The sequence below is a fragment of the Triticum aestivum genome, chromosome 3B, assembly GCF_018294505.1.
Source record: "Triticum aestivum cultivar Chinese Spring chromosome 3B, IWGSC CS RefSeq v2.1, whole genome shotgun sequence".
Classification (NCBI taxonomy): domain Eukaryota; kingdom Viridiplantae; phylum Streptophyta; class Magnoliopsida; order Poales; family Poaceae; genus Triticum; species Triticum aestivum.
In genome coordinates this window covers 838090911-838162999 of record NC_057801.1, presented here as the reverse complement: position 1 = coordinate 838162999, position 72089 = coordinate 838090911, and the positions used below count along the sequence as shown (strand labels likewise).

Genomic DNA, 72089 nt, shown 5'->3' with positions numbered 1-72089 from the left:
GCTCTCCTTCGTCCTTATGCCAGTACACGGCGAGTACGTCCAGCTGCTTGTCTTCCATCCCCCCCCCATGCATACTTCCGAGAACTCGTCTTGGTTTGGAACGCCCTCTCTGTAAGAGCATGCTCATCTAAACCTGTTTTATAGAATCTTGGCATGCATGGTGCTACTTAACCTACTGACATGTTTTCTTTTCTGAACCTTGTGTTGCAGACATAAGGAGATGGAGGCAGTGATGCAGACAAGAAGCATCACAGCAAAAAGAAAATCAGATGTTGTGTTGGCTATGGGAGAAGATATTGTCCTGTCAAGGGAGATAGGAAAGTCGTGTTGTGCAGGGTAGGTGCTTGAATTACAAGCCTCACACGTTTCAGTTCAAGCAAAGGTTAGGAAAAAAATATATGCATCAACATTTTGATTAATGCTTCATTTTTTTGACAAAGATGCATCACTCTCGCTACATGCCATGGCGATTTCTTCGGACGCTTCCATGGCATTTCCAATCTTTCTCTAGTCCTTTGCTTGTGGATTTCTTCTCCGGATTCTGGATCTGTTTATAGAGTTATTGTCCTGTGGTTTGCCCTACTTTTCGCTTTCAATGCATCTTTTCTGTGAATTTTCTGATCTCTTGGTGGGGAAATTCTTGGTTGGTTTGATTCCCGTCCCCAAACTGAGCTTCATGTCGATGTATGTGTAATATATATGATTTACAGCACTAATGTATTTGATTTACACTGACAAGTACTATGTAATTTCTTCCATAAGTTTGCTGTTTTCTGAACCCTTCGGCAAGTTTAATGTTTCAGAAGTTAAAACTTACAATAACAGTTTACTATATGTACTGTCATGTTCTATTTTATTTCTTCAATCAAGTTTAAAGATTCAGAATTTTTGTAGCATTCGGGGCTTGGTTTGTTACTCTTTTGAGTGATTTTAAGTGACACACAATGGAAGATTGTCCATCAATTCTTCGGTCGTACAATTTTTCTGAAACTAAAACTGAACAAAACTAGTGTAAGCTTCATTGTCTCTGGAATTTTAAACAACGCCAAAAGGTGTAAATTACACTTTGGACATGTGTCGTTCAAATATTTTACCCAGGTCTGTTTTTTATAGGGCTCCGGCATGCATAATTAGCCCATCTTTTATTTATTTTTGTGTAATTGTAAGTTCAATGGTATCCCTAGTGCTCTAATTTACAGTTTGGACCTCTTCATGTTATACCACATAATTATCTTGTAATTGCTCTCATCTTTGTCTCCATAATTTGTATGGAAACCAAAGTGTTGTAGATTACAATTTGCTTTGCATATAATTTACTGTATATTTAAGTTTGTAATTTCAGTTGTCCGCCACTGTACCTTTAGTGTAAACCCAAGTGTTGCAGTTTACAGTTTGCTTTATATAGGATTTACTAAATAACTAATTTGTTGTTTCAGTTGTTAGTCACTAAATTTATTGTAAACCTTGATGTAACATTCCCTATTGCTATAGTTTTACTTCTGTTTTGTACAAGTTTCAGTCTCCAAGTAACTTGTGTTTTTTATATTTATTGTTACTAGTGAATGCTAATGCAAAGGTACATTCTAGTTCATCCTTTTTAGAGTTGGTTGTTTATGATCTAGGATGTGTGATGTACAGTTGGAGTATGCTATGATTAATTTATTGTGTCCATATCATTTCTCTCCTTCTGTGTTTTACTGCATCATTGAGTTTTAGGTGTAGTATTCTAATTCTTGTTCTTTCTTTTTAATGAAATCCAGTGTTGTAGTGTTTGCTCAGGTTTGTAACCTGTACTTTCAGTTATTTCTCTCTATTGTCTATGCTAGTTCTTCAGATGAACTGATCCATGACTTACATATTGAGTGTATATCATGTTCATCCTAGATTCTCTATAATTTACGACCTATAGCTCTGTATTTTTTGTGTAATTGACTGTAACTTACATTGGAAACTTGATTTGAGCAGATAGGAATTGATCATGACGGGAGATGTAGATAGTTGTGAAAATTTTGATGGAAACGAAAGAATCGTGTACATGCATTTATTATTCTAGATTACCTTTCCTGGTAATCACATAGAGGACTTTATTGGCTCGGTGTATGCTTTCTGCTATCCAGGTCCTCAACCCTTTTTTCTTGTTTTCTCAGGTCCATTCTAATTCTTTCCGTAGTGATATTTGGTTCAATCCATTCTCTAGCAAATTACTTGCTATCGGTCCAGTGGAACCCGTTATGGTACTATATAGGGATGTCGGTGGATGTACATATATGGAAGGATTGGTCATTCACAGACATACAAGAGAAACATGTACATTTTTTTTGAAAGCCTATCGGTATTTTATTTCACAGTCAAAAGAGTTACATCATTTATTACATAAGAGAAATATGTGCATACATGTGTCAGTTTTCTATTTGTTCCAAAATTTAGCCGCGTTTTCCTTCACCTTATATATTCATTGATGGATTGACAACTAATGCAATATGGAGATGTTGAAATATTAGTTAAGATGCAGTGCATATTATTCTCGGACTCTTTATGCGAAGGAAAAAATATGGGTTATGTGATGATGCCATGTCTGTCTCACTTGTTTTTTGGTGAGAGAAGATTGTTACTTTTATGGTTTTATCTTTGGGCCTTTTGATCACGTTTATCATGTTGTCTTTGTATTGCCATTAGTCGTTGCTCATTTATTGTAAATGTGCGTTGCTGATTATTTCCTATAATTTCAGGCTTTTCCTATAATTCCATTCAAATTCTTTCCATAGTGTTATTTGGTTCAATCCATTCTCTAGCAAATTACTTGCTATCGGTCCAGTGGAACTCGTTATGGTACTATATAGGGATGTCGGTGGATGTACATATATGGAAGGATTGGTCATTCACAGACATACAAGAGAAACATGTACATTTTTTTTGAAAGCCTATCGGTATTTTATTTCACAGTCAAAAGAGTTACATCATTTATTACATAAGAGAAATATGTGCATACATGTGTCAGTTTTCTACTTGTTCCAAAATTTAGCCGCGTTTTCCTTCACCTTATATATTCATTAATGGATTGACAACTAATGCAATATGGAGATGTTGAAATATTAGTTAAGTATAATGTTTGATCTATACTATATGTCATCCATAATTGTTTTTGACTTCTTATTACTTCTTTGCTGCAATCCCTCTCACAAAAAGATGCAGTGCATATTATTCTCGGACTCTTTATGCGAAGGAAAAAATATTGGTTATGTGATGATGGCATGTCTGTCTCACTTGTTTTTTTGTGAGAGAAGATAGTTACTTTTATGGTTTTATCTTCGGGCCTTTTGATCACGTTTATCATGTTGTCTCTGTATTGCCATTAGTCGTTGCTCATTTATCGTAAATGTGCGTTGCTGATTATTTCCTATAATTTCAGGCTTTTCTTATTGGCTGCTCGGCTAGTGGTCTACCCACTTACATCCATTGCGAGGACTTCCATGCACTTGTACTAAAGGCGTCTACTGTTAAGTGTCTGGCCAATGGTCGTTTCTTTCTTGACGTGTATGTGGTCCATCATCCCCCCCCCCTCCCACACAGACACATAGACACACACACATCCATTCCGAACCTCTCCCTGTTAGATTGATATAGTATATTCATAGGTTAATTCTTCATATTAATATCTGATGCAGTATATATAAGTGGACGACGCTATCAATTCTCACATGGTTTATATAGTATTCTTTGTTTTAATTGACATAGGTATATATTTGATAGCTCATGTACGCTAATCTCCTATTAGGTGTACTCATTATTCATAGAGTTTCGTTGCAAAATTTTATTGAACAAAAAGCCTTTGGTCAGTTTCATCGGCACTAGCTAGTTGTGAGCAAATTTGTTTTATTTCATCAACCAGTATATGATTCATTCCTTTATCACTATACTCATTTTGTCATTCGTGAAATCAGTTTATAGGCCATGGGATTTACTGATCAGATGTACATAAAAATAGGATAGTTTAAGCCACTTGCTTCCTGCTAAATGGGACATTTGCAGACAATGTTTCTGTTTTTATCTCTTATTATTAAAAGAAAATTGTTTGTAAGAAAGTCTAGCTGCACCACCTACCTTGAGTATGTTTAGAGATGAGTTAGTGTTTACTATATCATGCAGTCGACATTTTTATAGATGAGTCTTGGTCCCTCCATTACCAAATACCTCTGCTCTATTCCTTCTTTACTATATCATGCACTTGGCATTTTTGTTATTTTTGCGGCCTTCTTTGAGTATGTTTAAAGATGAGTCAGTGTTTGTATCATGAGACGCATTTGCCGTGTGCTAGCGTTTTTCTCAAACTCATTATATCAGCATGTTAATTATATATGCCGTGTGCTCATCGCCGTCCAAGCCCTACGCGATCTCCTCTATAAATGACGCTCCCTTTGTTCTTGCCTCTCAATCGATCTCTCCTGCCCAAAACATTGCTCCTCCTTTCTCATTATGCCAAGAGCGCAACACACACCGAGGACATCCAGCGGGCGGCCGGATACTTGTGGCTGACCCATAGCACATACCTTGTTTTGGTCCGCCCTCTCTATAAGAGCATGCTCTTTCTTGATCTAAACCTCCTATGAGAAAATACGTGGTGCTAGTAAACCTGACAAGTTTCTTTTCTGTGAACCTTGTGATGTAGTGATGCGGGCAAGAAGCATCACAGCTACAGGTTCGGATGTTGTGTCAACTATGCAGATCCACACGAATCAACTGAAGAAAAGGTTAGGAATTTTTATTATGCTCCTTTTGTTGTTAAAGATCCTTTACTCTCGCTACATGACATGGCGATTCTTCTGCCGCTTCCATGGCACTTCCAGGCTTTCTCTCGTCGTTTCCTTGAGGATTTGTTCTCCGGAGTCTGGATCTGTGCATAAAGTTATTGCCTTTTGGTTTGTCCTACTTCTCGCTTTCAATGCATCTTTCTGTGTACTCCTCTATTCCTTTATATAAGGTGTATTTGTTTTTTGATAAAATTTCACAATGTAAGGTGCATTTCTTCCAATTCCTCAAAAATCCGTTTTTAGCCCTCTAGTAAAAAGGAAAGTATCTTTTCCCCGATTGCATGTATCTCTTCTTGTAAAGAGATAAAGGAAATTATCTCTGTCCTGATTGTGCATATATCTTACTTTCCTAGCTTAAATGATTTACTTGCCACTAATAAATGATTTAGCCATGGTTAATTTTGTCCTATGTTGTGTATAGTTATGTGCCTTGGTCATTGTACTGAAAATTATACACCTTACATAAAGGAATGGAGGGAGTATTTGCTAATCTCTTCGTGGAGAAAATATTAGTTGGTTTGCTTCACATCCCTATTTTGAGCTTCGTGCCGATGTATATGCATGTGTGTGATTCCCCTGCGAGGTTGATTATTATTCTCTCTCAAGTTGGTAGTTCTCTCAGATTTTGGGGATGTTGACCTGTTTCTTCACAGATTCTGCGAATGAGGTACAGATGCAATCACTGATAATGTCTTGCTTAAAATTATAGAGATCTCCAGGATTATAGAGAAATAGTGCTACTGTTTGCATTGTATTTGACTTATAGTATAGTTCTCTTTCTAATTTCTTTTTCCCTAACACTGTAAGTATTAGTAGTAAATCATGTGATTTGGCTGGGCTTAATTTAAATTCTTCAGTTATAGAGACCTTCATGTTAGAGTTAATTCTGGTGTAGCAAATGGGTCACTTATGTCATGAATAGATCACTATAGAGATGCCATTAATTTCTATTAACGGATTCATTGGTTCACTTGCTCTGAGGTTCTGTAGTGTGGTGTATAAAGGAATGATGACTTGTTCTGATGCTGTCGTGTGTGTAAATGAGTGAAGAATTTGTTCCGATGTTCTGTAGTTCGGTATAAAAATGAGCAGTCTTGTTTTACCTACATCCTTGTTTTTGATTAATCCATGATCATGCATAAAGTTTTGTCAATGATTTTCTCCAAGTAGCATTCGAAGCCTTTTTCACTTGAGTGGGCATTGCGCACACTGTAATACCTTGATGTTCTGGTTGGATTGGAGGATTCTTTTCTGAATTTGGAGCAAGCTTTCGTATAAACTATGTGTAGTGATATCACAGAGGCACCATACAACACCATCCGCTGACAAAATTGTCATTTAAACCTATAAATTTTTATAGCTGGAATAAAGTAAAAATAATGTACTGTGATGGTGCATCATTTCCTGAAAACATCGGAGAGGAATTCCAGTTTAGCAGAATCATATGCAAATTATTTCTTCGTACTTCATACAATTCAATTGGTTACCGGATATCCCTTTCACGCTTAAAACGGGCCTGACCCCCTAAAGAAAACATGAAATAAATATCATCTTTATAATAATTAATCAGCAGACACCATGGCATTTAGGTGTGTTTTCCTTCACCGTTTATATTCATGTAAAGTACTCTGTAAGTACATCAAAGGTTATATTTTATGAATAGATATTTTTTGTGTTTTGTTTTACATTCCGAGTCAAACTATATAATATGTAATTGTGATGTGATATACTGACAACTAGTGCTATATGGAGATGTTGAAAAATTAGTTGAGTATGAAGTTTGATCTATACAATGCGTCATCCAGTAATAATTTTTAATTTCTTATTACTTCTATGTGGTGACCATGGATCAATCAAAAACAAGGATGCATGTAAAATAACATGTTTAGTAGACTACTCATTGGAACAAAGTCATCGCTCATTTATACACCACACTGTAGAACAAGTCATCGTTCATTTATACACCATACTGCAGAACATCAGAGCAAGTAAGCAATGCACCCATTAACAAAAATTAAGGGCATCTCTCTCGTGATTGCTTCATGACATAACTGACCCATTTGCTACACCAGAAGTAACTATAGTTCTCTATGACATGAAGATCTCAATAACTATAGAATTTGAACTTAATTCAACCAAATCACAAGATTTACTACTAAAACTTTCAGTGTTGGGGAAAATGAAATTAGAAAGAAAACTATATTGTAAGTCAAATACAATGCACCAGAAGCACCAGTTCTCTATAACTCTTATCTCTGAAATTGTAAGAAAGACACTAGCAACACACTAAATAATCAACTACAACCAAAATTATGCACTTATGTACTAAAAAAATACAGTAACCAGTCAATCGCAAAGTTCTTCCACTCATTAAATAACTCGACTCGGTAATGAAATAACAAGTAACTTCATGTTCTAGGAACAGATATTGCAATAAACCTATAATGTAAAACAGAGAGAGAGAGAGAGGGCGGGAGGGAGGGAGGGAGGGAGGGAGGGAGAGAGAGAGAACTATAGTTACTTCTGGTGTGCCTACCGCAACACCCGACGATGTCCATCGCCAATCGTCCCGAGTTCACGCACATCAAATGGTCGCCGTTCAGCCGTGATAATGGTCGCCACACATCAGTACAGCCCACTACAGAATCTTCCTCTCAATTGGGATTTTTTTTCTGCTGCATGCGTCCTTGCACTAGTTGGCAACAAAATAAGGACGGCGCATCCCCGACTTTTCTGACTTAATTCCGCTCTGGTTACCCTTCCAAGAAATCGACCGAAACACACCAGCACTGCTCGCCCACCAACAAGGCTGAATCGAACGCGTCACAAATATTAGTATTCGAGGAAACATACATACTCCATATATGGTGACCGTAGATGAAACTTAGAGATATAGTATATATATAAGATAGTCTAGCCAGGTCGGTAGGCTCTTTTCTTGTGTAGATTGGAACGGTACCATCGATGGTTCATGACCCTGTGTACCGGTGCAGATAAGCTTTGACTTTTGGCTCCACTTAAGCTTGGACATGAAATACACCGAATCAGATAGCCTCGTGTAGCAGCGGCGGTGACCATGTTGTGGGGTGGTGTGTTCAATTCTATGTGCGGGCTCTTCTTGTGATAATTGACTTGCTACATGTGTCCTTTGTGGCGCCGCCTACACATCGAATCATCAAGAGATAGATAGATATTTCAAACGAAATAATTCAATGCACCACCATCCAACCTACCCCCCTTTTTTTGCGGGGGAAATAGCATTATATTACTCAATCACGACATCCTTACAATCATTCAAAGCTATCTCCACTACTTCAACTGGACCAGCACCTAACCAGGTCATGGTCCTACCTTGGGTTCTAGCAAAACTAGCTAAGCTATCACTAGCTTTATTTTGTGTTCTCGCGACATGAGAGATACAGGTTTTCCGAAGACCCATAAGGTACTTAATCTCTCTAACAATTGAAGAGTAAACAGATCGATCTGTGTCCGAGCTTGATATGAGAGAAACCACCTCAAGGGAATCCAACTCCAAAGCAACAGGCAGATCACTGCGTTGTAAAGCAAGTGATATACCCTCCATACATGCACGAAGCTCCGCCTCAAGGGGTCTCTGCACGAATACAAAGCCCTGCATGAAGAAAAGTTAATAGCTCCCAGATGATCACACAAGATCATACCATCCATATGCGTCCAGCGCGGCGGCTTCGAAAAATTTGGCAACCAAGGTCCGGCTAATGTTATGCACTTGTTGTTCCAGTGCGCTAAGGTTGTGAAGGTCATGAGTTCATATAGAAGGCTTGCCAGATAAATCGGTCAGGCCAAGTTGTTCTCGAGCATCTCGTGTGCCTTTGAGAACCATCTGTTCGAGTCCTTGGTTTGCCAAATCTGAGAGAAACCATAGCGACTGCTGCGTGGTACTTGTTGTTCGAACGGAGGAAAGTAACACATGGAGAACAAACGCAAACTGCAGCACAGATCCAACTTGCAGTGTGAGGACTAGCTTCAAATTTTGTGATGGCATGTAAACGATGCATCTGTGTTGAGTTGATTGAATTGAATTAAATAAAGGATGAATTTTTGTCAAATGAGAAAATAAACAAGGATGAAAAATTGAAACCCCAGTCCCCACCCGACCAACCCAAAACTAGCTCGCAAACTCCTCCTCTCCAATCCCGCCGCCGCCTGCTCTCCCCGCCGGCGACCCCGTCTCCCCATTCCCACCGCCGACCTTCTCTCCCCCGCCGCCGGGCGACCTCCCTCGTCAGCTGAGCTCGTCCATCCACCCATGGAAACCCAAGCCTTCCACCCACCCACCCATGGATGATGGATGGAGGGGTGGATGGGGTGCACCAGTTCCGGCGACGACGGCGCCGGATCCGCACCCAGCAGCGCGATGGAGGCCGCTCGCACCGGGATCCACCCCCTTCTCTCGGTGGACCACACCAACACCGGAGCTTGCTGCTGCGGTGGCCCTCGACGCCGGCGCATCTCCGAGGGCCTGCACGACCTGGATGCCGGCGCAAGGTACGCACGAACGCCCTCCTCCTCCTTCCGCCCCCATCCTCCCTCCGTCCTTGCCAAGTCCTCCATCTCCATCTCCTCTCATGTGCGTGTGTGCGTGCTGCAGATCTGACGCCCCCTTGCTTCCTTGTGTCCGCGCACGGCCACGGCAAGGGCAAGTGGACGACCGACGTGCTGGACCAGGAGGTGGAGATGCCATGGTGAGCTCCTCCTCTGTTTCATTGAAACCCAGCCATATGGATGGATGGATGGATGGATGTGTTGGCATCAAGCTGACAGATGTACAATACACATACTTGCTATAAAAAATTGCAGCTGGTGCTGGTTAGGTGCGAGATGAATACTTGCAACTGCACCCTTTCTTCTTTTCTAGGTCAATAAATTCTAAAAAATCCCCAATTTCTAGGGTTCGTTCTTAGCTACTGCCCCCCTAATACAGAGAAATAAAGATTGCTCCTCTCTCGACAACGCCATTTGATTTGGTTTGGTTTCTCTTGTCTTGATTCAAGGTCAAAGTGCAAAGATGGGTCACACGCCAAGGAGCCCTGCTCGTCGTCTCATCCGCTGGTCGGTCGTGTGTGCGCGCGTGCCACCTTCAACAGCAAGTTGATCCAATCCATCTCTTCCGCTGCTACTACTGCTCCGCTCCATGCATTTTTCCTGCCAAGGTGCGCAGGCGCTGCTCCGGGTGGCTGCTGTTGCGCCGAGCAGTAGATGACGCTGATCTCCGTGTGCCGGCAACGACTCCTTGCAGGTAGCACATCCGCTGCTAGTCATTGGATTATGAAGTGTCAATATTATGTGCAGGTCCAGGACAGAGCCACCATGTGGTCTTCTTCCGCTCCGACGCAAGGAGTGCTCCGACGCCTCCAGTCCGGTCTTCTTCCGCCCCGCCATGTCCGGTAAGCAATCAGTACTCTTCTCTGCTCGCTCTCTCTCACGCTCATGCTCTGCGTGTTGCTAAACTATGTGCTTGCCATATTTGTTGATTTCTAGAGTTCATGATGGATGGTCTGTAGTGCCATATTTGTTGATTTCTAGGGTTCATGATCGATGGATGGATGGTCTGTAGTTCCATATTTGTTGAGCTTCTTCATGTAGGATCAGATCCTACTACTATTGTCAGCTACATTTGAAGTTTAGTGATGCCAAGTGTTGCACGGATGATATCTGGTTTACATGCAGCAGGGACGCGAGAGATTTTTTTCACATCGTTATTGCTTCCTTCAACATATTTGCTTGTACCGCTAAAATCTTGGTGGAAGAAACAACTCATCTTTCTTTTCTAAGACACAAACATAAATGTCTTCATTGTTACTTGAGCCTCTACCACATAACAATTGCTACTCAAGAACTATTCTTGACTTGGCTGTGAGTGAGATTTGTCATATATATGCTCCAGGTTCAGTCTTGGCTGATGGTTGTTGGTACAACAGTGCACTCCAATAATGGAAGATCTGAAATTACTTTACCATCTCTTACATGCAAGGTGTGTGCTGGAAGGCTTGGCCTCAGTCGGTGTCTTCCGTTGGATGGACCTGCTGTTGCCGGCACCCTTGCTGCTCTCCACCGACGTGCGGCTCGGCTCCCCTTTGCCTCCGGTAGACAAAATCGACTCCTGTGTGCGTAAGCCCATTCGTTCCTCTCTGCCCTGTTCTCATGCCCGCCTCTCTTGAAGATAGAAAGAGTGGATCTTGCTCATCTCGACAACCTTACAGGGGTCTGTCGGATGATGCTTCTTCAAGAACGATGAAGCCCATGTCCAGACCTACCCATCTCGATCTAGATAGTTATTCATTCTTTGTCGTCCGGTATGCAACACTGCTTAATTAAAATCTTCAGTTTCATTATATCTAGTTGAGTTACTCATGTAAATGAGCACACTATCATGTCCTGAATTTCAGGATGGATTACAGTGACGTGAACGCCAAACAGCAGGGTTCTCCCATGCCTCATCTCCTCCGTTGAATGCGCTCCAGTGACCACTTCGTCTCCGGCTCCGGGCTAGGTAAGCCATGCCATCCCTCTCCTCCTTGTGCTTTCTCTTCTGCTGCCCACGGCCATCCACATTGAGTCATGGTCATGCCATGGCAATTTCTATGTTGTGCTAGCTGTGACCTGTGATGCCAAACACTTGCGCCTCTCGTGATGATTCTGGTGCAATTGCTAGTGTCACCGTTCTAGTGGATTTTTAGCTCTGTTTTTTATCTAGCAGTCATGATATGATTGTTTGATTCCTGGGTTCCTGTACATCTGTCAAATTCTGCCATGGTTCTGTCCTAGGTACCCAAACAGTGCACTTCCTCATCAAGGGTTGTCCTTTAGGTTTCATATAAATTGGCAGGTTCAAATATGATCTTCAATCTTTTACTCCAGTGCTTTTCATAGCACCTCTAGCTTTTAATTGTACCTCCCCTTCTTTGAATCGCATGATACTATTTTATTTTGAATTTTTCGAGGGGGCTTTGTTTAGGACAGCCACACAGCAGAATGAACAAACACTGCTACTTTAGCAGAACTATAATTTTTCTGATATCCTTGTCATTCCTGTATATCCTATTGGATACTATATCTAATTCGCCTGTGTATCTTCAGGTCATTCCTGTCAATGCTTCCCTCCTCCGTCGTCCGGCTCGGCTTCCGCTGTGCCTCCAGTGAACAAGTTCTTCCACTCTTGCTTCCACTCTGCTCTTTCTCTCATGCAAGTGCTTGCGGCCCACGGTAATCAAGCCATGGTGAATCTTATGCTGGCCATCGTGCCATGGCAAGTTATAGTGTTCGTTTATTTTCCATGCTTTCCCTGTTTGTTAATTGCAGTATCTTACATGTACTTATGCCCTCTTTTCCAGTGGGTAATCGTTTGATCCAAGGGTAAGATTTGCTCAAGAACCCACTGCAAGATAGCCGCAACAGTGTGCGTCCATTTCTGATTTCAGAAAAATACTCCATGTGCTGGTTTACCTCACCCTTTGAGATTTTAAATTTGATAAGTTGCTCCTCTCGATTGTAGGGCACTGCTGATGTTCTGGTCACCTTCGCCAGTCTCGGCAAGTTCGACAACAATGGGATATCCAAAGTAACGCAAACATAACACACATATACCTTGGTTCCCAGCAGCGCGATGACAATGGTTTGGCTGCAACTGTTGCGGTGGTGACCACCACATCATCTATTCTGGCAAGTCCCTGGTCTCCTTGTCTCTGTGCCCTTAGATGATCTGGCTACCGAGCCATGTCCGATTGTGTTGCTGGCATCGAGCCAATGATCGAAGGCTTGGTTATGTGGTCATGCTGTCAGTGGTGTGGCGATCTTTTGGCCACCACAATCTTTTGATTGTGACGATCCTGTTGTTGAAATTTTTGTCCCCGTGCTTTGCTTGTTAGCCCACTGTGCTACTGTATATGATAATTGTTGGGGTTTGGTACTTATTTAGGATCTTGGCATGCTGCTGTCTACGGTGTAGAACTTGATATGAAAGAAACACATATTTTTACTTGTACTGTCAACACTGCACTAAAAAACTGTAGCTTCTTCATTTTGTTGTTCTGTCAGGTCCTTTTACATAGGTATATGCATATTTTCCCTAAAGAAGCTCGCTATAAATGTCTCATGTATGAATGACTTGTGTTGATGTACATAAAATGCCTTTGGCTCTATCTGATTCTCAGCTTGGGTATTTGGTTAGCTGTAAAAGAAAAGTTGAAGCGTGTTGAATGGCATGTCAAAACTGATTATATGTTTGAAACGGTGATTTTTCCTAGTTACTACAAAAATAATGGTACATCATGTGGAACTATGCATTTCTCTTGAATGTTTTCGACGCATTCCTTATTTAATCTTCCTCGTTGTCTGGGATGTTTTGCAGCAACTCATCGTGATGTATGAAGAGGTTGGTCTTGGCGACCCACAACTCTCGTCGGAGTGTCCTGGTGCTTGTCAAGCTGAAGTGGCTGGCTACGTGGTGTGACGATCTGGAATGTCAAGGAAAAGTAGGGGGACATCCCTACTTAGTGATCACAGGCACGAGTGAAGAGTGGATCCTCTTCCTTGCTGCAATCTTTTGCATGGGTAGTACTTGACTTGAAACAGAAGTACTGTAGTGTAATGTAATATTTCCCCTTGATATAGTTGAAGGGTGTCAAACTTTCTTTTGATCTTGGCTCCTGGGATGCATATATTTTTGGAGAAATATATGCATATTACTGTTTTTCTTTTAGATCTTGTGGGATGAACCAATGTAGAGTTTGGCATGTAACATTGCTGAGGATTAGGACATGCGCATTTTTGTCTCATAATATTGTCTGTTAAAGATGCAGTCAAAGGAAGTCCGGCCTGTTGTAGTAGATATCTTTTGATGTGTAGACTGCCAAAATTATTGTTGGTCACATGATGGATTTGTTTCTCTTTGAGTACCCACTTTGCTATAACCCGCCTATGCATATGGTGCCAGATTTGGTAAGGTTTGATATTGGCCATCGGGTGGCGGCGGAGTTATATCGGCGTTCATGCCATGACGGTGGCCTCGGCTGATGACCATCTTGTTTGTAAGGTCTTGTTGTCCTCCTTGCCATGGTGGTAGTGTTGAAATGCTGGGCTGATGACCATCTTGTTTGAAGGTCTTGTTGTCCTCCTTGCCATGGTGGTAGGGTTGCAATGCTGGGGCCTGATTTGGTCGCCTCGCACAGTAGTTTGGACTCCATTTGATAAGGAAAAGATAATGTGTGCCATCATAATTATGTGAGAATAACTTTGAATCCTAGTGATACTTTGATAAGACCGACGTGGTGCGACCCTTCTGTTTATAAAACTATACAAGTGATTTTCTTTTAGTACCTTTGTTCTCATATATCAAATATATCCATGCGTATATATTTGGTGCACCCGTCTTCCAGTATCTTGGTAGCAGCGAGCACTGAAAGCAGATGCACGTTTGGAGAGTATTAGTGATTAACACGCATCTGATCTTATTAACTACTAGTAAGTTTGCACGTGCAAAGCACGATTAATCTTCTTAGAAATAATTCTAAGCCTCCTATGTTGTATCAAGATGTCTTTTGTCAGTTGGAGAACACATCTCTAATAGTATATTTGTGTCGTAGTGGTTATATAGCGGACATATATACCACCTTCAATTATCTCTGACATTTGCCAAATTGATGAAGTATTAAGAAATGAATCAATATCACTACATTTGATGCATGAATGTTATTTAATAGCAGGTGATACCTAATACCACATGCGTATACTTAATCTGGATCTTGACAAACTCATCATATGAAACCACAAAAGAAAATCCATTCAATCAATTACGCAAAATAGATTTATGAAGTACTGAATAGCAACAAAAGAAAACTGTAAATTAACTTTGCATCAGCCATGACTTGAGTACGCGCAAATTCCAGTGAAATCAATCATCTGACCCACTATTGTGTGCACAATGGATTATACAAAAAAGTGAAAGAAATAATATCGACTTAATCTTTTAGTAAATCTAGTATGATTGGAGAAGCATGAAGATATTTTACTGACCTTGATGCCTAGTAGAAGCAAAATAATAGAGCACATAGACTTACCAATGGCTAGTTGTCATCATGTTTTTTTCATAAATATGCCATCACTGAATTTATTGTACCGACATCGCTGACTATCTTCTAAAAAGGATAAGACCTGAGCAATGAGCTAACAATTTTCCTTCACCAATATGATGGACCTCTCAAATGGGGCTTGTTGCAACCAGCAAAGATCCTATATCTTGTCACCCCAGGTTCGGAATATTAGCTTCAGCATAGCAACAACTCCAAGATTTGGAGTACTACTATCTACGCTATTTTTGTGCCTTTTCATATGAATAACAACATCTATAAGATCATCAATATGCATCTTTATAGTAAGGCAAAATGAAATAATAAGCATCTACATGATAACAGGAAGGTCAGTTTTATACTAGACTGCTTGTGAATGTACTTGATTAATCACATTGACTTGGTTTTTTCATATGGACAACACTATGCAGTTCCCTTCATCTTGGTGAGAACAAATGCATAGGTAAGACTTCTACACATCCAAAGGCCATAGTCGTCGCTTGAGCCTGGGTTGGTTCCCGGGGGGGGGGGGTTAGGGTTTAGGGTTTAGGCACCTGCTTGATGTCGACCATGGAATGGCACCAAGGGGGGGGGGCAACGTCCACCGGGACCTTCTCGATGTCGACCGCGGAAGAGATACCACCGTTGACTATGTTGCTCGCCATTCTCCCCACCAAGAAAGAGATCAAAGGATCCAGTTGGAGGATGCGAAGCTAGTGAGGCAGTTGTCCACGGAGCCGCCAGGATGGACGACGAATAACACTGAGGAACATGAGCGACCCCGACGGTCTGCTAGGCGGTGTAGGAGGCGGCTTCCAGACGGCTGGCTGTAGGAGGATGCGCCGTCCCCGACAGCCAAGCCAGGTGGTGTAGGAGGAGGCACCGTCCCCGACGGACGGCCAAGCAGTGTAGGGAGGCGGCGCCGCCGACAAGCGAGGCGAGGCGATGGGTTGGGGCAACACAGAGATGGGAGGGGAGGCGTCGTGAAGGTGCGGCGGCTGGAGGCGATGGGGGGAGGCGTCATGAAGGTGCGGCGGCTGGAGGCGATTGGGAGCGGAGCGATGATGCAGCGGTTATTTTCCTTTCTTTCTTTCTTGATTGATGTGGGCAGTTTAATTCCTTTCTTGCCAAAGGAAGGTGATCACGGAAGAGAACGTACTTTCCTTTCTTTCTTGATTGATTGACGTGGGCAGTTTCTTTCCTTTCGTGGCAAAGGAAGGTGATCATGGAAGAGAAAGTTGTGTTTAGCGTTAAACGCGTTTAGTCGCTCACCATTAGGACGATAACAACTGTTGGATGAATGCGAATGGATGGCCGAGATCTATTAGATCTGCCCCACCGGGTCTTTTTATATTGGTATAGATATAGATGGTAATTAGGAAATACTAATTTATACTAGAATTTGGAAGTACTGCTGATTTGGAAACGTAACAGCAAAACATACAGAGAGAGAAATCAACTCACTTGCAATATCTTAGGAATTCTGGACAAATACCATGTCAAATCTGACCTAATTTGAATCAATCCCGGCCAGGCTGAAGGTGGACGGACGTGCACTGGTGGAAAAACAGGCTTCCGTCCAGCCCCATAAGTCGCGAAGCTGTAGGAACCGCGACTAATGGGACCTTTAGTCGCGGTTCTGGAGGTGAACCGCGACCAAAGGCCTGGGCCCAGGGCGCTCGGTGGCCAGCTGGCGCACGTGAGGGTCTTTAGTCGCGGTTGGCCAGGACAACCGCGACTAAAGGCCTTCGGGCACCTTTAGTCACGGTTTGCCAGGCCAACCGCAACTAAAGCCCCTCCCCTATATATACCCATCCAGCAGCCAACACTTAGCCATTTGGAGCCATTCTCTTCACAAGTGGGTGTAGGTTTGCTTTTGGTTCCTCTTATGCACATAAGGTGTTTGATGAAATGCCCCAAGAGCATGAAACAAACATGACATGAAGTGTTGGAGCCACACTCCTCGATCGCGGTTAGCAACTTGATGAACCTTTGATGTGTCATTGATAAAATATGCATGTGTGCAGTTCATTGTTTAATTTATATTGTTTGTAGCTAGTTAGTTTAACAAATGCATGATGGTTAATTATATATTTTATATTATAATAATGCAGATGAATCGGCAATGGATGTACGGTAACCGACTCTCCGGCGAGTTCACTACGGGTTTGAAAGATTTCCTCGTAGTGGCTAATGCGAACAAGCAGGGGGGTTTTGTTATCTGTCCATGTGTTATCTGTAAGAATCAGAAGGGTTACTCTTCCTCAAGAGATGTTCACATGCATCTGCTTCGGCACGGTTTCATGCCAAGCTATAATTGTTGGACCAAGCATGGAGAAAGAGGGGTTATAATGGAAGAAGATGAAGAAGGGGATGATTTCATCGATGAAAGCTATCTTGCTCATTTCGGTGATACTTTCATGGAGGATGCTGAAGGTGAAGGGGAAGGTGAAGAAGAGGCACGTGATGATCCCGTTGATGATCTTGGTCGGACCATTGCTGATGCACGGAGACGCTGCGAAACTGAAAAGGAGAGGGAGAATTTGGATCGCATGTTAGAGGATCACAGAAAGGCGCTGTACCCCGGATGCGATGATGGTCTGAAAAAGCTGGGCTGCACACTGGATTTGCTGAAATGGAAGGCAGAGGCAGGTGTAGCTGACTCGGCATTTGAAAACTTGCTGAAAATGTTGAAGAATATGTTTCCAAAGGATAACGAGTTGCCCGCCAGTACGTACGAAGCAAAGAAGGTTGTCTGCCCTCTAGGTTTAGAGGTTCTGAAGATACATGCATGCATCAACGACTGCATCCTCTACCGCGGTGAATACGAGAATTTGAATGAATGCCCGGTATGCACTGCATTGCGTTATAAGATCAGAGGCGATGACCCTGGTGACGATGTTGAGGGCCAGAAACCCAGGAAGAGGGTTCCCGCCAAGGTGATGTGGTATGCTCCTATAATACCACGGTTGAAACGTCTGTTCAGGAACAAAGAGCATGCCAAGTTGTTGCGATGGCACAAAGAGGACCGTAAGTCGGACGGGGAGTTGAGACACACCGCAGATGGAACGCAATGGAGAAAGATCGACAGATGGTTCAAAGATTTTGCAGCTGACGCAAGGAACATAAGATTTGCTCTAAGTACGGATGGCATGAATCCTTTTGGCGAGCAGAGCTCCAGCCATAGCACCTGGCCCGTGACTCTATGCATCTACAACCTTCCTCCTTGGTTGTGCATGAAGCGGAAGTTCATTATGATGCCAGTGCTCATCCAAGGTCCGAAGCAACCCGGCAACGACATCGATGTGTACCTAAGGCCATTAGTTGATGAACTTTTACAGCTGTGGGGTGGTGTCCGTGTGTGGGATGAGCACAAACAAGAGGAATTTGACCTACGAGCGTTGCTTTTCGTAACCATCAACGATTGGCCTGCTCTTAGTAACCTTTCGGGACTGTCAAATAAGGGATACAATGCATGCACGCACTGCTTACATGAGACTGAAAGTGTACATTTGCCAAATTGTAAGAAGAACGTGTACCTTGGGCATCGTCGATTTCTTCCGAAAATTCATCCAGTAAGAAAGAAGGGCAAGCATTACAACGGCAAGGCAGATCACCGGCCGAAGCCTGCGGAACGCACTGGTGCTGAGGTATTTGATATGGTCAAGGATTTGAAAGTCATCTTTGGAAAGGGTCCTGGCGGACAATCAGTTCCGAAGGGAGCTGACGGGCACGCAGCCATGTGGAAGAAGAAATCTATATTCTGGGAGCTAGAATATTGGAAAGTCCTAGATGTCCGCTCTGCAATCGACGTGATGCACGTTACGAAGAATATTTGCGTGAACCTCCTAAGCTTCTTGGGCGTGTATGGGAAGACAAATGATACAAAGGAAGCACGGCAGGACCAGCAACGTTTGAAAGACCCTGATGACCGGCATCCGGAATGGTTTCAAGGTCGTGCCAGCTACGCTCTGACCAAAGAAGAGAAGGTCATCTTTTTTGAATGCCTGAGCAGTATGAAGGTCCCGTCTGGATTCTCGTCCAATATAAAGGGAATAATAAACATGGCGGAGAAAAAGTTCCAAAACCTGAAGTCTCACGACTGCCACGTGATTATGACGCAATTGCTTCCGATTGCTTTGAGGGGGCTCCTGCCGGAAAATGTTCGAGTAGCCATTGTGAAGCTATGTGCATTCCTCAATGCAATCTCTCAGAAGGTAATCAATCCAGAAGTTCTACCACGGTTACAGAACGATGTGATCCAATGTCTTGTCAGTTTCGAGTTGGTGTTCCCGCCATCCTTCTTCAATATTATGACGCACCTCCTGGTTCACCTAGTCGAAGAGATTTTCGTTCTCGGTCCTGTATTTCTACACAATATGTTCCCCTTCGAGAGGTTCATGGGAGTATTAAAGAAATATGTTCGTAACCGTGCTAGGCCAGAAGGAAGCATCGCCAAGGGCTATGGAAATGAGGAGGTAATTGAGTTTTGTGTTGACTTTGTTCCTGACCTTAAGCCGATTGGTCTTCCTCGATCGCGGCACGAGGGGAGACTAAGTGGAAAAGGCACGATCGGAAGGAAATCAACGATATGTATGGACGGCCATTCTCTGACTGAAGCACACCACACTGTACTGACCAATTCCAGCTTGGTGGCTCCGTACTTTGAGAAACACAAGAATATTTTACGCTCGGACAACCCGGGGAAGCCTGAATCCTGGATTAGGAAGGCCCACATGGAGACTTTCGGCAGTTGGTTGAGAAAACATTTAATGAATGACAATGATGTTGTAGATCAGCTGTACATGTTGGCCAAGACACCATCTTCGACTATAACGACTTTCCAAGGGTACGAGATAAATGGGAATACATTTTACACGATCGCCCAAGATAAAAAGAGCACCAACCAAAACAGTGGTGTCCGCTTTGATGCAGCAACCGAGAATGGGCAAAAGGTCACATATTATGGTTACATAGAGGAGATATGGGAACTTGACTATGGACCCTCCTTTAAGGTCCCTTTGTTCCGGTGCAAATGGTTCAAGCTAACAGGAGGTGGGGTAAAGGTGGACCAGCAATACGGAATGACAATGGTGGATTTCAACAATCTTGGTTACCTTGACGAACCATTCGTCCTAGCGAAAGATGTCGCTCAGGTTTTCTATGTGAAGGACATGAGTAGCAAACCGAGGAAACGGAAAGATAAGAAAACGATCAGTACATCATGCGATGATCCAAAGCGCCACATTGTTCTTTCAGGGAAAAGAAACATCGTGGGAGTGGAGGACAAGACAGACATGTCAGAAGATTATAATATGTTTGCTGAAATTCCGCCCTTCAAAGTGAACACCGACCCAAGCATTAAGTTAAATGATGAGGATGCTCCATGGATACGGCACAATCGTAAGCAAGCAGGGACACAAGGGAAGAAATGATGTGTAATAATTTATTGTACCAAACTTTGTTGAATGGATCATGTAAGAAATGATGTGTAATAATTTATTGTAAGAATTTTGAATTGAATTAGTTTTATTTTTCTGAATTTTTTGATATATTATTTGTATTTTTAGAATTTTGAATTGAATTAGTTTTATTTTTCTGAATTTTTGATATATTATTTGTATTTTTAACATTTTGAATTGAATTAGTTTTTTTTTCTGAATTTTTTGATATATTATTTGTATTTTTAACATATTGAATTGAATTAGTTCTATTTTTCTTAATTTTTTGATATATTATTTGTATTTTTAACATATTGAATTGAATTAGTTTTATTTTTCTTAATTTTTTGATATATTATTTGTATTTTTAGAATTTTGAATTGAATTAGTTTTATTTTTCTGAATTTTTTGATATATTATTTGTATTTTTAAGATTTTGAAAAAGAAAAAGTATTTGGAAAATACCTTTAGTCGCGGTTGGCCTGCCCAACCGCGACTAAAGGTGGTTGCGCGCGGGAACGAAAAACCCGCCAAAAAAGTCCTTTAGTCGCGGGTCGCCTCCCCAACCGCGACTAAAGGTTACCCTTTAGTCGCGGGTCGCCTCCCCAACCGCGACTAAAGGTTACCCTTTAGTCGCGGGTCGCCTCCCAACCGGCGCTCCAAGGGGGGGGGGGCTATAAATACAACCGCCCGACCCGTCGCCTCCATTTCTCCGCTCGTTCTCTGCCTCGCCCTCGACGCCGCCCGCCGTCGACCTCGCCCTCGACGCCGCCCGCCGTCGCCCGCGCCCTCGACGCCGCCCGCCGTCGCCCGCCGCCCCCTCTCGCCCACGTACGGCGCCCGCCGCCCCCTTTCGCCCTAGTACGCCGCCCGCCGGCCTCCCTCGCCCACCGCGCCGCCTCGCTGCGCCCTCAACGCCGGCCGGCCTCGCTGCGCCCTCAACGCCGGCGGCCGGCCTCGGCCGGCCTCGCCCAGAGAGAGAGAGAGCAGAGAGAGAGCAGAGAGAGAGAGAGAGAGCAGAGAGCAGAGAGAAAGAGCGATGATCGAGAGAGAGAGAGAGAGCAGAGAGAGAGAGCAGAGAGCAGAGAGAGAGAGAGAGAGAGAGAGAGAGAGAGAGAATTTTTTAACTAGTTAATTAACAAAAAAACGGTAAAATTTGATAATTAACAAAAACGGTAAATAACTTAGTTTAACAAAAACGGTAAATAACTTAAAACTTGATAATTAACAAAAAAACCCGTAAAATTTGATAATTAACAAAAAAAACGTATATACGGAGAGGGGCGGCGAGGGGGGCGGCGATGCGCGCGGTGTTTTTTTAGGGATCGAGAGGGGACGGCGAGGGTTATAAATGTGTTGTCCTCGCCTCCCCTCTCCGTGACGCCGTCGTCTGCCGCCCCGTCTCGCGCTCTACCGCGACACCCTCTCCCACCCCTTCCTCGCCCCCTCCTTTTGCCACCGCCCTTTCGCCACCGCCACCGCCACCGCCCCCCTTCTTCACTTAATTAATTTGTTTTTACTACATGTTTTCAGGACTGATATAATGGCGGACGATAGAGCTGACCCGATTATGGACAACTATGATCCGGACGGTGAAGCACATATGTTCGGCATCATAAACGGCGATATTCTATATGTGCCGACCGGAGAAGAAGAAGATGATATCTCTTCTTATCTGAACCTTGACGGTGAAGATGAAGGGCGCCGTCAGCAAGATGATGCCGAACAAACGTCGATAAACGACGATCTTCAAATGGAAGTAGCAACCACCTCCGGCGCCGAGGTATATATATACATTGAGCCTCTGGTGATACAAACTAACTGATTTGAATAAATATGTGTGTACTAACGCGCGCGACTCTTTCTTATTTTAGCCCTCGGCCGGATCGTCGAAACAATCGAGTACGTCGTCAAAGCGTGGCGCAACCAAGACGATGAAACAAGGAGAAACATGCACCATCGAGGTTGTCGACAGTGCAACCGGCAGGCCGCTGGAGCCCCGCAAGAACGCCACCAAGTTTGTCAGCCAATGCGGAGCCATTGTTAGAGACAACGTCTCGATCACCGTCCAGGAGTGGAATGAGCCAAAGAAGGCACGAATTGATGGTTTCACTTTTGTCGATAAGAGAACAAAAAAAGATTGCTTCAAGAAGCTTATGGAACATTTCGTTCTACCTCCGGAATACAACAAATTCGATGAGGAGGGTAACAAGATTGAGGAAAACAAGGAGAGGAGGAGGCTAGTCAAACAGTTCGCTCTTCATAAGATGGCCGACGCATTCCGGAAATTCAAGCAAAATCTAGCCCATGACTTTGTCAAGCAGAACAAGACTCCGGATTTCAAAGGACAATATGAGAAACTGAAACATGATTGGCCAGAATTTGTGAAGCAAAAGAAATCGGAGCAGTTCATTCAAATATCGAAAAAAATAAGGAAAATGCGGCTAAGAAGGAGTACAATCATGTTATGGGGCCAGGAGGGTATCGCATTTGGGTGCCTAGGTTGGAGAAGATGGAGAACGAGCTGAGGGCGCGAGGAATCCGTCCAGGTACGGAGGGATGGGACCCAAGGGCCAAAAGCTGGTGGTACGGGCATGGGGGAACGCTGAACCCGGAGACAGGGGAGTGTGTTTACCGGGGCAAATTAATTAAACCCACCCAAGCCCTTATTAACGCAATGAGGGATGCTCAACAGGGGAAGATCAAGTTCAACAGAGAGAACGACGCGCTGACAAAAGCCCTCGGGAATCCTGAACACGGAGGACGTGTACGAGGCATGGGGCACATTCCGTGGAAAATAGGGTTCCCCCAGAACGATGACCCGTACGGTTACAGAAGCCGTAAGAGAAAGATGGATCGGGAAGCAGATGTTGTGGCGCGGTTGGCATCGGAAATGGATGTGATGAAGAAAACCATGAGTGTACTAGTAGCCGAAAGAGATGCAGCTCGGGTGCAGCATGAAGATCATCCAGCGGATCTCGGAAGCCAGCAGCGGAGAAGCAGCGTGGCTTCCACGGAGGCCCCACCGGCTGGTGCAGATGCACCGACGATCGAAATTACTGCACCGGAGCCTCTGGTGGTCGAAATTACTGCACCGGAGCCTCTGGTGGTCGAAATTACTTCACCGGAGCCTCCTCGCTACCCCGTGGACGATATAAAGGAGATGAAAGAATGTCATCTGTATTATCCTATCGGGAACATGTCCATGAAGGTAGCCATCGGCAGTGCTTTACCATGTTTACCTGGAGCACTCCACCACAACAACCCCATTCAAGATGGCTATGCTCGTGTCACGGTGGAGGACATAGTCCAAGGGTTTGAGGACCTGGAGATTGACATTGCTACACCTGAAGGGGAGAAAAGACTTGGAGATGTCAAGCGCCATTTCATTCTATGGCAAAAGAAGTTTATCAAGTTTCCAGGCGAGGCGCCAAGGACAACAAGTCCACCCCCCTACGGTGGTGGTGGTGGCGGTGGCGGTGGTGGTGGTGGTGGTGGTGGCGGTTCACCTACACCTCCGTCACGTCAGCCGACGCCGCCCCCCAGTCCACAACGTCCGGCGGGTGATCAGCCGCCGCCCCCCAGTCCTCGTCCGGCGGGTGATCAGACGCCGCCCCCCAATCCACCTCCGGCAAAGAAGCAGAAGCAGTCCTGGATTATTAACCCGGACCCTTATGTACCTAAGACCACAAAGGTACCGGAGCCATCACTGAAGCCTCTCCCCACAAGGCCTTGGGAACGTAGTGCCGAGGAAGTCGACGCGGCCGCGGCTGCTGATTTGGAGAAATGGAAGGCGGACTGCAAGAAGAAAAGAGAGCCCGAGCCCAAGCCAGTATTTTCTGATGAGCAAAAGAAGTGGGCTAAGTCATTTTTGAGCACACCGTCCCAAGCCGCGAAGAATCTGCCTAACGACTATGCACGTGAACTTCGCAGGCAGGCACTCATGTTCAAGGAGAACAAAGAGCGGGAGAAGGCCGAAAGTAAAAAAAGCGGGAAACAAGTTGCCCAGCTCGGGGAACAAAGTAAACAATCGATTGCCCCGCTTATAGTGGAAGCCTTCTGTCCGGATGCCCCCGAGATCATACAAGCTGCGGCAGCACAGGGATTGACTGTAACGAGTGCCAGAGAACAAGCGGCCAACTTAGGTATTACTCTTCGTGAACTGTTAGGCCTTGATGAGGCGCCAGTGAAGGAGGTAGTAATTACATATGTCAAGAATGGGCCTCTCGTCGAGCCTGCGCAGGAAAAGGATCTACCTCCACAAATGAAAGGTCTGCTGAAATGGTACAAGGGTTACATAAAAAATAAAAACGCCAAAGAATATATTTATGCGGAAGTTAGACATGAGCATCACTTCAAACATTACTATGTACAAATTGAACTGAGTGAATTGTTCCAGCTTTTCAATCTGCGCGAGCTCGATAAATCTATCATCAGTTGCTACGTTCTGTAAGTGATTTATTAATTTCTACCCCATCTCGTTCATATTGCCTGCACTATATATATGTCCTAACTATATTGTTGTGTCCGCTATTATACATGCAGAATGAAGATTAAGGAATGCAGAGTAAGGAACATCCATGATGTTGGGTTCATTGACCCACACATCGTTAATGGACATGTGTTGGAGCGTCACCCCGCCGACGTGGAGGCAGACCTGTGGCACTTTCTTACAAAGCAGGAACTCAAAAGTGATATTCTATTTCCTTACCATTTTGAGTGAGTGTTTCTGTCTTGAGCACATTCTCTTTTGTTTACTCCATGCATGGTATGTGGCCGGCTAATCGATGAGTTATGCATGACGTACTGTGCATGTATCGTGTCCGCAGGTTCCACTGGATTCTGCTAGTAATTAAAGTTAACACCTCAGAATGTCTCGTCCACGACTCTGTGAATATGGATCCAAAGCTTTGGGGCGGCATGAGAAGAATGCTGCAGAAGTAATTATTTTCATTCATTTGCGCTCTATATCGATCGGCCTATTTCGTTCATTTCCTAATATCAAGTAACTAATTAATAACTCTCTTGTTCATTTAATTTTCTTTGCCTCGTAGGGTTTGGAGACGGTTCGTAGATACAAAGGTCGGTGAATTCAAAAAAGAGCTAGAATTCAAAATGTTAAAGGCTAAGAATGCTGGGGATATTCAGCCACCGGAGACCAATCTATGTGGATACTATGTCTGTGAGATGATCCGGAGATACACCTCTGAGCGGGTTCCGAGTGATACCAATGCTCAGAGGAATAACCTCCGGTGGATGCTTAGTCCAGAAGCTCGCTTCCGACCACTTCAAGAGGAACTAGCTGGATGGTTCAGCAGGGAAGTCCTCCATCCTAAAGGAGAACACTATTACGAGGACGTAGAACTTTATATGCATTAAATCATGTATGGAAACTTGTTCAAAATTGTATATGGTCATCCGATGATATTGAATATATATTGTATATTCCTCTTGAATTCTTTTTGGTTCTAATTTCAAATTTATTTGAAATTGTACATTCATATGCATGTATGTAGTACCGTAGAATATATGAAACTCCTTCAAAATTAAAATAAAGCACAAAAGAAATAAAACAATACAAATTAAACAGAAAACAGGTTTAGGGGGGGGGGCTAAAACCCTAAACCTGTGGCGGCCTTTAGTCGCGGTTGGCCAGAAGAACCGCGACTAAAGGTCCTCCGCCCCGACGGCCGCCTGGCGCCCACGTGGACGGGCCGTTAGTCGCGGTTCTTAAGGAGCCGCGACTAAAGGTGGGGGGCTTTAGTCGCGCTTATTTGGTCGCGGTTGCGCAACCGCGACTAATGGCAGTTGCGAACCGCGACCAAAGGCCTTTTTTCCACCAGTGGTGGGGCCTACTTATTCTAATCCCATCTCTCTCCTCCTAATAAATCTCTGACGGGATTCTAGTCAATCCGCTGAACAAATCTCGTTCTGAACAATGCTCTTCAATTCTCTCCTTGAAATCAGGGACTCATTGAATGATCCTCTCCCAAAACCAACGCAACTCTTCATTTAATGGCGCAGGCACAGCCTTCTCTTCGCCCCATGCACGCGCTGGCTTCTCCTCTCCTCCATTACTCTCTCCCTCCCTTCCTCCAGTTCCTGTGGCGATCCATCCCTCTTCAATCCATTGGTCGCAGGCTCTTGCGCGCGCCTCACGCGGATCATGCTCGCATCCAACGCCTCCCCGCGTTCCCCGCTCCCCCATCGTTGGCCAAGCCCTACGAGATCCCCTCTACAAATTGCCGCCCCCTTTGCTCTTTCCTCTCCGTCGATCTGTCGCGCCCCACACATTGCTCTCCTTCGTCCTTATGCCAGTACACGGCGAGTACGTCCAGCTGCTTGTCTTCCATCCCCCCCCCCATGCATACTTCCGAGAACTCGTCTTGGTTTGGAACTGTAAGAGCATGCTCATCTAAACCTGTTTTATAGAATCTTGGCATGCATGGTGCTACTTAACCTACTGACATGTTTTCTTTTCTGAACCTTGTGTTGCAGACATAAGGAGATGGAGGCAGTGATGCAGACAAGAAGCATCACAGCAAAAAGAAAATCAGATGTTGTGTTGGCTATGGGAGAAGATATTGTCCTGTCAAGGGAGATAGGAAAGTCGTGTTGTGCAGGGTAGGTGCTTGAATTACAAGCCTCACACGTTTCAGTTCAAGCAAAGGTTAGGAAAAAAATATATGCATCAACATTTTGATTAATGCTTCATTTTTTTGACAAAGATGCATCACTCTCGCTACATGCCATGGCGATTTCTTCGGACGCTTCCATGGGATTTCCAATCTTTCTCTAGTCCTTTGCTTGTGGATTTCTTCTCCAGATTCTGGATCTGTTTATAGAGTTATTGTCCTGTGGTTTGCCCTACATTTCGCTTTCAATGCATCTTTTCTATGAATTTTCTGATCTCTTGGTGGGGAAATTCTTGGTTGGTTTGATTCCCGTCCCCAAACTGAGCTTCATGTCGATGTATGTGTAATATATATGATTTACAGCACTAATGTATTTGATTTACACTGACAAGTACTATGTAATTTCTTCCATAAGTTTGCTGTTTTCTGAACCCTTCCGCAAGTTTAATGTTTCAGAAGTTAAAACTTACAATAACAGTTTACTATACGTACTGTCATGTTCTATTTTTTTTCTTCAATCAAGTTTAAAGATTCAGAATTTTTGTAGCATTCGGGGCTTGGTTTGTTACTCTTTTGAGTGATTTTAAGTGACACACAATGGAAGATTGTCCATCAATTCTTCGGTCGTACAATTTTTCTGAAACTAAAACTGAACAAAACTAGTGTAAGCTTCATTGTCTCTGGAATTTTAAACAACGCCAAAAGGTGTAAATTACACTTTGGACATGTGTCGTTCAAATATTTTACCCAGGTCTGTTATTTATAGGGCTCCGGCATGCATAATTAGCCCATCTTTTATTTATTTTTGTGTAATTGTAAGTTCAATGGTATCCCTAGTGCTCTAATTTACAGTTTGGACCTCTTCATGTTATACCACATAATTATCTTGTAATTGCTCTCATCTTTGTCTCCATAATTTGTATGGAAACCAAAGTGTTGTAGATTACAATTTGCTTTGCATATAATTTACTGTATATTTAAGTTTGTAATTTCAGTTGTCCGCCACTGTACCTTTAGTGTAAACCCAAGTGCTGCAGTTTACAGTTGGCTTTATATAGGATTTACTAAATAACTAATTTGTTGTTTCAGTTGTTAGTCACTAAATTTATTGTAAACCTTGATGTGACATTCCCTATTGCTATAGTTTTACTTTTGTTTTGTACAAGTTTCAGTCTCCAAGTAACTTGTGTTTTTTATATTTATTGTTACTAGTGAATGCTAATGCAAGGGTACATTCTAGTTCATCCTTTTTAGAGTTGGTTGTTTATGATCTAGGATGTGTGATGTACAGTTGGAGTATGCTATGATTAATTTATTGTGTCCATATCATTTCTCTCCTTCTGTGTTTTACTGCATCATTGAGTTTTAGGTGTAGTATTCTAATTCTTGTTCTTTCTTTTTAATGAAATCCAGTGTTGTAGTGTTTGCTCAGGTTTGTAACCTGTACTTTCAGTTATTTCTCTCTATTGTCTATGCTAGTTCTTCAGATGAACTGATCCATGACTTACATATTGAGTGTATATCATGTTCATCCTAGATTCTCTATAATTTATGACCTATAGCTCTGTATTTTTTGTGTAATTGACTGTAACTTACATTGGAAACTTGATTTGAGCAGATAGGAATTGATCATGACGGGAGATGTAGATAGTTGTGAAAATTTTGATGGAAACGAAAGAATCGTGTACATGCATTTATTACTCTAGATTACCTTTCCTGGTAATCACATAGAGGACTTTATTGGCTCGGTGTATGCTTTCTGCTATCCAGGTCCTCAACCCTTTTTTCTTGTTTTCTCAGGTCCATTCTAATTCTTTCCATAGTGATATTTGGTTCAATCCATTCTCTAGCAAATTACTTGCTATCGGTCCAGTGGAACCCGTTATGGTACTATATAGGGATGTCGGTGGATGTACATATATGGAAGGATTGGTCATTCATAGACATACAAGAGAAACATGTACATTTTTTTGAAAGCCTATCGGTATTTTATTTCACAGTCAAAAGAGTTACATCATTTATTACATAAGAGAAATATGTGCATACATGTGTCAGTTTTCTATTTGTTCCAAAATTTAGCTGCGTTTTCCTTCACCTTATATATTCATTGATGGATTGACAACTAATGCAATATGGAGATGTTGAAATATTAGTTAAGATGCAGTGCATATTATTCTCGGACTCTTTATGCGAAGGAAAAAATATGGGTTATGTGATGATGGCATGTCTGTCTCACTTGTTTTTTGGTGAGAGAAGATTGTTACTTTTATGGTTTTATCTTTGGGCCTTTTGATCACGTTTATCATGTTGTCTTTGTATTGCCATTAGTCGTTGCTCATTTATTGTAAATGTGCGTTGCTTATTATTTCCTATAATTTCAGGCTTTTCCTATAATTCCATTCAAATTCTTTCCATAGTGTTATTTGGTTCAATCCATTCTCTAGAAAATTACTTGCTATCGGTCCAGTGGAACTCGTTATGGTACTATATAGGGATGTCGGTGGATGTACATATATGGAAGGATTGGTCATTCACAGACATACAAGAGAAACATGTACATTTTTTTTTGAAAGCCTATCGGTATTTTATTTCACAGTCAAAAGAGTTACATCATTTATTACATAAGAGAAATATGTGCATACATGTGTCAGTTTTCTATTTGTTCCAAAATTTAGCCGTGTTTTCCTTCACCTTATATATTCATTGATGGATTGACAACTAATGCAATATGGAGATGTTGAAATATTAGTTAAGTATAATGTTTGATCTATACTATATGTCATCCATAATTGTTTTTGACTTCTTATTACTTCTTTGCTGCAATCCCTCTCACAAAAAGATGCAGTGCATATTATTCTCGGACTCTTTATGCGAAGGAAAAAATATTGGTTATGTGATGATGGCATGTCTGTCTCACTTGTTTTTTGGTGAGAGAAGATTGTTACTTTTATGGTTTTATCTTCGGGCCTTTTGATCACGTTTATCATGTTGTCTCTGTATTGCCATTAGTCGTTGCTCATTTATCGTAAATGTGCGTTGCTGATTATTTCCTATAATTTCAGGCTTTTCTTATTGGCTGCTCGGCTAGTGGTCTACCCACTTACATCCATTGCGAGGACTTCCATGCACTTCTACTAAAGGCGTCTACTGTTAAGTGTCTGGCCAATGGTCGTTTCTTTCTTGACGTGTATGTGGTCCATCATCCCCCCCCCCTCCCACACAGACACATAGACACACACACATCCATTCCGAACCTCTCCCTGTTAGATTGATATAGTATATTCATAGGTTAATTCTTCATATTAATATCTGATGCAGTATATATAAGTAGACGACGCTATCAATTCTCACATGGTTTATATAGTATTCTTTGTTTTAATTGACATAGGTATATATTTGATAGCTCATGTACGCTAATCTCCTATTAGGTGTACTCATTATTCATAGAGTTTCGTTGCAAAATTTTATTGAACAAAAAGCCTTTGGTCAGTTTCATCGGCACTAGATAGTTGTGAGCAAATTTGTTTTATTTCATCAACCAGTATATGATTCATTCCTTTATCACTATACTCATTTTGTCATTCGTGAAATCAGTTTATAGGCCATGGGATTTACTGATCAGATGTACATAAAAACAGGATAGTTTAAGCCACTTGTTTCCTACTAAATGGGACATTTGCAGACAATGTTTCTGTTTTTATCTCTTATTATTAAAAGAAAATTGTTTGTAAGAAAGTCTAGCTGCACCACCTACCTTGAGTATGTTTAGAGATGAGTTAGTGTTTACTATATCATGCAGTCGACATTTTTATAGATGAGTCTTGGTCCCTCCATTACCAAATACCTCTGCTCTATTCCTTCTTTACTATATCATGCACTTGGCATTTTTGTTATTTTTGCGGCCTTCTTTGAGTATGTTTAAAGATGAGTCAGTGTTTGTATCATGAGACGCATTTGCCGTGTGCTAGCGTTTTTCTCAAACTCATTATATCAGCATGTTAATTATATATGCCGTGTGCTCATCGCCGTCCAAGCCCTACGCGATCTCCTCTATAAATGACGCTCCCTTTGTTCTTGCCTCTCAATCGATCTCTCCTGCCCAAAACATTGCTCCTCCTTTCTCATTATGCCAAGAGCGCAACACACACCGAGGACATCCAGCGAGCGGCCGGATACTTGTGGCTGACCCATAGAACATACCTTGTTTTGGTCCGCCCTCTCTATAAGAGCATGCTCTTTCTTGATCTAAACCTCCTATGAGAAAATACGTGGTGCTAGTAAACCTGACAAGTTTCTTTTCTGTGAACCTTGTGATGTAGTGATGCGGGCAAGAAGCATCACAGCGACAGGTTCGGATGTTGTGTCAACTATGCAGATCCACACGAATCAACTGAAGAAAAGGTTAGGAATTTTTATTATGCTCCTTTTGTTGTTAAAGATCCTTTACTCTCGCTACATGACATGGCGATTCTTCTGCCGCTTCCATGGCACTTCCAGGCTTTCTCTCGTCGTTTCCTTGAGGATTTGTTCTCCGGAGTCTGGATCTGTGCATAAAGTTATTGCCTTTTGGTTTGTCCTACTTCTCGCTTTCAATGCATCTTTCTGTGTACTCCCTCTATTCCTTTATATAAGGTGTATTTGTTTTTTGATAAAATTTCACAATGTAAGGTGCGTTTCTTCCAATTCCTCAAAAAACCGTTTTTAGCCCTCTAGTAAAAAGGAAAGTATCTTTTCGCCGATTGCATGTATCTCTTCTTGTAAAGAGATAAAGGAAATTATCTCTCTCCTGATTGTGCATATATCTTACTTTCCTAGCTTAAATGATTTACTTGCCACTAATAAATGATTTAGCCATGGTTAATTTTGTCCTATGTTGTGTATAGTTATGTGCCTTGGTCATTGTACTGAAAATTATACACCTTACATAAAGGAATGGAGGGAGTATTTGCTAATCTCTTCGTGGAGAAAATATTAGTTGGTTTGCTTCACATCCCTATTTTGAGCTTCGTGCCGATGTATATGCATGTGTGTGATTCCCCTGCAAGGTTGATTATTATTCTCTCTCAAGTTGGTAGTTCTCTCAGATTTTGGGGATGTTGACCTGTTTCTTCATAGATTCTGCGAATGAGGTACAGATGCAATCACTGATAATGTCTTGCTTAAAATTATAGAGATCTCCAGGATTATAGAGAAATAGTGCTACTGTTTGCATTGTATTTGACTTATAGTATAGTTCTCTTTCTAATTTCTTTTTCCCTAACACTGTAAGTATTAGTAGTAAATCATGTGATTTGGCTGGGCTTAATTTAAATTCTTCAGTTATAGAGACCTTCATGTTAGATTTAATTCTGGTGTAGCAAATGGGTCACTTATGTCATGAATAGATCACTATAGAGATGCCATTAATTTCTATTAACGGATTCATTGGTTCACTTGCTCTGAGGTTCTGTAGTGTGGTGTATAAAGGAATGATGACTTGTTCTGATGCTGTCGTGTGTGTAAATGAGTGAAGAATTTGTTCCGATGTTCTGTAGTTCGGTATAAAAATGAGCAGTCTTGTTTTACCTACATCCTTGTTTTTGATTAATCCATGATCATGCATAAAGTTTTGTCAATGATTTTCTCCAAGTAGCATTCGAAGCCTTTTTCACTTGAGTGGGCATTGCGCACACTGTAATACCTTGATGTTCTGGTTGGATTGGAGGATTCTTTTCTGAATTTGGAGCAAGCTTTCGCATAAACTATGTGTAGTGGTATCACAGAGGCACCATACAACACCATCCGCTGACAAAATTGTCATTTAAACCTATAAATTTTTATAGCTGGAATAAAGTAAAAATAATGTACTGTGATGGTGCATCATTTCCTGAAAACATCGGAGAGGAATTCCAGTTTAGCAGAATCATATGCAAATTATTTCTTCGTACTTCATACAATTCAATTGGTTACCGGATATCCCTTTCACGCTTAAAACGGGCCTGACCCCCTAAAGAAAACATGAAATAAATATCATCTTTATAATAATTAATCAGCAGACACCATGGCATTTAGGTGTGTTTTCCTTCACCGTTTATATTCATGTAAAGTACTCTGTAAGTACATCAAAGGTTATATTTTATGAATAGATATTTTTTGTGTTTTGTTTTACATTCCGAGTCAAACTATATAATATGTAATTGTGATGTGATATACTGACAACTAGTGCTATATGGAGATGTTGAAAAATTAGTTGAGTATGAAGTTTGATCTATACAATGCGTCATCCAGTAATAATTTTTAATTTCTTATTACTTCTATGTGGTGACCATGGATCAATCAAAAACAAGGATGCATGTAAAATAACATGTTTAGTAGACTACTCATTGGAACAAAGTCATCGCTCATTTATACACCACACTGTAGAACAAGTCATCGTTCATTTATACACCATTCTGCAGAACATCAGAGCAAGTAAGCAATGCACCCATTAACAAAAATTAAGGGCATCTCTCTCGTGATTGCTTCATGACATAACTGACCCATTTGCTACACCAGAAGTAACTATAGTTCTCTATGACATGAAGATCTCAATAACTATAGAATTTGAACTTAATTCAACCAAATCACAAGATTTACTACTAAAACTTTCAGTGTTGGGGAAAATGAAATTAGAAAGAAAACTATATTGTAAGTTAAATACAATGCACCAGAAGCACCAGTTCTCTATAACTCTTATCTCTGAAATTGTAAGAAAGACACTAGCAACACACTAAATAATCAACTACAACCAAAATTATGCACTTATGTACTAAAAAAATACAGTAACCAGTCAATCGCAAAGTTCTTCCACTCATTCAATAACTCGACTCGGTAATGAAATAACAAGTAACTTCATGTTCTAGGAACAGATATTGCAATAAACCTATAATGTAAAACAGAGAGAGAGAGAGAGAGAGGGCGGGAGGGAGGGAGGGAGGGAGGGAGAGAGAGAGAACTATAGTTACTTCTGGTGTGCCTACCGCAACACCCAACGATGTCCAACACCCGACGAGAGAGAGAGAGAGAGAGGGAGGGAGGGAGAGAGAGAGAGAGGAGAGAGGGAGAGAGAGAGAGAGAGAGAGAGAGAGAGAGAGAGAGAGAGAGAGAGAGAGGATTTGGATCCCAAGTGCATGGTTTTTCTCGTGGGGCACCGAAATTATCGGTTACCGCGGAATCCGTGAAATCCCGAAAAAAATTCGAACGAAATTTAAATACATAGACCGGAATATGTCCCTACTAAACCAAGTTAATGTGGAGATTGCAACCTTCCAACCAGCTTACGCCACATGGCATAGCTGGTTGACCGCCCTTCTGGCGACGCTTAATAGGTTTAATACACCGGCTGACCGATATGAAATTCTCGACGACGTATATGTAAGCACAAGACAAAAAATATATTTTTCTGTAGTCTAAGGACTATCTTCTAAAAAGTTGAATCCACATACGAATACGATTACAGCTATGTGCTTGAGTCTCGTGGCGAGATTCTATGGGTGTCGGTTAAGACCCGGGAATATGACAGGTATCGCATGGGGCCTGACCCCTGCCTTCTCAGCATCAAGGTATCAGTGCAGGCACTCGAGGAGCCTCTGTTGTACGAATCATCGGCACTCGAGAAGATGAGATGGGTGAGAAGGGATGGCCGTAGTCTCGCTGACCACGTGCTATTCCTCGGTAGGCGCCATAGCTTTGTTGTGGATGCAGGCCGGGTGCCCAACGGCCACGGCGGGTGTGCCTACTTTATCTACCACCATAATAGCGCCTTGACACAAGAGAAGCGTGGTGTGTTTAGGTGCAACCTCATCGACGGAAAGGCCGAGCTTGTACAGCGGCTGCCTCGATGTTGGGACTACAAAATGTGCCTGTGGTTCAACCCCGAGTCCATCATTACTCCTCCGGTACCTATACATTGCTAAAAAGTGTTTGAATTTCTTAAGTTGGATTTATTTTATAATATGAAATCTCCTATTACCTCCGTCTTAAAATTCTTGTCTTAGAATTATCTAGGTATGGATGTATCTAACACTAAAACGTGACCAAATCTAAGACACGAATTTGAAATGGAGGGAGCATGATATACTATATTGATGTAATGGTCGCATCAAGCTAATACACGGTACAAGAGTTTAACCCGGAACTCTGCATAAGCCTTCTCACATTTATTTTTGGATAACAAAATCCTTATGTTGACCAGTACATCAGGCAAATGCAACCGTACATGTGTTGATATGCCATTGATTTTTCTCCGCCAGGAAATCAGTGATGGCTCCAATAATTTCTAGTCTTCGACGGCACAACATTAACATTGAAAGAAATCAAGTTCCCAGTTTTACATTGCTGGTGCGCAATCTGCCTCTTACGGTGAAGACCACTCAGCTACGGCTCTTTTTCAGCGAGCATGGTAAAGTGTCCAATGCTGAGGTGATTTGCTATAAGAAGACCAGGGCCTCACAGGGTATTGGCCATGTGACCATAGAGACGACACATTCCCATCTGGAAGATGCTCTTGCTGCTCTCAATGAACTGGTTTTGGATGGATGCCATCTCAAGGTTAGCTTGATTAAGGAGGGGCAGCCACCACAACGTCGGCGTCGGCACAGATAGATCTAAAATCTTGGATTTTCATTTTTCTCATTATAAAAGTGAATATACATGGATTGCACATGCCTGCATGTGTTGCTGCTCCTTGATCGCCTTACCTTCGTATTTTTCAGTGGAGTGATTGATCAAGCTAGCTAGGTTAGTAGTCCTTTATGTCACAAGTCAAGCTTTTAAAACTTTGACTATGAATAATTATTTATATTTTAAATTTGAAAATCATATGTACATATTTTTGACTTGAAAAGTATGTCCCAAGTACTAGAATTATGTTGATTTTATAAATATATTAGTAAGAATGGATTTGCTAATTCCCATGTAGATGAGAATTAGTGTGCACTTGTGTGTTGTGCGTTCTCCTGGCAATATGGCATCTGTGAACGACTTGTGCTAGTTTTGTGTGGATAGTATACAAGTTCTTGTGAATGTTTGTTTGTGTTAATTTATATTCCAGTGGTTTTTTTTGTCCATGCCCAGCAAAAGTTGTACAATGCTCAGGGTTATATCAATCCCCTTTTGTTGAAACTTTTCTTTTGATAAAATGATTCAATGTGTTTCCATCTGTATTTTCCAGTGATTTTTCAAGTGTTTTTTGTTTTCCGATACCATTAATGGATCATTACTAAGTTAATTTTTTGTGCTAGATTAGAATGTTTTTGTTTGCACAATCATATATACAATGACTACAAGTTATTGTCTGTGCTAATCATCTGTCTTTTTAGATGGGGATGAATGGATGAATAACTAGTTAAAATATGGTTGCTTTTCCCACCCCTTTTTAGTTCTGTGGATATGAAAACCAGCATGCATCTAGAGTATTAAGTTAAAAACAGAGTAACGCCTTAAGCAAGATGACATGATGTAGAGGAATAAATTCATGCAATATGATAAATACCCCATCTTGTTATCCTCGATGGCAAAAATACAATACGTGCCTTGCAACCCTTTCTGTCACTGGGTAAGGACACCGCAAGATTGAACCCAAAGCTAAGCACTTCTCCCATTGCAAGAACTACCAATCTAGTTGGCCAAACCAAACGGATAATTCGAAGAGACTTGCAAAGATAACTGAATCATACATAAAAGAATTCAGAAAAGATTCAAATATTATTCATAGATAAGCTGGATCATAAACCCACAATTCATCGGTCTCAACAAACACACCGCAAAAAGAAGATTACATCGAATAGATCTCCACGAGAGAGGGGGAGAACATTGTATTGAGATCCAAAAAGATAGAAGAAGCCATCTAGCTACTAGCTATGGACCCGAAGGTCTGAAGTAAACTACTCACACTTCATCGGAGGGGCTATGGTGTTGATGTAGAAGCCCTCCATGGTGGATGCCCTCTCCGGCGGAGCTCCGGAACAGGCCCCAAGATGGCATCTCGTGGATACAGGAAGTTGCGGCGGTGGAATTTGGTTTTTGGCTCCGTATCTGGTCTATTGGGGTACGTAGGTATATATAGGAGGAAGGAGTACGTCGGTGGAGCTCCGAGGGGCCCACGAGGCAGGGGGCGCGCCCAGGGGGGCGCCCTCCACCCTCGTGACCTCCCCGGAAACTTCTTGGAGTAGGGTCCAAGTCTCCTGGATCACGTTCGGTGAGAAGATCACGTTCCCGAAGGTTTCATTCCGTTTGGACTCCGTTTGATATTATGTTTCCTCGAAATACTGAAATAGGCAAAAAAACAGCAATTCTGGGCTGGGCCTCCGGTTAATAGGTTAGTTCCAAAAAATAATATAAAAGTGGAAAATAAAGCCCAATATAGTCCAAAACAGTAGATAAAGTAGCATGGAGCAATCAAAAATTATAGATACGTTGGAGACGTATCACCCGACGACGACGGGTTCGAGCTCTACAAGGGGCTCATCCGCAAGCAGGACCGCTTTTGAATCGGCAAGAACACGTCCTTGCACACCAAGATCATCAGCGCACTGCACGACAGCGCGGTCGGTGGTCACTCCGGCGCCACGGCCACCTACCAGCGCATCAAAAGGCTTTTCGTGTGGGAAGGCTTGAAGGCCGACGTCACCGACTATGTGCGGTAGTGCCCAGTCTGCCAGCACGCCAAGCACGAGCAATCCAAGTTGGCGGGCACGCTCGCACCCTTGCACGTATCATCAGCTCCCTGGCGCGACCTCACTATGAATTTCGTGTAAGGCTTGCCATCGTCAGAGGGCTTCGATTCCATCATGGTGGTCGTGGATAGACTAACCAAATCAGCGCACTTCATCCCCCTTCACCACCCCTTCAAAGCTCCACAAGTGGCCAAGGTCTTCTGGGATCAGGTCGTCAAGCTCCACGGCATCCCGAGCTCCATCGTCTCCGACCGCGATCGCGTCTTCACCAGTGCACTCTGGCGCAAACTCTTCGCCAACGCGGGCACCAAGCTGCTCTACTCCACGACGTATCACCCCCAGATGGATGGCCAAAGCGAACGCGTCAACCAGTGCATGGAAATGTACCTGCATTGCACCGTGCATGACGCGCCGCGGCAATGGCGTCGATGGCTGCCTACAGCAGAATTCTGGTACAACTCGTCTTTCCATTCCCCGATCAAATGCTCCCCCTTAAAGCTCTATACGGAGTGGAGCCCAACCTGGGCGCCATGGCACTCTGGGATGACAAGACGGTGCCCATGATCAACGGCAAGCCCTGGGACTGGGGTGTGCACATGACGCGGCTGCGCGAGCACATTCTCCGTGCCCATCATCGATTCAAGAAGCAGGTCGATCAGCACCGCACCGAGCGCTCCTTCAAATTGGGCGACGCTATTCTCCTCAAGCTCCAACCCTATGCGCAGTCGTCGGTGGCGAACAGACCCTGCGCCAAGCTGGCGTACAAGTATTTTGGGCCATTCACGGTGATCGACAAGATCAGCAAGCTGGCGTACAAATTGGAGTTGCCGGCGGACAACAAGATCCACCCCGTCTTCCACGTGTCACAGCTCAAGCCGTTCACCCCCAACTATACACCGATCTTCTCTGAGCTGCCCCGACCGCCAGACCTCACCGGCCACGACGACAAACCGTCGGAGATCCTGGAGCGATGCATGATCAAGCGCGGCAACAGCGCCCTGGTGCAGGTCAAGGTGCGCTGGCCCAACGACGAGACGGCGATGACTTGGGAGGACCATGACACCCTTCGCCGCCGATTTCTACAAGGACCGGCGTGGGACACACCATCGATCGGCGACGATGAGCAGCAAGCAGCTCCTGAAGACGATGCCTGTTCTGAAGGAGTGGGGAATGCCACACCGGCATCACCAGGAGATGATGCGGTGGACGCGTGATGGTGTAGACCCCCTCTGCCATGTGGCATGGACCCACCTGTAAGGCGAGAGGACAAGTGAAGTACGGCTATTTAGCCAGCTGTAGGCCAGTAGGCAAGGCATGCGAGTAGTGTGTGATGATTCTGAACTCTCACCAAATCTGTACTCTCCCCTTGGAAACAAAGCTTCTCTCTCAAGTCTCGATCTCATCCCCCTTTCCCCTCTCGGATCTGATCCTGAGCGCATGAGTTCGTGACAGGATGATTCTCACGGATCTCAACAAGATGATTCTCGAAGGGCACAGTCTAGAGGTCACCTTGGTCAATTAGGGGCAGCCGTAACAGTGTCGATGTCAGCTCAGATTGTATTTAAAAAACTATATTTTTCATTTTTGCATTGCTGTATAAATGATTTATGTATATGGCAAACCACCTATAATTTGTAACAGAAGTCAGCGTTGGTCGTGGGATCTGTTTCCCCTTTCCCCTCTCCCTCTCCCTGCCCCGCCCCTGCGGCCGTCCGGGGAGAACCCTAGCACGTGCCGCTGGTTTCCACGCTCCCATTTCCTCCTCCTCCTCCGCCACCGTCGGCGCACACTGACGGGCAAAGCCCGGTAAGCATGGGCGGCGGCAGGGCCTTCTCTCCCTCTGGCCAGGCAGTACCGGAAAAAGCCCCTATCCCGACGACCAGATCTATGCTGACGGGGGCCGTAGGCATATACAGAGATATGCCGACAGCCTAGCGGAAAACGTCGACGGCTGGGATGTCGACATAGGCAGCACGTGGCGACTATTGGGCTGTCTGGTGCTGGAATATGTCGACGGCCTGGCCGTTAACATACCCGTCCGCATAGATCTAAAGCTATGTTGAAGGCGTGGCCATCTCCATATTCCTGCACCAGGACGGCCCAGTAGCCGCCACGTTGCAGAGTCATGCCGACGGCCTGGCCGTCGGCATGTCCCTGCCACATGGCGGCTCGTGGTTGGAGCCGGCTTGATGGCGATGAGTAGATGTCGACAGCTGTAGGGTCGTTGTCAGCATAGCTCGCTATGCCGACGGTGATTCTATGTTGACGGCTCGACCTGGATAGGTCAACGTACGAGTTGCCGATGGATCTATGCCGGCAGCGACCGTCGGCATATGTATATCCGACGGGGTTTGTGCCCATGCCGACAGAGTTCGATTATGGTAGTGAGGTCGTCACGGCAAAAGTTTGGCGTGGTCCTTCCACCCAGGGCTGGTTGTTCCTTGTGCATGCTCCGACGCCCTGGCCCCTTGGAGTCGGATTTTTGAGCTCTGGGTCACCTCTGGTCATGCCAAGGCAGGATCTTGTGGGCTAGATGGGTCGCGTCCTCATGTTATTGTGACGGTTGACGGATCATGGCATCTTCGGGAGGGACCGTTATGCTGTCGGACAGATCGGCGCCATTAGCCGTGGTCATGTCGGCGTGTCAGCTCGCCTAGGCCGAGGCTTTTTCAACGGCGGCCATCAGTAGTCATTCGATCGTGTCCTAGGTCCACCGGGTCTGGCCTAGGATGACAGTGTGGCCATTTCTTATGGTGGAGACGCTGAAACAAATCGGGTGGCTGATGCCGGGTTAGGAGTAGATGGAGTGCCTCTGCTCCTCCTACCATGATTGGTGCGCTGTGGCGGGGGCGGTTGACAGTATCTCGAGACATGGATGCTGGTGCGGCGGCCTCGGGTGGATGTCCGTATGGTTGGCTCTTTGACGCGCACCATGACGGCGGCGATGGCTATGCTTATTGGGCATGTGGGCGGAAAGGGGTGTAGCGGTGGGGGCTCGGGCTCTCGCGTCCTATCATTGGCAATAGCGGTGTCTAGATCTGAAACTTGAGGATTGTGCTCGCCGTGGTGGTTCTGGGTGCCTCATCGTGGCATGGATGAGCTGCCTAGGTGTCCTAGTGCGTGCCGTGTCATGTTTTCAGGCCTACCTGTATTACTTTTTGGCAGCATTCTCGTGTTCATGTGTGCTGTTCGATTATCCTGGGATCTGCTATGTAAGAGGGCCTCCTCATTGCCTCATATCACTTGGCCGTGTACCGTGATGTTTGCTTTATTATATATAAAGCAGGGCGTGAGCCCGTTCGAGAATAGTTTGTAACAAAAGAGAACGAGTCTGGCTGCCGTAAGTCGAACCCAGGATACCTTCAGGGCGAGCAGTTAAACTGATGCAAGTCCGGGACCAACTCAACATGGCTAAGTTTCTGCCGTAAGTCGAAATCCTATTAATCTCCAATGACTACATAAAAACGAATAGCCCACGTTCCAAACGATTTTTTTGACATGAAAAAGAAAAAGGCAGCCCAAGCAACAAGGAGACGACGGCTGTTCGTCTTAAAGTAAACTCGATGGGCATCCTTATTACGTATTAGAGTATGACACGGCCGTACCCGTACGTAGCTATATAAAAACCCGGTTTAGCTCAAAAAAATAAAATAACCCGGCTAATCGGAAACAAACGCACGGCCTTCTCGATTCCATCTAATCCTCTATCCGTCCATCACAAATTCTCGCTCGATCCCGCCGTCATGGAGCAGTCCACCTGGCCAGACCTCCCACCGGACGTGCTCCATGACATCTCCAGTCGCCTTCGCGATGCGGTCGACTTCCTCCGTTTCAGCGCCGTCTGCAGGCCGTGGCGCGACTCATCCAAGCCGATCCACTCCTTCCCACCGTGGCTCCTCCCCACGCCGGAGGAAGACTCCGTCCCACTAAGGTTCAGGTGCCTCTTCTCCAAGTCCAGCTACCGCGCGTTGCTGCCTATCGCCGAATCCGGGAGGAGGATCTGGCTGTCTACTCACGATGCAACCACCATCCGGTACCTCACGGTCGAACATCGCCGCCCTAGCCTGCACGACCCTCTAACCGGAGCCGTCACCCGTCTGCCTCTCTTGCCGCATAAGTGCTGCGTGGACGGCCGATGGGAGGAAAACCTCCACGGCGCTGTCTATGCTGATGGTACGACCCTTCTCTACGGTGTCTCCACCGTCTTCGAGGACACCAAGACCATAGCCAGCTTCACGGCGGTGCTCCTGCAACCTGGTGATGCAGAGTGGACGTTCGTGGAGACGATCTTTGAGAACACCAATAGGAGCCGAGAGTACTGCGCCACTTACCGTAATGGCAGAATCCTGGTAACTATTGAGTCTAGCGTGTGGCAAATCTCTACACAGCGGGGGGTTGACAACATGGGGATCCCATTGCAGCGGCTACCAACTATGTGTGGAAATTACTTGGAGCAATACAGTTACCTCCTTGAGTCCCGTGGCGAGCTTTTGTGGGCGACCATCCATGTCCGGACATACTACAATGATTCGCGCAGGTTCTCCATGTGGGTGTGCGCGCTAGACGGGGATAAGAGACAGTGGGTGAGAAAGGATGGCTACAGCCTGGCCGATCGCGCCCTCTTCTTGGGGTCGCCCAACAGCTTTGCCATCGACGCCTCCGTGCTTGTTGGCCATGGAGGCTCCGTCTACTTCGTCTACACCAATAGTAAGGCCGCGCCATATAAGCAATACGGTGTGTTCAGGTACAACCTTGTCAATGATGAAGTCAAGTTCATTGAGCGGCTGCCTCAAGGATGGAATTGCGAGAAGTGCACTTGGCTCATCCCAGAAACAATCATGGCTCCGGTTCAGGTAATTACACACCTGCAAAATAAACATCACAAAATTATATTTCGCATAATGCTATTTCTGGTAGTTTTATCATGACATATGGCTAATAGAACCGATACCATCTAGAGTTTAACACTCGGCAATATGTGTAAGCAAGCATCTCGAGGCCTAGACGTACACGATAAAATTCTAGTAGTGATGAACTGATGATTAACATTGATGTTGCTCTATCAGGAAATCAATAGGAGCTCTCTGGAAGCTCGTGGCGTGAAGAGGCAAGAGATTACGTGTCCAACACACGTCATTCACGTCGAGAGATATTATGAGCCTTGTTTCAAGGTGTTGGTGTACAACCTACCTCTCACCGTGAAAAGCTCTCAGCTGCGACTCTTGTTCGGCAAACATGGTAAAGTGTTCAGCACCGAGGTGATCTGCGATAAGAAGACCAAGCGCTCACGATATATCGGCCACGTAACTATGTCAACATCCCATGCCCACCTAGAAGATGCTCTAGATGCTCTCAGTGGCTTGGTTTTGGAAGGTTGCAATCTCCACATTAACATGGTTAAGGAGGGGCGTCCACAGCAGCAGCGGAAGAAGCTACCCTCTTTCATCGGAGCAGCAGCGCAGCTACATATAGGTCCATTCTCCTGGCTCTGGTTATAATGTATTTGATTCTTTCGGATTACCAGATGGGAGGCAGGAAAATGAAACTTGGTTTTCTGCTTTGCATGTTGGCAGTAATAAAAAAACACGAGTGCATGTTGTATGTGTAGTGATGGATCAAGAGAAAATGTGTGGGCACTGATGCACAAAAATATTGCTCCTATTATTATACTATACTCATGTAAGTATAGACATTAATCTCAACATATATAATTACATATAGAAGAAAGTTGAAGAACATTTGCTCCTAGTCTAAAAGAGTGAATGTTTGGAGTGAATCGTTTTCTTTACTGCTTCCACCCTTAGGTGAAACCTTAGGAGTTGTGGCGCCAGCGCCGATCTACCTCGCCCCAGGCAAGATCACGGGCCCCCTCTTCTCCCGTGAAACTATAGGAGCTGTGGAGACGTTTATAGGAGGCCGTTCCTCCTCATCTCTTCCTTGTAGAAGATATGTGGAGGAACGACCATCACCAATATTCGAAATACCACTGAGGGAGTGTCCACGATATATACAACCATTAGAGAGATGACAGTTGTTGAGAGCCTTGATGGACTGAAAGTTGGCTCAAATGCAGAGTACGTGATTCTTCTAGGTTTGACTTATGCTAGGTTTAGTCTGTGTCTTGACTTTGCAATTCAAATCCAATGTGTTTTTTCTTCATGTTAGGTCCGTGTGTTCACTAGCGGATGACAAAGATGATCTCGTGGAGATTCATAGTTAGGGAGATCTAGGCCCCCCACAGGATGGCTGCAGTGGCTGAGAGGGCGGCTGCCTACCACGATTCTCTCTTGCAGTGGTCGAGAGGGCGGTTGAAGTGGCAGGCGATGCCGAGAGGGCGGCTGCAACAGCACGGAGGGCGAAGTCCTACGCCGAGGTCACGGTTGCCTCTGCAGAGAGGACGGCTACAACTGCTGAGATGGCTGAGTCATCCGCCAAGACTGCTTGACCATTAGTCGATACCTCGGCGGCTGCCCTTGTGGCGATCGAGACTGCAGCGCCCCCCTTGACGGACCTCATAGGTTAGCATGAATTAAATATAATTATTCTTTGTTGTGAGATTCTTAGGTTATAATTGATTGTGACACTGGTTGGTTGGTACAATATAGTATGAGTTCGTTCGCTAAACATGACTTAAATTCAAATTAAATCTAAATGTTCAAATGGTATCAAAAGGTAGTATTGTTCAACAATGTAGCCATTAAGGATTTGTGTCTTGCTTTTAGTCTGATGGTGCTCCCACTAGTAGAAAAGGGGGCAATGGTCCAGGCCGGTCCAGCCCATTAATCCCGGTTCAATCCAGAACCGGGACCAATGGGAGCATTTGACCCGGTTCGTGAGCCCCGCGGGCTGGCCGGGCCACGTGGGCCATTGGTCCCGGTTCGTCTGGACCTTTTGGTCCCGGTTGGTGGGACGAACCGGGACCAATGGGCCACACTCCTGGCCCACCACAATTGGTCCCGGTTGGTGGCTTGAACGGGGACCGAAGGCAAACCTTTAGTCCCGGTTCATGCGACTAACCGGGACCAATGGTGGTGCCTATATATACCCCCCTCGCGCAAGAGCAGAGCACACTCCTCTGTTTTTTCTGGCCGAGGGGGAGAGGGCTTGGTGGTGCTCTACCTCACCTCCTATGCACACAAGGTGTTCGATGGAATGCGCGAGCCACACTACTTAGGGTTTCTCCTCTCCAAGCTCGACCGCCAAGCTCCATTTTCCTCCATATTTCTCTAGGTTTAGCGGTCCGTCACGCCCCGTCCCCGTCTTCAACGTCGTCGATCACCCGCACCGATCTCATCGCCGGCACCACCGTGGTGAGCCTCTTGTTCTTATCTTCTTTCTGAAAGGAAAAATATTCTTATTTGTATGTTTAGATAGATATATACTTGTATAATTTTCTTACTTTTATTATTGCATCTTATATAGTGCGATGGTTTTGGTATCCGCCCCCGTCGGCCCTCGTCCTGTCTATGATTCGGATGTGGTATATATTATCTTTTCATAACTATTGGTTCATTTATTGTTTATGACAATTATGCCGACCAACGTGACATAGATTTTATTCATCTAGGAGGTTGTTGAACCGGAAATTCCAACCGACCCTATTGTCGAGAGGTTAAATTTAGTTGAAGAAGAAAACAATTTGTTAAAGGAAAAAAATAGAAAAATTGAGGAGGAGAAGATGATATTGGAGTTGCATGTTGCGGATGTCGTCGATGATCACAAGATCAAGATGGATGCAATGCGCTTGAAGATTAGAAAGATTAGAAAATATGCCATTCATACCGAGGCTTGGTATCATTATGCCGTTGGATCAGTTGTTACATTGGTTGCGATTATGATCGCATTTGTTTTCGCATTGAAATGTTTTACATAGTTTCAGTGTATGGTTTAATTAATTTAGATGCTCTGCAGAGCTCTATGTTGTTAGATGAGAACTATGTATGTACTTTGGTTTTAATGTGATGATGAACTTCTATTAATTTGGTCACTTAATTATCTATTCATGATGTTCTGTAATGATTTTTGACACAGTTAATTATATATAATGCACACAGATGAACCGGCAATGGATGTACGGTTCAAGACACACCTCCGAGTACATTAAGGGCGTGCATAATTTTCTCGAAGTGGCTGAGGCAAACAAGCAGAATGGTTTTATGTGTTGTCCATGCCCTATATGTGGGAATACGAACTCTTACTCTGACCGGAAAATCCTCCACACCCACCTGCTTTACAAGGGTTTCATGCCACACTATAATGTTTGGACGAGGCACGGAGAAATAGGGGTTATGATGGAAGACGGCGAAGAAGAAGAGTACGATGACAACTATGTACACCCTGAATACGGTGATGCTCCAGAAGATCAAGAGGAACCAGACCATGTGCACGATGATGCTGCAACGGGCGAAGCTGCTGAAGATCAAGAGGAACCAGACGATGTGCCCGATGATGATGATCTCCGCCGGGTCATTGTCGATGCAAGGACGCAATGCGAAAGTCAAAAGGAGAAGCTGAAGTTCGATCGCATGCTAGAGGACCACAAAAAAGGGTTGTACCCCAATTGCGAAGATGGCAACACAAAGCTCGGTACCGTACTGGAATTGCTGCAGTGGAAGGCACAGAATGCTGTGCCTGACAAAGGATTTGAGAAGCTACTTAAAATATTGAAGAAGAAGCTTCCAAAGGATAACGAATTGCCCGACAGTACATACGTAGCAAAGAAGGTCGTATGCCCTCTAGGATTGGAGGTGCAGAAGATACATGCATGCCCTAATGACTGCATCCTCTACCGCTGTGCGTACAAGGATCTGAACGCATGCCCGGTATGCGGTGCATTACGGTATAAGAACAGACGAGATGACCCTGGTGATGTTGACGGCGAGCCCCCCAGGAAGAGGGTTCCTGCGAAGGTGATGTGGTGTGCTCCTATAATACCACAGTTGAAACGTCTGTTCAGAAACGGAGAGCATGCCAAGTTGATGCGATGGCACAGTGAGGACCGTAAGAAAGACGGGAAGTTGAGAGCACCCGCTGACGGGTCGCAGTGGAGAAAAATCGAGAGAAAGTACTGGGATGAGTTTGCAAGTGAGCCAAGGAACGTATGGTTTGCTTTAAGCGCGGATGGCATTAATCCTTTTGGGGAGCAGAGCAGCAATCACAGCACCTGGCCCGTGACTCTATGTATGTATAACCTTCCTCCTTGGATGTGCATGAAGCGGAAGTTCATTATGATGCCAGTTCTCATCCAAGGTCCTAAGCAACCCGGCAATGACATTGATGTGTACCTAAGGCCATTAGTTGAAGAACTTTTATAGCTGTGGAATGGAAACTGTGTACGTACGTGGGATGAGCACAAACAGGAGGAATTTAACCTAAAGGCGTTGCTGTTCGTGACCATCAACGATTGGCCCGCTCTCAGTAACCTTTCAGGACAGACAAACAAGGGATACCACGCATGCACGCACTGTTTACTTGACACCGATAGTATATACCTGGCAAGCTGCATGAAGAATGTGTACCTGGGCCATCGTCGATTTCTTCCGACCAACCATCAATGTCGAAAGAAAGGCAAGCATTTCAAAAGCGAGGCAGATCAATGGAAGAAGCCCGCCATGCGTACCGGTGATCACGTACTTGCTATGGTCAATGATTTACACGTAATCTTTGGAAAGGGTCCCGGCGGACTAGCTGTTCCGAGTGACGCTGAGGGACACGCACCCATGTGGAAGAAGAAATCTATATTTTGGGACCTACCCTACTGGAAAGACCTAGAGGTCCGCTCTTCGATCGACGTGATGCACGTGACGAAGAACCTTTGCGTGAACCTGCTAGGCTTCTTGGGCGTGTATGGGAAGACAAAAGATACAGCTGAGGCACGGGAGGACCTGCAACATTTGCACGAAAAAGACGGCATGCCTCCAAAGCAGTATGAAGGTCCTGCCAGCTATGCTCTTACCAAAGAAGAGAAGGAAATCTTCTTTGAATGCCTGCTTAGTATGAAGGTCCCGACTGGCTTCTCGTCGAATATAAAAGGAATAATAAATATGGCAGAGAAAAAGTTTCAGAACCTAAAGTCTCATGACTGCCACGTGATTATGACGCAACTGCTTCCGGTTGCATTGAGGGGGCTTCTACCGGAAAACGTCCGATTAGCCATTGTGAAGCTATGTGCATTCCTCAATGCAATATCTCAGAAGGTGATCGATCCAGAAATCATACCAAGGCTAAGGAGTGATGTGGTGCAATGTCTTGTCAGTTTCGAGCTGGTGTTCCCACCATCCTTCTTCAATATCATGACGCACGTTCTAGTTCATCTAGTTGACGAGATTGTCATTCTGGGCCCCGTATTTCTACACAATATGTACCCCTTTGAGAGGTTCATGGGAGTCCTAAAGAAATATGTCCGTAACCGCGCTAGGCCAGAAGGAAGCATCTCCATGGGCCATCAAACAGAGGATGTCGTCGGGTTTTGTGTTGACTTCATTCCTGGCCTTAAGAAGATAGGTCTCCCTAAATCGCGGTATGAGGGGAGACTGACTGGAAAAGGCAGGCTTGGAAAGGACTCAATAATATGCAGGGACGGATATTCTTGGTCTCAAGCCCACTACACAGTTCTACAGAACTCTACCTTGGTGACCCCGTATGTCGATGAACACAAGAACAGTCTGCGCTTCAAACACCCGGAGCAGTGCGACGACTGGATTACATGTGAACACATCAGGACTTTCAGCAGTTGGTTGGAAGCACGTATCAGAGGTGACAACACTGTTTGTGATGAGCTGTACTTGTTATCCAGGGGACCATCTTTGACTGTATTGATTTGGAAAGGATACGAGATAAATGGGAATACATTTTACACGATTGACCAAGATCAAAAGAGCACCAACCAAAACAGCGGTGTCCGCTTTGATGCAACAACCGAGAGGGGAAAGGACACATATTATGGTTACATAGTGGACATATGGGAACTTCACTACGGACATGATTTTAAGGTCCCTTTGTTTAAGTGCAAATGGGTCAATCTGTCAGGAGGCGGGGTACAGGTAGACCCACAGTACAGAATGACAACAGTGGATCTGAAAAATCTTGGGTACACTGACGAACCGTTCGTCCTAGCCAATGATGTGGCACAGGTTATCTATGTGAAGGACATGTCCAGCAGACCGAGAAAGAGAAAAGATAAGGAAGCAAATACATCATACGATGAGCCAAAGCACCACATAGTTCTTTCAGGAAAAAGGGACATCGTGGGAGTGGAGGACAAGACAGACATGTCTGAAGATTATGAAAAGTTTCATGAAATTCCTCCCTTCAAAGTCAAGGCTGACCCCAGCATCCTGATAAACGATGAAGATTATCCATGGTTACGGCGCAATAAGCAAATGACACAAGCGAAGAAAAAGTGAAGACTTTCTCCTGCAACTATTATGATGATACCATGCCAACTTTGTAACTGACGAGTATGATACCATTGTTTGTTTTGTACATGCACATGCTATGTGTGGGTCAATTTATGATACCATGCCAACTTTCAACTTTTTCAGAGTTCATTTGAAATGCTTTAATGTCTTATGGTTCGGCCCTCGTAATAATTAAAAATAGCAACAATAAGTATTTTGTTGTAAGTAGAAACAAAATAAAATAAATAAAGCAAGAAAGAAAACAAAAAAAGTGTTTTCAAATTTGAAAAGTAATGGCACTAACAGAAAGTTTATAATTTTCCTAAAACTAAAAGCAAAAAGAATTAAAAAATAAAGCAAAAAACAAAAGAAAATAAATAATGCAGAAAACAAAACAAAAAAACAACAGTAAGTATTTTGTTGTAAGTAGAAACAAAATAAAATAAATAAAGCAAGAAAGAAAACAAAAAAAAAGTGTTTTCAAATTTGAAAAGTAATGGCACTAACAGAAAGTTTATAATTTTCCTAAAACTAGAAGCAAAAAGAATTAAAAAATAAAGCAAAAAACAAAAGAAAATAAATAATGCAGAAAACAAAACAAAAAAACAACAATAAGTATTTTGTTGTAAGTAGAAACAAAATAAAATAAATAAAGCAAGAAAGAAAACAAAAAAAAGTGTTTTCAAATTTGAAAAGTAATGGCACTAACAGAAAGCTTATAATTTTCCTAAAACTAAAAGCAAAAAGAATTAAAAAATAAAGCAAAAAACAAAAGAAAATAAATAATACAGAAAACAAAACAAAAAAATGGAAAAAAAAATAGCAACAATAAGTAAAGAAAACAAAAAACAAAAAAAAGTGCCACCTACTGGGCCCCCACGGCCTGAATACGACTTGAATCCCTAATTTGGGCCAGGATTCAGGCCCGCAGAAGGCCCAGAAGGCCCATCGGGCAAAGCAGTAGCAAGTAGGCCCATAAGCCTGCAGTAGAGAGGAGTTCAAGAGGGGAGCGGCAGTGGGGCTTATAAACCACTGCGCTCCCCTCTCAACTAGTGAGGTGGGACTAAACTTTGGCCCCGATGCGGGCAGCACAGGGGCCTTTGGTCCCGGTTGGTGGCACCAACCGGGACTAAAGAGGGGGGCTTTAGTCCCGGTTGGTGCCACCAACCGGGACCAATGCTCCTTGTATATAAGTAGCACTTCGCAGTTTTGCAGAGTTCATCGCCACCAGTTGCCCCCCCGACGACGCCGAACACATCGACGCCGCCAGGTTGCCCCGACGCCGCCCGCCGCCCCCGCCGTCGCCGTCGCCGTCGCCCGCGCCCGTCGTCGTCGCCGTCCTCCCCGAGCCCGCGTCGTCCTCCCCGAGCCCGCACCCGCCGTCGTCGCCGCCAGGCTCCGCCGTCGCCGCCGCTTGCCCCCGCGCCCCGCGCCCTGAGCCCCTGCCCCGTCGTCGTCGCCCGCCCCCGCGCGCCGCCACCGCTGTGATCCGCCGCGCCGCACCGGCTCTATTTTTTCTTTCATTTTTATTAGTTTTATTCTTTTGTTCAATGTATATATATATGTGTATGTATGTGGCTATATATATATGCGGCTCTGTTTTTTTTTCATTTTTATTAGTTTAGTTTTTTTGTTTATATATATATATATATATAATGTATATGTGTATGTATGTGGCTATGTGTATGTAATGTTTAAAAATTGTTCAGATTATGTTTTTGTTGATATATGTATTTATTGTTCATATGAGTATTAATGTTTTCATATATGCAAAAGATAGATTTTTAGAAAAGTTAGGTTTTTTTCTGTTCATAGATTTTTTTTGTTGATATTAATTATTGTAGAATATGCAAATGTTTGTATATTCATATGAACAATGCATTAGGCAAAACCTTTGTTTTTTTTTCGAAATTTTCTATTTGAACATTTTTTTTAAAACAAGCAATACTAAAAGGATGAGAGGAAAAAGGAAAATAAGAAGCGGAAGAAAGGAGAAAAAGAGGAGAGGAAGAAGAGGAGAAATAAATAAGAAGAGGAAAAAAGAAGAAAAAGAAGAGGAGAAGAAGAAAGGAATAGAGGAGAAAGAAGAAATTCTATTTTTTCTTCTTCTCCTCTTTTTTTTCTTCTTTTACTTCTTCTTCTTCTTCCTTCTTCCTTTTTCCTCTTTTCTTCGAGGCGACCCTAAACCCTAGAGAAGCAGCGTCGAGGCCACTAACATGATTCCTTATTGTGATTAGCTAGCTAGTTCTACGTTTGCCACTATGTACCATGTTTGAATAATAATTGACATGTTGTCAATATTTGCAGAAACTATGGAGCACTCCCGAGACGAAGAAACAGAAGCGATGTTGGGGGAAATAATCGCAAATGGAAGTGATGATGTTGCGTCATTTCTCATCGACACCGTTGGTCAGCTGGATGAAGAAGAGGGCTATGATTATGATGGCTTCGACCCATTAATGCCGGTACAAGAGGAGGACCATGTTCATGATGGCTCCGGTGACACAATGGAGGTACAAGACGAAGGAGACCGTGCTAACTACTCCGGTCACCGAACCGAGTCCGGCCAGGTATATATATATTAGTTAAGCCCGTGCTGACAAGTTAATTGATGCATCCATTGTTTTGGTATATGTACACATATTAATTACTGTCGTCTTTCTTCCTTATAATTTCTAGCCCTCCGGATCGAGCACAACTTCGGTAAGGAGACGAGGCCCGAAGAAAAAGTTGAGCTCGGATGAAAAGTTTGAGATCATAGAAATCGCGCCCGACGGCGAACCGATTGAACCCATCCGGACAAAGAAGGCATTTTCTGCTCAGTGCGGGGTTCTTGTTAGGGACAGGATCCCGATCAGCATCCAGCAATGGTATAAGCCTGCTAAGGATGAAGACGCTTAGGTGTCTTATGTCAATGATATGCAGAAAGAAGATCTTTGGAATGAGCTGAAGGAAAATTTCACCCTACTGCCAGAGGAGGATCCGGAGAAGCCACTTAAAGAGCAATTAATCAAGTCTTGTGCTCTTAAGAAGATGGCAGGCCTAATGAGGAGGTGGAGGAAAGAGCTGAACTAGTTTGTCAAGAAAAAAGAGACACCAGAATTCATCGGCAAATATGAGAAGATCAAAGATCACTGGCCCGCATTTGTGGCCCACAAGACATCGGAAAAGACTAAGAAGATGTCGGAGACAAACAAGAAAAATGCTGCGAAGAAGAAGCTTCACTATCGCACGGGGTCAGGTGGCTACCTCAAAGCCCGGCCTAAGTGCTCCAAGGCTGAGCATGATCTGCTTGAAAAAGGGATCGAACCAGAGACAATGCGCTGGCCAGACCGTTGCCGGACTTGGTTCTTCGGGGCTGGCGGAACCTTGGACCATGTAACAGGGCAGTGTCAGTGGACGGACGAGCAACTGCAAACACCAGTCAAGAACCTTCGACACTATATCGATGCAGCGCAGCGAGGGACGTTCCTTCCAAACAGCGAGAAGGACAAGCTCACAATGGCCCTTGGGAATCCCGAGCACCCTGGACGGACACGAGGCATGCCAGGCTCCCTTCCGTGGAAGGTTGGTTTTCCGGACGCAGGGGGTTACAAAACCCATGAGAGTAGGAAGAAACTGGAGCAGGACCAAATGCAGGCGCTGCTTGGAAGGGTAATGGGGTTAGAGGATCGAGAAGAGGAACGAGAAGCAGAGATCGCAACAAACGACATGCCGAAGCTTCCCCCGAAGCTACCCCGCCATCTCAGCGGAGAAGCAGCGTTGCTTCCACCGAGCTGCTTCAGCCGGAGCATGTCTTGACGGCTCCTGCCAGCTATCCCGTGGATGGTATCACGGAGTCTCAAAATTGCCACATTATGGCGCGATGCTATCCCGTGGATGCTGTTGGCCAAGTTTATCCTAGTGGACCCGGCACAACTTATCACTGCCAGCCGATTCCAAAAGGATTTGCTAAGGTGATGGTGGATGAAATAACAGAGGGATTTGAGGACCTCGTGCTTGAGCACCCTACCGGTGAAGGGGAGACTAGGCTGGGTTCTGCTCTGAAGACTCCATGCCTATGGCGGAAGGAGCTCATCGACCTTCTGAACTGGACGCCTCCGCCTCCTCCTCCTCCTCCGGCGAGTCAGGGCACTCCGCCTCCTCCACCGCCTCCTCCTCCGGCGAGTGACGATCAGGGCACGCGTGGCGGCACTCCGCCTCCTCCACCGCCTCCTCCTCCGGCGAGTGACGATCAGGGCACGCGTGGCGGCACTCCGCCTCCTCCACCGCCTCCTCCTTCGGCGAGTGACGATCAGGGCACGCGTGGCGGCACTCCGCCTCCTTCTCCGGCGCGTGACGGCACTCCGCCTCCTCCTTCTCCGCCTCGCCAGCAAGGGCGGAAGAGACCCGCCGCCGCCCCGGCTGCTCCGACGCGTCGTAGTCCTTCTCCTCCGCCTCGTAAGCAAGCACGAAAGAAGACAGACGCCGCAGCCGCTCCGTCTGCTCCGGCGTCTAGCAGCACAAGAAGAGAGAGGCAATACAGATACGGTCCACCTCTAAAGCCTCTAGAGAAGTTACCGTACGAGAGGACCAAGGAGGAAAACAATACGATCGTGCAGGCCCAAGTGAAGGAGTTCTTTGAAGGGGTGAAAGCAAAGATACATCCACCTCCGGAGGAGAAGGTAGATCCGGTGAAAGCAAAGCACACTCTCGATGCCCTGAGGAAACCACCAAAGTCTCCACCGAGAACCAACTATGAGCGCATTACTGAACAGACATATCTCCAAGCCAAGCGGTCGGGAACTACTGTCAGTGATAAAAGGTCAAAAGAACAACGAGCAAAGGGGAAAAAAATTGCCCAGCTCGGCGAACAAGCACAACAATCGTGCCCCCCGCTCAATGTGTCTAATCCTCCGGGGACGGTGGCCGGTTATGGCAATCTTGAAGATTACCTGCCTGACGATGTACTTCCTGATTTCATGGAGGTGGACTTATTCAGATACGAGTACGGGAAGCCTCTCGTCAAAGATGAAAAGTCTTTGACAACAATGATGCGAAGATTCCATAGTTGGTACATGAAAACCTGCAGAGAGTCTGAGGGGACGAACACTTTGTATCTGAAAATTAAAGAGGAGCACGACCTCGTTTCAAATGATGTGTTGTCTATTCCATTTGAGGAGTTCTTCGAGTTCTTCAATCAAAAGGCCCTCGATAAATTAATGGTCTTTTGCTACTGCCTGTAAGTACTATTTCTGTCATTAGTCTGTATATATAGCTCGGCTCTTTCATTGCATGTATTTATAATTAATTATCCTCAATATATTATGCAGATTGAAGATCGTCGAGTGCAAAAAAAATGAAATCTATGATATTGGGTTCATTAACACAAATATCATAGATGTATTTCTGGTTAAAAAGCGCGTCGAAGAGGCCGAGGACAACTTGCTACAATCATTGATCAAAAATCGAAACAAAGATACCATACTCTTTCCTTACAACGGCCCGTGAGTGTTACTATCGTGTGCATATTCGGTTTTCCTTATTACTCGAGCGAGGTTAATGTAATTGATGAGTTATGCATGCGTGCAGGTACCACTATATTCTTCTGGAGATTAAGCTTGAGCGTGGACTAGTAACCGTCTTAGACTCCAGACGGAAAGATCCCAGCACCTATGCGGACATGACTGAAATGCTCAGCAAGTAAGTTCAATCGATCATTATCGCACCATATCGGCAACTTTTTGTTCATTTCCTGATATCTCAAGTAATAATAATTATTTTCTTTGTCTTGCAGGGTTTGGAAACAGTTCACCGCACAAGCTCCGGGACTGCCGAAGGAGCTGCGATATGTATACCCGAAAGTAAGTACTACTGGCGCGCATCTCCCGTTGATTCTATAGCTATACTTTCATCAATGCCATTTATATAATGCTTCATTATCAGTTTGATTGACCTCTATTTCTCGTAAAGTGCTTGTGGCAGGAGGAAGGGAATGATTTCTGTGGATACTACGTGTGCGAGTTCATCCACAACGCGACTTTGAAAAACAAGCGGGGCTACTCTAGAAGACAATATGAAGTGCGTAAGCAATATTCACAATTTCATTTTATTACACCATCATTTCTGTTGAGTTTCATTCATATATATGTATTAATTAACCCCCTTCTTCAAATTAATTAGACGTGGCAGATGCGGGATGAACTCCTAGAACCAGATCGCATGAAAGCAATTCAAGAGGAATTGGCGGGATTCTTTCTTGAACACGTCATCAGTAAAGCCGGAGAATACCATGTGGAACTTCAATTCAAATGCTAGTGGTTTGTAATTAAGAGATCTTATATAGATTGTACATGTATGTAGCCAGTAAAACTTGTTGTTCGACCAATCTCTCGGAGAAGGAGAGGTCGATCGATCACTTCTCTCGGTATGCATGACGAACTTCTGTACTGAATGGTTCTCTCGATCACTTATGTATATATACTACGTAGCGTCGACCAAGCACGGACATAAGAGAGGACACTTCTCTTTATTAATTAGCTAGCTAACACAATATACGAAACACCTATATTAACCCCCCAAAACCCCCAACCCCCCTCCTTTCAAAAAAAAAACAAAAACCCCAGCCACTGGAATGCAGACACGTGGATGCCTTTTGGTCCCGGTTGGAGCCACCAACCGGGACCAAAGGCCCCCTGACTGGGCTCGGCGCACAGGGCCACGTGGAGGCACATTGGTCCCGGTTCGTGTTTGAACCGGGACTAATGGGTTGAGGTATTAGTAACGACCCATTAGTCCCGGTTCCCGAACCGGGACTAAAGGCCCTTACGAACCGGGACTAATGGGTGGTTTTCTACTAGTGTCCCTTTGTCAGAGATGTTCATGGAGAATGGATCCCGACTGTTGTCGTTGGGGTGGTTCCTTTATTTATTTTTCTTCCACCACCGACCTTGCTAACAAGGAAGGTAGAGAAGGAACAACATGGTCGAAATACTAGCGAGGGAGTGTCCACCATATATAAAACCATTTGAGGGATAAGAGTTGTAAGATATATTCCCAAAGGAAAGGTACCGATGGTTGTTGTAGGTGGTGATGTGTGTGAGCCCGCGGAGGGGATCGGCAGATCAACCATCACCAACAGACGACATTATGCTGCGACTACAAAATATGCATGTGGTTCAACCCCGAGTACATCCTTACTCCTCCCCAGGTACCTATATATAGAATGATAAAAAGAGTTACAGTGAATGAACTAAATCGAAAAAATGCACACATGCTCCCTGCCTCCTCTCTAGTTCCCTCACTTCCTCACAATATAGTATGAGATACATAAGTAATTGATACGAGCACGGGCCATAAAGACCCTAGTACAAACAAAGTTACAACGAACTATTTGAATTCGTCATCTCTAACTCCCGCCCATTCCGCATTCCTTCAAATATGAATATAACTTTCTAAAAGCTGAACGAGTTAGCCATCATGAGATTCAAGAACCCACATGAGCTCGTGAAAACTCATGGCATGACCCTTATAATGTTACGGCCGCTTTGTCTCTTGACCACCAAAAAAGAGGACCAAGAGATGCCGTGAGAAAAAACTAGGAAGCAGCGTTTTGGCTCCCGAGCTCAGCTGAGCTCTTTATCTGAACCATAGAGTAGTCTTGTGATCTGTGCCACTTTCTAGTTTTGAGAGGAAATACGATGGGTGTACGTGGGAAAATACGACTGTTCGCTCTCTCTCGTCAGTTACTACATTCGTCTCTCTCTCATCTTTATTTCTCAGGCATTTATGTGAGAAGGTAGCAGTTTCTCGGTCAATTCTCTCTTCTTAGTCCTGTCACCTGCGACTATGAGGCTCTCGTTAATCCTTGCCGCCGGCAGCGAGGGCGGCCGCATGCCATAGCCATGCAAAGCACTCGCCGTTCCGGCTAGCCCCTCCTGAATTTACACCGCAAACGTGCTGTTCTATGAGCTCGGCATCCGAGACGGAGAAGACCATGGAGGGTCCCCGCCTAACATGCACATGGATCTTGCATCACCGTCCAGTCTGATGCTTGGGACTGTTCTATCCTGCGTCGCCGGCGTCGGCCAACGCAAGCAACCAGGCTCAACGACATCGCGGGCGAACGCGTGCAGCAGCGTGCACGAGAAGGCAGATAAGGTGCCCATTTTGGCACCCGGCGGCCGGCGTCGAGCGTGGCGCGTCGCTGTCGTTAACGCACGCTCTGGTTGCAGGCTGTGCTCTTCGTAAGCATGCCTATAGATTCTTTTTTATTTCCGACGAGAGGCCAGATAACAGTTAGTAATTGCTGGTTAAGGTTTGTTAGTACTTCATCGGAGGAATCATGAAATTCTTCTGTGTTTTTGTGATCGAGCAATGCTAATCATGTTAGGTGCTAATTGAGGATAATCGGTTGCTGCTAATTTGTGCCTTCCACTACTGCTGAGATAGTGGCATGCAAGTTAATCTTTAATTTACAGTACTAAACATGCAGTTTCTTTTCTTAATTAGTGATCCGATGTTATATCTGACAGAAATAAAGAGGTGCATGCCCATCACGCTCGTGAATCAATGGGACCTACTGACACCTACTGACTCGGTGCAGTGTTGCAGTGACGCTGTTGCTGTCAGATCATAGACTGGCGTGTGCCTGGCGTAAGACTTTTAAAACATAGAAAAGCAAAAATACACCGCATATACACTACTATATACACTGACGAGCACGAATCTGGAAGCATATTGAGGGCCTAGATAAAGAGCTCATCCCAGCCCGAGCACCGTTTTGCATATCCGAAAAAACTATTGCTCTTTTATCACGAAAAAAAATGTGTATTTAAGGTCAACAACCATTGACAATGCGATCCTTGTTGTAGACCGATGAAAACGTTAGCTGCTCACACAACCAAAATTTATTCAAAATTAAAAAACCAAGCATCTCACTGAGGACGCAAAAATCTCATCACATCCAACCACACCCGGCAAAGACTATATAGAGGTTTTCACCTCGGTGTGCAATATCTCAACACTGCTTAATGGGCGCAGCATCAGATGGTTATTAGGCTGACTAATGAAAAGTTTCAGATAGATGCCTTGTGACGTTCTAAACTTAATTGATACGTAATTTTCTTATAAGAAGATAAGCAATGCATACTAACCAATCTAGGTAAATAATAAAAGGCTTCAATGAGATGAAGCCTTTGTTGCACCAAATGTTACCCAAGCTGAAACTTCAGCTAGATCAAGACAAAGCTTGGGACGTAGGGGATTGCATCATAGTATGTGGCAGTTCGGCTTGGATATTCAACAAGCATGCCCTCGTCGACGTTGTCATATCTTAGGTCATTCATACAAATTGTATGGTTGACCGTGATACCTTTTCCAGGTTGAAAAGTGCAGCAGTGCAGATAATTACCAGAGGATCGGCACACGAGTACTCCATTACCCAACATGGCCACCGGATGAAGAGGTTGGGTCCAGTCAGAGAGGATGTTGTAGCACTTCCCCCATTGTGGAAGGTCCAAGTCGGTGCATATCCACATGTCAAGGGATCGATTCATTAATCCTACACTTGTGGTCAAGCACAGCACTTGCCTCAACTCGGGTAAAGTGGATGCCTCGTGGTCGTCCCATGACCAGCAAGGAGGTGGTGGAATGGGGCTGAATGTTTCTTCATCCAACCTAAACTGCAGAAAACCCAATTGACCATTACGATCCTTTTGATCAACGGTCCAGATCAAGGACCCCCTGAAGCAGATCGCCGTCGGCCGCCTCTTGACGTGAAACCATGGGGGTTTTGACACGGTCTCGTGCCAGCACCGGTCTGAGCTTCTAATCGTCAACACCTCTACACGCGGAGGCGTGAAGAAACGAACGACCTTGTAGGCGTCGGAGCGAGGGTCGCGCCCGAGACCGAACGCCTCGAGGTAGCTGAAGGACGTTGAATCGCCAAGGCGCCCCTAGGGTAATTCCATGACGCGGCGCATCACTGGGTTGAGCAGCCACGCTGCGGACCGGGTTCCCACGAGCACCAGCCCGTCGCAATGCACAAGGTCGTGCGCCTCGAGAAATTTGGGAAACGGAGGTACCGGCATTGGGTACAGGAGGGCCGTCGCGGTGCCGTAGGCATGGTCCTCCTCCCACTGGTAGAGGCCGGTGAGGCTACCATTGAAATTTTGGCCGATGGCATGGATCCGCGGGGCGATGAGCAGGCACGGGTCGTCGGTCCTGTGCCGGCGAAGGTGCGTGCACTGGAAGGATGGATCGTTGCAGATGGTGGCGTGCCATGCCTTGGAGACACACCTGAACCGGAGAAGTGATGTGACGGGCAGCCGGAGGAGGATCTCGGTGACGACCTCATGGGGGATGTACGGGTTCGTCTTGATCCGGATCTTGGCTGCTGGTGCCGCCGTCTCATCCTCCATGGCCTGCCTGCCTGCCCTAGAGAGATCGATCTCTCCGAGGACTTACTTGCTCTATATATATAGATAGATCCAGCCTGGCCGTGTACGTCTGTACGTTTTTTTCATGATAATACGTGTCTCATTCATATCATAAAGATTAAAGTACAAGTCACGTAAGGACCGACATGAAAAACTGAAAAGATAGCAGAACATCTCTGAACTTGACACCAACGCCCATCACCTGCCTCCGGCACCACGACAGCAGCCACCGAAAAAAAGAATGATGGATCACCTCCTCACCCGAGCTCGACGCGGCTCCATCGCTGATATACAGCTTTGCGGACCTCCAAGGTGGCTCACCAAAAGTGAAGCCCTTACCGTTGAACGAATCAGACCGGGGCAACACCCCGGACACGCCATCGAACTCCAGATCTGGCACCCCACCGCGACTAAGATGTTGCGGAAGGAAACCATACCTGCCATCCACGAACCACGAACCCAGCACATGTTCCGTCTTCCAGATGTGGTCGATGCAGACCACAATCTGCATCCGCTCCTGGACTACCTCCCAAGCTCCGCGCCGATGCTGGAGCAAACGCCGGCGCAACGGCGGAGTCCGAGGACACAGGTCCACCACGAGGATGCCGCCGCCGCCACGCCATCCTTGCTTGAACAGACTGGTTTACAAATGCATCCCCAACCATAGGACCAATGGCCTTGTCAAGGAAGGATCTTAAGAATCTTTATTCAGCGCTGTCATCGTCGCCGCCGAAACAAAGACGATGAACAGCCTAAAATCTAAACTATGAGGGAGTAAAAACGATCCACACGCGTGGATCCGGCGACCCCCCTCACCACCGACGACCGAGGTCGCCGGCGAAGGAGAGCCGTCGGAGGACGGCGCTGAAAGATTGGGTCTCCTGGCGGCGGCTAGGGTTCCAGCCGCCAGGGACAGGAGGAAAACGAATAATAATTTTGTTGTTGTGCATGTTTGTACGTGTCGATCGACTCTCTTGCATGACCTGGCTAAATACATCGATGGCTTGTCCACGAAAAATAATAATAACAGATCGGTACCTTGCGTAGTTTAATTTCCTATAAACGCTTCTTCTGGCGGCCTCGTGGTCCCACGGGTGAATTGCCAAGCGAAAGCTCCATGCCTTCGAGCCGAAGACAGAGGCACTCGTGGGTGCCGTGCTCTTCTTGAATACGTTGTTGTGGTTCTTCTCTCTATGTCAGGGTTCCTGATGAAGACCTTTTATCCGATGTCGAATCGATTGTAAGTTGTGACAACGCTTTGCGCCGTTCTCCCTCTTGGAGGGCGTTATCGTGGAGCTTAGGTGTACTTGGGCATACCCTGGGGACGTTTTGTTCTTTTGGTTCTCGTTGCTGGCAGTGTCGTCACGTATGTTCTGCGTATACCGGATATCTCATAATCGGTTATGTAAGAGGGCTTCCTCACCATCTTGTATCCGGCCGTGTACCTCTTTGATTGTTGCTTTATTTGTAAAGCGGGATGAAAGCCTGTTTTGAGACACTTGAGCCGACTGAACCGAGTTGGATTAGCTGGTCTTCATCAAGTCGGTTAGATATCTTTTATACTCCCTCTGTTTATAAATATAAGTTGCTCTAAACTTTTTATAAACAGATGTATATAGGCATGTTTTAGTGTGTTTGTTAATTCATTGCAGTCCTTAGGTAGTTTATATTAAAATATTTAGAAAATCTTATATTTGTTAATGGAGGAAATATATGCTTATAGCCCTGTAACTTGAACCCTACCAAAGAAATAAAGAAATGAGTGTGGATTTGTTGTACCACAATATCACTGTAGTCTCTGTTTAGACCATTCAGTTTGCGTTAAGACTCCTGCTATTCTTATAGAAATTTCAGCTTTTTGTTTCTCCCAAATACGAGAACTTTTGAATTTCAAAATTTTACAGTTCAATTATACACAATTGTCATTCATTGCATGAAACATAAATTTGTCAAAATTTTAAATTTTGAATGAGTTGTACCATTTTTTAGTATTTAAGTTGCGTCAAAATATCAAGCATTTGCGCACATATTAGTACTTGTGTGATGCTGATATGCAAAGTTTCGATTCCAAATGTTCTTTTATTTGAGAAACAACAAAGGAAAATTTCTTGCACAAACTCTAATGCAATTGAACGAAGGATAGAGGGTACACTGGTATGGTAGTACAATCAGAACTTACTCTAAAGAAACTTGTGTTTTGTGTGCTTCTTGTGTTTCAATTAGAATCAATCAAGTAGATTCTAGATTTTTGGCTAGCTACCGTCCTAATTGATACTAGTAGAATACCCGTGTGTTGCAACGGGGATTGGTGACTTCTTTTTTTACCGTTATAGCGCTCTTTTCTTCCTTTCTTCATTCTCCCAACTAAATATGTTTCAAGCTACCAACAAAATCAAAAAAATTCTCGGAGTGAGGTGATTGGATAAATTAACAACCATACTAAAATATCAAGAGCTAAAAATATATTTATCACCAAATCCCATATATGATTGGGAACAAACACAATGATGACTTACCACCCATTTATATTTCAGAACGTGATTGTCCTACAAATGTGTACGTGCAAGATCTCTCCCTCCCTCACTCAAGCTCTCCCCTCTCCCTCCCTCACCCCTTCTCTCTCTCTCTCCCTCATTCTTTCTCTCTCTCTTGATCTTGAGTGTGTTGCCTTCACAAGAAGGCTGAAGGCGAGCATGATGTCGGCACCGCGGCCGAAGGGGGAGTCGGGGAGTGGCGATACCCGGCTCTCGGCGAGCACGTGCACCAACTCGATGTCGACTGCGGTGAGGAACACCCACGAGAGCACCCCCGCCTCGGCCGCATCACGAGTTCCACCAGTGCAACGCCATCTGGGTCGATGAGGGAGATGCGGATGGAGACTTTAACTCTTTCTCTTGTTTTCATGAAAGCATAGGTGGGACTCGATGTTTGTGGAGGTTCTCCTGTCGCGATGGGTGGGAGAGCAGAGAAGGTGGTGCAGGCACCGACAGAGGGAAGGAGTGTGAGACTAATTTGCTGGGTAATGAGGGGTAGGTTAGCTATCGGTGTTGATCTGGGGACGCGAAGAGCTCCATAGAGCAAACCTAATCAGGGTAGTGGAGTAGGAGTCTAGTGGGAGAGGAGGAATTGTGCAGCAGCAACACGACCTCCCTCTTCAAGAAAGAGGAAGAAAACTGGAAGATAAAAATCGGTGAGCTCAAATCGAAAAGAAAATTGGTTGGGGCATGGGCTAGAGTTGAAAAATCGATGGGGGGCTTCGATTGATGGGGAGGACTAATGAAACAAAATGACCTACGTATTCCCCTTTAATAGGAGAGATTATTCAACACAGCGTGACAAAACAAAATACATTGATCAACCCAAAGCCAGTTTCCTGATGACCTTTGTCCCTACACCTACAAGCTTAATGATCTGCCCTTAGCTCACAACAATACACACCACCTAATCCAGTGGGCTCGTCAAGCAGACCCACCACGAGCCGAGAGCACCAACTGGTCTACCAGAACCTCAACGCACACCGGATGCACACGTTGTAGCAGTGCCATTTTCTGTCGTCCCATCTTTAGGATGGATCAGCGCATTGACCGTGCCAGGCCGAAATGTCGTCAAGGCCAACATTATGCCAAACTGGGCCACTTCCCTACGCGCATCCATCCACACGCGTCCATCACCAAGAATCGACTACGCCTCGCCGCTGAGACCCACCACGGTAGATGCAACACCGCTCCACCTTCTGGCCCCTCCAGGCAGCACCTGCTCCAAAATGAAGCCTACTGAGGGAAAACTACACCAAAGGCGCTGATATCATCCAATCTGATAGACCCAGATCTATGGTTTCCCCCGAAGCAGCCCGAGCGAGGTGACACATACTACAATGATGATGCCTCGACAGTGAAACAATGTCAAAGATACCAACATCGTCTGTCATGATTGAAGTCGGCACCATTTTCACCCGTATTCGCGGCAGCGCATCTCCACAGCTAGCTGGATGTGCGCGGATCCGTGCCGTTAAGGCACACATAGTTGCCAGAACGCCAGTAGAGGACCTCTAGCCTGCCCTCAACGTGGATACATCATACAAATAATATGACCAAAGTCAGCACGATTTTATCACATTCGCGTCACCCCGACTTTGCAGCTGGCTGGATCGAGCAAATTTAGATCGGCCTTATTAAAATATGGTCCACTCGTCAGCGGTCCATCTACAAATTAACGCTAATAGACTAAATAATAAACTCTTGTGAAGAAACAAATAAATAGATAATACATAAGTTGTGAAGGTATCTACATAATAGACAAAATAACTGGGACTAGAGAGCTACAAGATCTGACAAAGTTGCAACCTAGGATATAGAAAGCTTGTTTTTTCAAAGCCATTTGTGTAATCCTTGAGAAGTTGTGGATTATACTCCAATATATCCCTCAAATAAGTTCCTTCATGTCTTCATTGGTGAACCTTCTTCATTCAAACTCAAACTTTATTTTAAATTTTGGTTGGAATGATGGTTCTCTCTCCATTTCTACGAGACCTTTAAAAGAGGGACCAGACAATGCTCATTATTCATATATAAAAATTGTTACAATAACATATAAGCCATTCTATATGACTTAGTAAAATGAAAAAATGACACTGAAGACGGATCACTAAAAATCGGATGCATACCACTCGCATCCTCGCTCAGCCCCATGGCCTCCAGCAGGACCAGCAGTGTGTGTGTGCGCGGGTGCGTCGCTGGTGCTACTTCGACATTTATGAGACGGCTGCCACACAATGGTCGTGCCACTGTAAAATGCCGCCACCTAGCTCATTGTTATTTTGCCTTGTGCTGCCGCCGGCCTCCACCACGCCCCCACGCCTCCCCATCTACCCATCCCAATTGCCATAGAGGTCCGTACCAGCTCGCGCCAACAAATTCCCATGGGCGTCCCTCCTCTCCACAAGCTTTGGCCCTGTCATTGGGGTACACCCTCATATCCTGCAATATTTCTTGTCCTCAAAGCTGCCTGCTGCTACAGTTCACAATGCCCATGATGCCTCCTACTGTCCTACATATGTTGTCCGCAAATTTGAAACCATAAGTCATATACTGTATTATGCATCGCTAGATGAGGTAAACTTGAACCAGCAAGCGAAAGCATAACTCTTTGAGAACTCTATTGTCACACTTTTCACACATTTTATGAGACTTGATAAAGCTTTGACCAGAGAATAATATTTAGTTAATACTTGGAAACTGTACACTAATGATGAATGGATAAAGGTGTTGTTAAATAAATCGAGACAAAAGGATGATATTCACAAAAAAAAAGACAAAAGGATGATTAGCTAACCTGCGGTATTGTTTCCAACAATTAGGATTGAGTCAACCATGTATACATCTCCTGCTAGAAAATTCCCTAAACAATGAAGGACCTAATTCAATGTACAAGCGTCAATTTGCCTCTGTTCTAACCATAGTTTTAAATAGCCGGCTATAGCAGAGCTATAGCCTTTTCAGCAGGCTGCCACTAAATGATCTCATGTACAAATAGCCCGCTATAGCTGATTTTGAGGTCCGCCACTATTTGGCATAGCCCGCTATTCCACTCTTGGATGTTTATATACAGTGCAGAATATCTTCAATAATTGAGGAGATAATATCCTTAGAACAACTACTCATTGTTACGCCCTTCGTAAATCATTATCAACACACCTTAAAAAGCATGTCTCTATGTAGACATTACCTACTCATTGTTACGCCCTTCGTCCCAAAATAAGTGTCTCAACTTTAGTAGAAAGTTGTATTAAAGTTGAGACACTTATTTTGATATGGAGGGAGTACATCGTTATCAAATTGACAACCATGCTGTACCCAGGTGATAAAGTGAGTTTGCTCGGGTAAAATAAAGAAGATGAACATTGTCAGGAAAAAAGACAATGGCAAGAAAGGTTTTTACGGAAGAAGCTAACACAATGTTGGGCACGCTAAACAAAAGAAAGATGATGATGATCCAGCAGAAAATCTGGGCCATCCAGCCGCCGTGGTGGAGCTTGTCTGCAGGATCCTTCTGGTCCTTGATGCCCGCGAGAATGGTGAAGCAGAGGAAGTTGCCGAGGCTGAAACATACTATATCAAACACTCTACATCGAATTTTTTCGATAAAGGATGGATTTTATTTACTCAAAATGAAGAATCAAGGAGATACAAACATAAGGAGTGCACACCCGGCCTCTGCATAACTAAGATGCACACAGCCAACACAAACACACACATAAACACGCCGACAAGTAGCAAAATCATATATGATCAAAGCTATGCCTAAGCGTGGAAAAGGAAAAAAGAAACCCCAAAACATAGGACATTGATCGACAAGCTACAACAATGACCGTATCCGCACCAATCATTTTTTGACACCACAAAGACGACTGGAAAGGTTCTTCAATAGCAACACCTTCATGAAGGGAACGGCACTGAAGCGCCGCCGTTGCCGGATCCAACCATCAAAGGCTAGATTCTAAGTTTTCACCTTGAAAAACAAGTCCATACAGCATATCCGAGCAATGCCTTCAACAAGGTAACGATGCTTCTGCATTGCCATTGCCAGGTAAACCCATCTCGGATTAAACCTTGGCTTTCACCACGAAGCTACAGACTGGGCACTCGAAGTACTGCCAAATCAAAGTCAACCGTGTTGTCACCACCACTTTTCCACGATCACGACAGTTACGTGCGATAGGCCAGAAATCCCAGCGCCGCCGTTGCCCACCCATACCTGTGCATCAAGTCATTGTTCATAGATTGCATCTTGACGTCGAAGATAATCTGACCGAAGTGGATGCTGCCAAAACTCAAAGGAGTCTTTTGGCTGCATCCCGCAACCACGCCATTACTAGGCGCAACAGCAGCCATTCTTGGGAGAGGAACCCTCACGCCGGTGCCCACCGCAATTCGCCCGGTGCCACGACGCAATTCCAGTGTCAATCCTGGATAGGCCATCACCAGAGGAGCCGCTGGGCTAGGCCAAGCCGGATGGAACGCCCTCGGCAACACAACTCGGCCAGGACGGACCCGACGCAGTCCAGCCGCCTAGCGGAACCTGCCTCATGCGCCGGGCGTGGGGGATGGGCATGGCTGCACCACGGCTGATGGGTTAGCCGCCGGAGCCCTCCGAGGCGCCCAACGCGGCAGGCCCAACCGGAGCATACCGAGTCAACGCCGTAGCAGATCGGATCGGGGCGTGCGGTGCAGATCGCCGCAGATCAGTCAGCTAGATGGGGAAAACAGAGAGGGAGGATGGATGAGAATGGAAGGAACGGGCAGCACCCTGCCGCCGCCGTCAGCACCGATAGCCTCCTTCGGCGGCGGCAGGTGGGCACGGACGGTGGTGGGAAGGCCGCTGGGTGTGCGGCGGGGTGGCCTCCGGAGTCGGCCGTGCGGGCAACCCGGTAGGCAGTTTTCCCTATTCCACTCTACATCGAATTATAAAGCACTATCAAATTATACTCCCTCCGTCCGGGAAAAGTTGTCTTCGTGGCAATTTTACGAAAACCTCCTCGATGTATTCCCGACAAACGACGCACTCCCCCACCTCCGCTCCTGTCCTCGCCGGTTCCCCCTGCTTGTCTCCTCCCTTGTCAGAGCACTGTGCTCGGCTCCCCAAGAAGCTGCTGCTGGCGTCGCCGGAGATTCCCCACGCAAGAATCTCCCTTCTCTGCTCCCCCTCCTTGCTCCCCTCCTCCTCCGCCCGCGTTGCTTCCCCGCCGAGGAGAAGCATCGATTTTTCCGACCTTCTCCGACAGAAGACGCAGCTGCCCTGCTCCACCACCGCCACAGCTTGCCGCCGCCGTAACTGCCTCGTCCGCGGCTCTCTCCTGCTCGCGCAGCTCCAGCTTGCCTTCCTCCCCTAGCTTCCCCCATCCTTAGTGACCGCCGCGCTCTGCTCCGGCTGCTTCAGATCCGGCGTCGGCAAGGCTGATATGGTGGCTGCGAGGCCAGACGGCAGGAGACGTAGCCGACAAGCCCGACGACAGCAAGCTTGATGGCGAGCTCGACGGCGGCGGAGACGCCTTCTGTACTGCAAGCTCCACCATCCCTGCACATACTATACTGCGAGCTCGATGACGGCGGTGGCGTCTTCTTGGCAGGTTAAGCCTCCCTCCTTCAATTCCCCTCCATGATTTATGTGTCAAAACTGATTTTTTTACTGAAATTTGCTGCTTTTGGCATTTGCTTAAGACTGCGAGGATCACACTTGTTTCTTCAGTTAGCAAAACCTTGTAGACAAATCTCACTAGGGGATCACACTTGGCCATTTGTTTCATGATGTGGCAAGTAATTTAGTCATTGTTTCAGACTGCAATCAAGTCTTCTGTCATTGTTTCAAAATTCTTCAGACTGCTAGATTCAAGTTCTGCTATTACTGGAAAAAGGGACAGACCTGTTGGGGAACGTTGCAAAAAATTAAAATTTTTCCTACGGTTTCACCAAGATCCATCTATGAGTTCATCTAAGCAACGAGTCAAGGGAGAGAGATTGCATCTACATACCACTTGTAGATCGCGTGCGGAAGCGTTCAATGGAACGGTGGTGATGGAGTCGTACTCGCCGTGATTCAGATCACCGATGACCAAGTGCCGAACGGACATCACCTCCGCGTTCAACACACGTACAGAACGGACGACGTCTCCTCCGTCTTGATCCAGCAAGGAGGAAGGAGAGGTTGAGGAAGATGGCTCCAGCAGCAGCACGACGGCGTGGTGGTGGTGGAGCAGCAGTACTCCGGCAGGGCTTCGCCAAGCTCGTGATGGAGGAGGAGAGGTGTTGGGGAGGGGAGGGGCTGCGCCTTGGATCAGGTGTGCAGCCCTCCCCTCGCCCCTCTATTTATAGGGGAAGTGGGAAGGGGGCCGGGCCCCTCTAGATGAGATCTAGAGGGGGGGGCGGCGGCCAGGGAGGGGGCTTGCCCCCCAAGCAAAGGGGGGGGCGCCCCCCCCCCCTCAGGGTTTCCCCCAACCCTAGGCGCATGGGCCCTAGGGGGGAGTGGCGCCCCAGCCCACTTTGGGCTGGTTCCCTTCCTCATACAGCCCATAAGGCCCTCCGGGAGAGGTGGCCCCTCCCGGTGGACCCTCGGAACCCCTCCGGTGGCCCCGGTACAATACCGATATGCCCCCGAACCTTTCCGGTGACCGCATGACGACTTCCCATATATAAATCTTAACCTCCGGACTATTCCGGAACTCCTTGTGACGTCCGGGATCTCATCCGGGACTCCGAACAACATTCGGTAATCACATACAAGTCTTCCTAATAACCCTAGCGTCACCGAACCTTAAGTGTGTAGACCCTACGAGTTCGGGAGACATGCAGACATGACCGAGACGACTCTCCGGTCAATAACCAACAGTGGGATCTGGATACCCATGTTGGCTCCCACATGCTCCTCGATGATTTCATCAGATGAACCACGATGTCGAGGATTCAAACAACCCCGTATGCAATTCCCTTTGTCAATCGGTACGTTACTTGCCCGAGACTCGATCGTCGGTATCCCAATACCTCGTTCAGTCTCGTTACCGGCAAGTCACTTTACTCGTACCGCAATGCATGATCCCGTGATCAAACACTTTGATTACATTGAGCTCATTATGATGATGCATTACCGAGTGGGCCCAGTGATACCTCTCCGTCATACGGAGTGACAAATCCCAGTCTCGATCCGTGTCAACCCAACAGACACTTTCGGAGATACCTGTAGTGCACCTTTATAGTCACCCTGTTACGTTGTGACCTTTGGTACACCCAAAGCACTCTTACGGTATCCGGGAGTTACACGATCTCATGGTCAAAGGAAAAGATACTTGACATGGAAAAAGCTCTAGCAAAACGAACTACACGATCTTGTGCTATGCTTAGGATTGGGTCTTGTCCATCACATCATTCTCCTAATGATGTGATCCCATTATCAACGACATCCAATGTCCATAGTCAGGAAACCATGACTATCTGTTGATCAACGAGCTAGTCAACTAGAGGCTTACTAGGGACATATTATGGTCTATGTATTCACACGTGTATTACGATTTCCGGATAATACAGTTATAGTATGAATAAAAGAGAATTATCATGAACAAGGAAATATAATAATAATCCTTTTATTATTGCCTCTAGGGCATATTTCCAACAGTCTCCCACTTGCACTAGAGTCAATAATCTAGTTACATTGTGATGAATCGCACACCCATAGAGTTCTGGTGTTGATCATGTTTTCCTCGCGGAAGAGGTTTAGTCAACGGATCTGCGACATTCAGATCCGTGTGCACTTTGCAAATTTCTATGTCTCCATCTTGAACATTTCCACGAATGGAGTTGAAGCGACGCTTGATGTGCCTGGTCTTCTTGTGAAACCTGGGCTCCTTGGCAAGTGCAATAGCTCCAGTGTTGTCACAAAAGAGTTTGATCGGCCCCGACGCATTGGGTATGACTCCTAGGTCGGTGATGAACTCCTTCACCCAAATTGCTTCATGTGCTGCCTCCGAGGCGGCCATGTACTCCGCTTCACATGTAGATCCCGCCACGACGCTCTGCTTGCAGCTGCACCAGCTCACTGCTCCACCATTCAACATAAACACGTATCCGGTTTGTGACTTCGAGTCATCCAGATCTGTGTCGAAGCTAGCGTCGCCGTAACCCTTTACGACGAGCTCTTCGTCACCTCCATAAACGAGAAACATGTCCTTAGTCCTTTTCAGGTACTTCAGGATATTTTTGACCGCTGTCCAGTGTTCCTTGCCGGGATTACTTTGGTATCTTCCTACCAAACTTACGACAAGGTTTACATCAGGTTTGGTGCACAGCATGGCATGCATAATGGATCCTATGGCTGAAGCATAGGGGATGACACTCATCTCTTCTTTATCTTTTGCCGTGGTCGGGCATTGAGCCGAGCTCAATCTCACACCTTGCAATACAGGCAAGAACCCTTTCTTGGACTGATCCATTTTGAACTTTTTCAAAATCTTATCAAGGTATGTGCTTTGTGAAAGACCTATGAGGCGTCTCGATCTATCCCTATAGATCTTGATGCCTAATATATAAGCAGCTTCTCCAAGGTCCTTCATTGAAAAACTCTTATTCAAGTAGGCCTTAATGCTGTCCAAAAGTTCTATATCATTTCCCATCAAAAGTATGTCATCTACATATAATATGAGAAATGCTACAGAGCTCCCACTCACTTTCTTGTAAACGCAGGCTTCTCCATAAGTCTGCATAAACCCAAACGCTTTGATCATCTCATCGAAGCGAATGTTCCAACTCCGAGATGCTTGCACCAGCCCATAAATGGATCGCTGGAGCTTGCATACCTTGTTAGCATTCTCAGGGTCGACAAAACCTTCTGGCTGCATCATATACAGTTCTTCCTTAAGATAGCCGTTAAGGAATGCCGTTTTGACGTCCATTTGCCATATCTCATAATCATAGTATGCGGCAATTTCTAACATGATTCGGACGGACTTCAGCTTCGCTACAGGAGAGAACGTCTCATCATAGTCAATCCCTTGAACTTGCCGATAACCCTTAGCGACAAGTCGAGCTTTATAGATGGTAACATTTCCATCCGCGTCCGTCTTGTTCTTAAAGATCCATTTATTTTCTATCGCTCGCCGATCATCGGGCAAGTCTGTCAAAGTCCACACTTTGTTTTCATACATGGATCCTATCTCGGATTTCATGGCTTCAAGCCATTTGTTGGAATCTGGGCCCGCCATCGCTTCTTCATAGTTCGAAGGTTCACCGTCGTCTAACAACATGATTTCTAAGACAGGGTTGCCGTACCACTCTGGTGCGGAACGTGTCCTCGTGGACCTTCGAAGTTCAGTAGGAGCTTGATCTGAAGTATCTTGATCATCATCATTAACCTCCTCTCTTGTCGGTGCAGGCACCACAGGAACATCTTCCTGAGTTGCGCTACTTCTTGTTTCAAGAGGCAGTACTTCATCAAGTTCTACTTTCCTCCCACTTAATTCTTTTGAGAGAAACTCTTTTTCCAGAAAGGACCCGTTCTTGGCAACAAAGATCTTGCCTTCGGATCTTAAGTAGAAAGTATACCCAATGGTTTCCTTAGGGTATCCTATGAAGACGCATTTTTCCGACTTGGGTTCGAGCTTCTCAGGTTGAAGTTTCTTGACATAAGCATCGCATCCCCAAACTTTTAGAAACGACAGCTTAGGTTTCTTCCCAAACCATAATTCATACGGTGTCGTCTCAACGGATTTAGACGGTGCCCTATTTAAAGTGAATGTAGTTGTCTCTAGAGCGTATCCCCAAAATGATAGCGGTAAATCAGTAATAGACATCATAGACCGCACCATATCTAATAGAGTGCGATTACGATGTTCGGACACACCATTACGCTGAGGTGTTCCAGGCGGCGTGAGTTGTGAAACGATTCCTCATTTTCTTAAGTGCGTACCAAATTCGTGACTTAAATATTCTCCTCCAGGATCTGATCGTAAGAATTTTATTTTTCGGTCACGTTGATTCTCTACCTCATTCTGAAATTCCTTGAACTTTTCAAAGGTCTCAAACTTGTGTTTCATTAAGTAGACATATC

At 45.1% G+C, this 72089-nt stretch overlaps 1 protein-coding gene across 1 annotated transcript; it reads left to right on the top strand.

The window, feature by feature from the left end:
* The first annotated feature begins 41323 nt into the window (after positions 1-41323).
* On the top strand, positions 41324-43291 carry LOC123066987 (uncharacterized). Its single transcript, XM_044489954.1, has 2 exons — positions 41324-42537; positions 42751-43291. The coding sequence occupies exons 1-2, from the start codon at positions 41428-41430 to the stop codon at positions 43180-43182; spliced, it is 1542 nt and encodes a 513-aa protein (XP_044345889.1). The 5' UTR covers positions 41324-41427; the 3' UTR covers positions 43183-43291.
* The last annotated feature ends 28798 nt before the right edge of the window (positions 43292-72089 follow it).

Excerpts from the sequence above, each read along its gene's own strand:
- LOC123066987 (XM_044489954.1), top strand. The coding sequence starts at position 41,428 with ATGGAGCAGTCCACCTGGCCAGACCTCCCACCGGACGTGCTCCATGAC. Across the intron at positions 42,538-42,750 it reads CAATCATGGCTCCGGTTCAG|GAAATCAATAGGAGCTCTCT; the intron begins GTAATTACACAC and ends TTGCTCTATCAG.